General features: G+C 33.7%; 4 protein-coding genes and 1 pseudogene across 5 annotated transcripts in view; 2 read left to right on the top strand and 3 right to left on the bottom strand.

Moving 5' to 3' along the window:
- Positions 1–7,349: 7,349 nt before the first annotated feature.
- LOC140810074 (ethylene-responsive transcription factor ERF109-like) lies at positions 7,350–8,181 on the bottom strand. The gene has a single exon (XM_073167884.1). It carries the CDS (start codon positions 8,126–8,128, stop codon positions 7,409–7,411), a length of 720 nt encoding a protein of 239 aa, XP_073023985.1. The 5' UTR covers positions 8,129–8,181; the 3' UTR covers positions 7,350–7,408.
- Positions 8,182–11,034: 2,853 nt separating this feature from the next.
- LOC140810056 (ethylene-responsive transcription factor ERF109-like) lies at positions 11,035–11,866 on the bottom strand. Its single transcript, XM_073167865.1, has one exon. It carries the CDS (start codon positions 11,811–11,813, stop codon positions 11,094–11,096), a length of 720 nt encoding a protein of 239 aa, XP_073023966.1. The 5' UTR covers positions 11,814–11,866; the 3' UTR covers positions 11,035–11,093.
- A 4,668-nt stretch (positions 11,867–16,534) lies between these two features.
- Positions 16,535–19,942, bottom strand: LOC140810812 (cold-regulated protein 27-like). Of its 2 annotated transcripts, none has more exons than XM_073168707.1 (5): positions 19,679–19,942; positions 18,765–18,908; positions 18,378–18,510; positions 16,994–17,100; positions 16,535–16,911 (listed from the first exon to the last, which is right to left on the bottom strand). In XM_073168707.1, exons 1-4 carry the CDS (start codon positions 19,787–19,789, stop codon positions 17,018–17,020), a joined length of 471 nt encoding a protein of 156 aa, XP_073024808.1. In that variant the 5' UTR covers positions 19,790–19,942; the 3' UTR covers positions 16,535–16,911; positions 16,994–17,017. The 2 variants fall into 2 exon arrangements, with proteins under 2 accessions (XP_073024808.1, XP_073024807.1); XM_073168706.1 differs by having other exon boundaries at positions 18,378–18,657; positions 19,679–19,874.
- Positions 19,943–49,189: 29,247 nt separating this feature from the next.
- Positions 49,190–51,539, top strand: LOC140809108 (ABSCISIC ACID-INSENSITIVE 5-like protein 7; annotated as a pseudogene).
- A 7,664-nt stretch (positions 51,540–59,203) lies between these two features.
- Positions 59,204–62,745, top strand: part of LOC140809320 (methylcrotonoyl-CoA carboxylase beta chain, mitochondrial) — a 5,315-nt gene continuing 1,773 nt past the window's right edge. The window contains exons 1-7 of the mRNA XM_073166909.1: positions 59,204–59,474; positions 59,674–59,793; positions 60,823–61,257; positions 61,474–61,564; positions 61,659–61,891; positions 61,997–62,161; positions 62,326–62,400. Coding sequence (XP_073023010.1) covers positions 59,277–59,474; positions 59,674–59,793; positions 60,823–61,257; positions 61,474–61,564; positions 61,659–61,891; positions 61,997–62,161; positions 62,326–62,400 — 1,317 coding nt within the window. The 5' untranslated portion in view covers positions 59,204–59,276. The remainder of the gene's footprint in view (positions 59,475–59,673; positions 59,794–60,822; positions 61,258–61,473; positions 61,565–61,658; positions 61,892–61,996; positions 62,162–62,325; positions 62,401–62,745) is intronic.

The raw sequence follows: 62,745 nt of genomic DNA, 5'->3' as shown, positions 1-62,745 counted from the left end.
AATGCATATTCGAATATCCAGCTTTTTAATACACATTCTGAGTATTTCATTTACTAAATCAAGTATTTTAAAATTAAAATTAAGTATTTCACAAGTAAAACTAAGTATTTCAAAAAATTCAATTAGTTGCGATTTTTTTTTTAAATGTATATTCGAATATCCAGTTTTTTAATACACATTCTGAGTATTTCATTTACTAAATCAAGTATTTTAAAATTACAATTAAGTATTTCACAAATAAAACTAAGTATTTCAAAAAATTCAATTAGTTACGAATTTATTTTTGTTTTTTAAATGCATATTCGAATATCCAGCTTTTTAATACACATTCTGAGTATTTCATTTAATAAATCAAGTATTTTGAAATTAAAATTAAGTATTTCATAAGTAAAACTAAGTATTTCAAAAATTCAATTATTTGCGAATTTGTTTTTTTTTTAAATGCATATTTGAATATCCAGTTTTTAATACACATTCTGAGTATTTCATTTTCTAAATCAAGTAGTTTTAAAATTAAAAGTAAGTATTTCACAAGTAAAACTAAGTATTTCAAAAAATTCAGTTAGTTACGATTTTTTTTTTTAAATGCATATTCGAATATCCAGCTTTTTAATACACATTCTGAGTATTTCATTTACTAAATCAAGTATTTTAAAATTTAAATTAAGTATTTCACAAATAAAACTAAGTATTTCAAAAAATTCAATTAGTTGCGAATTTGTTTTTGTTTTTTAAATGCATATTCGAATATCTAGCTTTTTAATACACATTCTGAGTATTTCATTTAATAAATCAAGTATTTTAAAATTAAAATTAAGTATTTCATAAGTAAAACTAAGTATTTCAAAAATTCAATTAGTTGCGAATTTGTTTTTTTTTTTAAATGCATATTCGAATATCCAGTTTTTAATACACATTCTGAGTATTTCATTTTCTAAATCAAGTAGTTTTAAAATTAAAAGTAAGTATTTCACAAGTAAAACTAAGTATTTCAAAAAATTCAGTTAGTTACGATTTTTTTTTTTAAATGCATATTCAAATATCCAGCTTTTTAATACACATTCTGAGTATTTCATTTACTAAATCAAGTATTTTAAAATTTAAATTAAGTATTTCATAAATAAAACTAAGTATTTCAAAAAATTCAATTAGTTGCGTAAAGTTTTTTTTTAAAATGCATACTCGAATATCCAGGTTTTTAATACACATTCTGAGTATTTCATTTACTAAATCAAGTATTTTAAAATTGAAATTAAGTATTTGACAAGTAAAACTAAGTATTTCAAAAAATTCAATTAGTTGCGGTTTTTTTTTAAATGCATATTCGAATATCCAGTTTTTAATAAACATTCTGAGTATTTCATTTACTAAATCAAGTATTTTAAAATTGAAATTAAGTATTTCACAAGTAAAACTAAGTATTTCAAAAAATTCAATTAGTTGTGAATTTGTTTTTTTTTAATAAAAAATATTTAAATTAAATATACAAGTCATCCAAATGAATCGGGATTGATGAGTGGAAAGAGAAGATGTGCAACCAAAATAAGTATTTATATACTTTTTTTATTAATTGAAAGGGTAAAAATGTAAAAATGCATGAAATATGTAGTAAAAGCTAAGTTGGTGTTTTGTCAGGTACTAAATTTCAAAAAAAAACTGTTGGGTACTGAATGTTAAATTAATCTTGGACAGATGTATTTTTCTACAAATTACCCTATATATATATATATATATATATATATATATATATATATATATATTTGGGCAGATTGCTACAAAATAATTTCCGGAAATAAAATTATCGGATATGATTTCATTCACACCCGTGGCCGGTGCTCCTAATTAGGGGTGTAAACGAACCGAACACGTTCACGAACTTTTCGAGCCGGTTCGAATAATATTTGGTTTGAATTCGAAATTATCAAATTCGAGCCGAACTCGAACATGTTCGAATATTTTTCGAATCGAATTCGAGCTAAAATTATATTGTTCGATTGTTCGCGAACTTTAGCATTATATTTAAAAAATAAATAAAATATTATTAAATATATATATAATATTATATTATAATATATAATATATATAATATTATTCGAGTTCGAATTCGATTCGAACTCGAGCTTCAGTTCGAATCGAAAATAATAAAACTGAATCGAAAATAATAAAAGTTCGAGTTTCGAATCGAGCTTCGAATATGTTTATTCGAATTCGAGCTCGAACTCGAATACTGAAAATTTCATAAAATTCGATTCGATTCGTTTACAGGCCTATTCCTAATCTTGAAATAGTCAAAATGTCGCATCGTTCAAACTAAAAACCTTTGACTAAAGAATTTGTAGGAAATATATTATGGGATATTGTTTGTTTACTTTAAAGTGCTTTTTTATATATTTTTTGAAAGTGCGTCAAAAAAAATATATATATTTTTTTTGAAAGTAAAAGTAAATAATGTTTGGAAATAAAATATCAAAGTTAACACAAATTAAAGTTTTGAGTGTTTGGAGAAAAATTTCTTCTACTTTTTTTTAAAAAAAAATTATATCAATATACTTAACCTATATAATATTTTCCTTTTTAATTATCTAGATTTTGCTACTCGCACCATCAACAATGTGTTTATATAATTATTATTAAATTTTGAATATTTTATATCAAAATTTATTTATCTTTTTATAACATGAATGCATGAAAATTTATATAAAATTTAATTAAAAAAACAAATGAAAAATATGTATAAATGCACAAAATATGTAATAATAATAATAATAATAATAATAATAATAATAATAATAATAATAATAATAATAATAATAAATCTGAAAATGTAAATTATTAAAAATAGGTTTTAAATTACAAAATGATTTTAATAAAATATAATTTTGAATTTCATTTGAAACTCTTAAAATCTCATATACAAATAAAATTTAATATTTTAAAAAAACTTCAAAAATAATTATAAAAATGTAGAATAAATATGGAATATGATAAATTTTTTAAAGAAGTTTGTTTGGAAGATACACGGGGATTCGTTCCCAGAAAGCAGATATTTTCAATCGGGAGCATATTTTATGTTCCTCATGTGGTGGGACACGTATTCTTTAAGATGTCTCCTCAATGTAAACAGTGGTGCCACTTACTTTATGATATAAGTTTTGTTAACGATGTTCTGAATAATTCATTTCGCGGTGCTTGCTATGCATTGGAGTTGTTGAATGATGACAATGAGTATATCGACGATATTAATGAAGCAAGTCATTGGGCTTCAGCACAATCCCTAAGAGTTTTCTTACTATTCTATTGTTATCGAATTGTATCAACAGACCTGAAGTTGCTTAGGAGTCATGTTGGACATATTTAGCAAATTATATTTTATATAAACAATGTAACTTGGTGCAACACCAATGTATGCATGTACCAATAAATTTTTTTATATATGTTATTCTTGCAAAGAATTGAATGATAATGAAATTAAAAATTATGCCTTGCTTGAAATTGAAAAACAATTGCGGAGCTATGGAAATAGTTTTCATAAATTCCAATCAATGTCATTTCCCGGTGATCAATATTTTTAGTCTTCCCGAAATAGATTAATGCATTAAGAGTTCCGCTTTGATAGAATATATTTGTCAGAAGAACATTATAATCTCCTTAATAATTTGAACTCTAAGCAACGTCTTGTATATGATACGATAATGAATGCAGTTCAATCAAATAAGGGAGGGGTTTTCTTTGTATATGGATATGGAGGTACTAGAAAAACATTTGTCTAGAAGACCTTGTCTGCATTCTTGAGATTTAATGCTTGGTGGAAGAACACTCATTCCCGCTTTGCAATTCCATTTAATCCTAATGAGAAATCAATATGCAATATCAAACAAGTGAGTCATCTTGCAAAGTTTATTGTAAAATCTAAACTTATCATTTGGGATGAAGCTGCAATGACACATAAGTTTTGTTTTGAAGCTCTAGATAAAAGCACGAAAGATATAATGAGATTTGTCAATCCTTCAAGCCTTCATTTCTCTCTTGGAGGCAAAACAATTGTTTTTTTGTGAAGATTTTCGACAAATATGGCATGATATTCTCCAAAAGACAATAGGCATGATATTGTTCTCGCCACTATTAGTTCTTAGTATATCTGGAGATACTGCACGATTTTGAGATTGACGAAAAACATGTGCTTACATAAATTTGGTTATGATGAATAATGTTCTAAAATAAAGAAATTTTCGGATTAGATTGCTAATTTAGGAGATGGAAAAATTAGAAAACAAAATGACAGCTATGCGAAAATCGATAGTCCTGATTAGCTTTTACTCAAAGATTGCAATGATTCTATTGCACCAATAGTTGAGAGCATGTATTCGTCTTCAAGCGACAATATCCACGATAATGCCTATTTTCAGAAGAGGGCTATTTTGACACCGATTTTTTATGTCTTTCAGTCCATAAATGAATCTCTAAACCATTCCAACAGAAAGGTTGTATTTAAATTCTGATACAACGTGCCATTCGGATAAAAAATGGATCTACTGCATGGTGTGCATGCCCTTGAATTCTTAAATGGAATAAAATGTTCCGGGGTAGACACTAGATTGATCATTTTCTTGGATTATACAATGACACTAGATTGATCGTGACGAGGCTCGAAAACCATGTTTTAGAAGGACAAATACTTACAGAAGTAATGTTGGTCATAAATTGCTTATCCCAAGAACGTCATTGACCCCTTCTGATTAATGACTTGCTTTTAAATTCCAATAAAGGCAGTATCCACTTATAGTATCATACACAATGATAATAAACAAAGTCAGGTCAATCATTGTCTCATGTAGGATTTTTTTTTGAAGAACCTTATTTTTAGTCATGTCAGTTATATGTCGTTGTATCCAGAGTTACAAATTCTAAGAGTCCAAAATTTTTTATATATGATAATAATAGCAACAACAAAAAAATTCAACGAAAAACATTGTATTCGAAGAAGTTTTTGAAAACTAGTAAATTAATTTTTGTGTTTTCTAATTGTACGCTTTTATAATCATTTTAGTTTATTTGTATTTTAATTTTTATTCGAATTCATATTTACTAATTTTAGTCGTTAATATAAATATTATTGTTACGCAGTAGGATATATTATCACTTTATATGTTCGAATTGGTTGGTTAAAATTTTATATTATATTTCGAGTTTTCACAATTAAACACACGATCCATTTGTAAAAGATCCAAATATATAATATAGGTTACTCCATTTGTTGTCCTCATAATACTCGGACTTCTCTAATTCAATCTAACAAGAGCCAATTCTAGTGAAAATTACTCTAGAGAAATATATATATATATATATATATATATATATATATATATATATATATATATATATATATATATATATATATATATATATATATATATATATATATTTCTCTAGAGACACTATAAACTTGTCATCTTCATATATAGTGTCTTGTCATGCTCTATAATATTATTTAGGTGGTATGTCCATTCTATACTTTTAAATTTTTTTTATGGAATTTTAAAATTTCTAGATATTCAATTTAAATTTTTATATACTTTATATATATTTAGTGGTAATCAATATAGATTTTGGTAGAGTTTTAAAAAGTCGTGTAGTATTCAAATTTGACTTTTTAAAGCTCTCCAAAATCAATAGGTATCCAAAAAATCCATAAATTTTTAATGATTCTTATTTTATTATTTATGTACAGACCTTGAAGCCTTATTTACAATTATAGAAAATCTAAAATTTTCTTCCACTTGTACCACATATTTTGATGGACTTTATTTTTTGAAAAATAATCTTTTTCTCTTCTATATCAAGACGTCTCTAGGGTTCTTCACTCTATCTCAAAAAAAAATTCTTCTATTCAAAAATATTATTGGTCATTCTTGAATCATTGTATATTATATTGCTAACACTTATGTGTAAAGAGATGAGCTGTTGTTTTTTCTTGAATCATTATGATGATTGTATTTCATAAACTTTCTTTCATCTAAAAACGATGAATGCTCATATATATATACATATATATATATATATATATATATATATATATATATATATATATATATATATGTATATGTGTGTGTGTGTGTAAAAGGATTGTAGTGATAGTTTGGTTGTCCTTATTCACATATATTATATAGTGTCTCTTTGTTTGTTTTAATGAATAAAAATATTCAGTTTAAGAATTTTTGTTTCATTTGACGGATAAGAAAGTATATGTAGTTGGACTTCAGTTTTTTTTTTTTAAATATATTGAGTAGTGATATCCAATAATATTAAAGAAAAAAATTCATAAATTTAAAAACAAAATTTATTGGGAGACTGCTTAGTTCAAATAAGACTGATTTTCGAAAAAAAATTGTGCATAACTGAATCTTTTTTGCAATTTTGCATTTAAAAAATAGACTTTGCACCTTTTCGAGGTGTGCGTTATCATCTTCAAGAATTCATAGGTCAAGGTCGTTACCCTAAAGATCCTGAAAAGTTGTTCAATCTTCGTAATGCTTCTTTGAGGAATGCCGTTGAGCGGCCAATTGATATATTTAAATCATGGTTTAAAATATTTAAGATGACTCTTTCATTTCCATATACGATCCAAACAGAGCTTGTATTGGCTTATGCTGGATTACATAATTTTTTTCGACGGGAGTTCAAATTGAACTAAATAATGAAGCTCAATTTTCTTCATCGACATAAGTTTATGAAGATAACAACTTTGAACAGTTATTTGATACTCAAGAATAACAATAAGCAAACGCTAATGCATGGAAAGATACCATAGCCAATAGAATGTGGAGCGAAGTTGAAATTTTGAGTTCAATAAAATTGGATTGTTTATTTTTTTTGTTTTTCATAAATTAAATTGATTTAATTTTAATAGGTAAAATTCATTTACATTCATAAATAAAAAAAATAATTCAAAAATTGAAGTGGTTATTTATGTCCAATAATTATTTAAAATAAATTAATAAAAAATAAGTCACAATTATAAATTATAAAAATAACACGATTATATGAAAAAGTTTACAAAAGTCTACATAAATATCGAAAAAAGTCTATAAGAGTCCATAAATTTTTATTTTTATAATTACATGAGATTTTATAAAACTCAATAAGAATCCATCAATTCCAACAAAATACATTATTTTAAAAAAATCATTAAAAACCTTTAAGAATATAGAAGGAATACACTCCCTTAGTCGAAAATCCGACTAATGTAAAAACAAGTTATTTTGTGATTTCAAGTATTAATTAATTAGCCGACCAAAAGCCTATTTAGCATAAATGAATAATTTCATCTATTAAGAGTTATTTTAAAAAATAAATAATTATATGATTTCGCATCTCCATTTTCTATCTAAAAAATAAATTTAGCATATAATCACACGCTTTGAATATTCCCGCCACTAGCAGAATCCGATGAATCGTCATTAATGGAATCCATCATCGTCATCCATTGTTGAATCTCCGCTTCCCCGATCGTCCCCAGCTCCCATAAATCTATCTGTTCAGTCCCATTCTCAATCACTTCGCAGTACATATTTTCTTGCAGCGCCGCCGGTGGCGCGGCCGAGGAAGTTGAAGCCGAACCAGAAGTGTAATCCGTGAAAGAGAAATTCAGTTTGGCTCTGGGTCCCCGGAACTCGATCGCCGCCTTATCATAAGCCCGCGCAGCGTCCTCCGCTGTCTGGAACGTCCCCAGCCACACTCGCGCCGCCTTACGGGGGTCCCTTATCTCCGCCGCCCATTTCCCCCACGGTCGCTGCCGGACACCCCTGTACTTCTTCTTCGCACCCACCTTCATCTTCCCCACCGCATTTTTTAAACCAGCCTTCTTCTCTCCGTCGAAGATATGGAATCCCAAGCAACCCTTTACCCTGCATGAACTGCAAGTCTCCATTTCTTCGGAAACAGCAACAAATCCCGAACCACGATCGAAATGCGACGGAATCGTGGAATCTTGAACTAAGCTAGCGGCGGAACGATCACCCCCGGTTATCACATTCTTCAAGGCTTCCACAATGACCGCGACTTCCTCCTCATCGGTCAGCCGCTGCGGAGTATGCGGAAGCGACTCCGAAACGTGGCGGTTGTAGCTCATTTGAGTGGTGAATTGGTGATTCCAACAAATTTCTCCTGTTTGATCGACTTTACAAAGGGAAGTAGACGGGGAGGAGAATATATATACGCTAGTTTTACACGTGGGAATTATAAGCGGTCGGGTCAAAGATGACGTGGAAGTATCTGATGAGCTGGCAATATAGCTTGTGTTCCATTATCAAGTTGTGGTTTTGAACGGATCAACGGACACTATGACGTATTCTCTTACAAAATCTGCTAGAAATGGGCCTGGATCTGGAAGGACGATGGGCCGGGTTAAAATAATTAGATTCGGTCCACTAAGCTCAAGACCGTCTCCGTTCTGCACTGGACTATTTTATAATTATATATTAGTTGAATAAGATAATCAACTTTTAATTAGTTAACATGTTAGAGCATGTATTTTGTAAGACAGTTTCACGAATTTTTATCTATAAAACGGGTCAAATCTACTGATATTCATAATAAAAAGTAATAATCTTACTATAAAAGTAATATTTTTTCATGGACGACTAAAATAAGAAATCTGTCTCACAAAATACGACCTGTGAGATCGCCTCACACAAGTTTTTGCCTACATACTATATGTCTATATTATTCTATAATTCTATATGATAAAAAAAATTTATTCCATTTTCCGAAGTTCGATGCATCTTTTCTTCTTGAAAAAACCCAAAAAGTGTATTTAAAAAGTTGCTCGATTGGTTTGCGAAGACTGACAATTTCATTCCTAAGATTCAAGATCGGTTGTTTATTGTTGGTCCCACGTGTGGAATTTGAGATAATAAAAGCCGAAAATAAAGAATAAACTGGACACCGAGATTTACGTGGAAAACCCCTAAAAATAATTAGGGTAAAAACCACGGGCAAGATGAAAAGAATTTCCACTATAATATTTTACTGGTGTACAACTCACTCACTGTGTTTCCAAAGAGAACACAAACTCTCTTAATACAGGAGAACAAACACCTCACAAATATTATAGAACTAAGCACTCAAATGCTTATAAGATGAGAGAAAACTCGAAGAAGGGATGATTTCAGAATGAAGGGGGAAGCTCTATTTATAGAGCCCTTGGTCCGTGTGAAAACGCGTATAAAAACGCGTTTTCTCCTCTGAAATTTTCGCAAGTTTCTGCCGACCCATGTTTTAATCAATGAATTTGATCACTACAGGAAATGCAATAAATGCATTTCCTATTTGCATTATTTGCCGACATTTCTCCCACTTGGAGATTTGATTGAGAATCCAACATATCTCCACACATCCTTTCAATCTTGCCATTCCCTGCTGATTAAGTTTCCGCTAGACCACTTGAGGATCTACACCACTCAAACTTTTCAGTGTTCACTGGCTTGGTCAGAAAATCAGCTATGTTTTCTTTCGTATGGATCTTCTGCATATCCATGCTTCCTTCTTCTACTACTTCCCGCACAAAGTGAAATTGTACTCCAATGTGTTTCGTCCTGGAATGAAAAGCTGGATTCCTTGCGATGTGCAAGGCACTCTGACTGTCACAAAACAAAGAAAAATTCTCTTGTTTGTGCCCGATCTCCTCTAATAACCTTTTAATCCATATTGCCTCCTTGCAAGCTTGAGTAGCTGCCATGTATTCTGCCTCTGTTGTAGATAACACCACAACTGTCTGCAGTTTTGAAATCCAGCTTACTACTCCTCCTGCAAGTGTAAACACATAACAATCAGTTGAAGTTGGGTCACCCTTCAGTTTGTGTCTCTTTGTTTGTTTTAATGAATAAAAATATTCAGTTTAAGAATTTTTGTTTCATTTGACGGATAAGAAAGTATATGTAGTTGGACTTCAGTTTTTTTTTTTAAATATATTGAGTAGTGATATCCAATAATATTAAAGAAAAAAATTCATAAATTTAAAAACAAAATTTATTGGGAGACTGCTTAGTTCAAATAAGACTGATTTTCGAAAAAAATTGTGCATAACTGAATCTTTTTTGCAATTTTGCATTTAAAAAATAGACTTTGCACCTTTTCGAGGTGTGCGTTATCATCTTCAAGAATTCATAGGTCAAGGTCGTTACCCTAAAGATCCTGAAAAGTTGTTCAATCTTCGTAATGCTTCTTTGAGGAATGCCGTTGAGCGGCCAATTGATATATTTAAATCATGGTTTAAAATATTTAAGATGACTCTTTCATTTCCATATACGATCCAAACAGAGCTTAGGCTTATGCTGGATTACATAATTTTTTTCGACGGGAGTTCAAATTGAACTAAATAATGAAGCTCAATTTTCTTCATCGACATAAGTTTATGAAGATAACAACTTTGAACAGTTATTTGATACTCAAGAATAACAATAAGCAAACGCTAATGCATGGAAAGATACCATAGCCAATAGAATGTGGAGCGAAGTTGAAATTTTGAGTTCAATAAAATTGGATTGTTTATTTTTTTTGTTTTTCATAAATTAAATTGATTTAATTTTTAATAGGTAAAATTCATTTACATTCATAAATAAAAAAAATAATTCAAAAATTGAAGTGGTTATTTATGTCCAATAATTATTTAAAATAAATTAATAAAAAATAAGTCACAATTATAAATTATAAAAATAACACGATTATATGAAAAAGTTTACAAAAGTCTACATAAATATCGAAAAAAGTCTATAAGAGTCCATAAATTTTTATTTTTATAATTACATGAGATTTTATAAAACTCAATAAGAATCCATCAATTCCAACAAAATACATTATTTTAAAAAAATCATTAAAAACCTTTAAGAATATAGAAGGAATACACTCCCTTAGTCGAAAATCCGACTAATGTAAAAACAAGTTATTTTGTGATTTCAAGTATTAATTAATTAGCCGACCAAAAGCCTATTTAGCATAAATGAATAATTTCATCTATTAAGAGTTATTTTAAAAAATAAATAATTATATGATTTCGCATCTCCATTTTCTATCTAAAAAATAAATTTAGCATATAATCACACGCTTTGAATATTCCCGCCACTAGCAGAATCCGATGAATCGTCATTAATGGAATCCATCATCGTCATCCATTGTTGAATCTCCGCTTCCCCGATCGTCCCCAGCTCCCATAAATCTATCTGTTCAGTCCCATTCTCAATCACTTCGCAGTACATATTTTCTTGCAGCGCCGCCGGTGGCGCGGCCGAGGAAGTTGAAGCCGAACCAGAAGTGTAATCCGTGAAAGAGAAATTCAGTTTGGCTCTGGGTCCCCGGAACTCGATCGCCGCCTTATCATAAGCCCGCGCAGCGTCCTCCGCTGTCTGGAACGTCCCCAGCCACACTCGCGCCGCCTTACGGGGGTCCCTTATCTCCGCCGCCCATTTCCCCCACGGTCGCTGCCGGACACCCCTGTACTTCTTCTTCGCACCCACCTTCATCTTCCCCACCGCATTTTTTAAACCAGCCTTCTTCTCTCCGTCGAAGATATGGAATCCCAAGCAACCCTTTACCCTGCATGAACTGCAAGTCTCCATTTCTTCGGAAACAGCAACAAATCCCGAACCACGATCGAAATGCGACGGAATCGTGGAATCTTGAACTAAGCTAGCGGCGGAACGATCACCCCCGGTTATCACATTCTTCAAGGCTTCCACAATGACCGCGACTTCCTCCTCATCGGTCAGCCGCTGCGGAGTATGCGGAAGCGACTCCGAAACGTGGCGGTTGTAGCTCATTTGAGTGGTGAATTGGTGATTCCAACAAATTTCTCCTGTTTGATCGACTTTACAAAGGGAAGTAGACGGGGAGGAGAATATATATACGCTAGTTTTACACGTGGGAATTATAAGCGGTCGGGTCAAAGATGACGTGGAAGTATCTGATGAGCTGGCAATATAGCTTGTGTTCCATTATCAAGTTGTGGTTTTGAACGGATCAACGGACACTATGACGTATTCTCTTACAAAATCTGCTAGAAATGGGCCTGGATCTGGAAGGACGATGGGCCGGGTTAAAATAATTAGATTCGGTCCACTAAGCTCAAGACCGTCTCCGTTCTGCACTGGACTATTTTATAATTATATATTAGTTGAATAAGATAATCAACTTTTAATTAGTTAACATGTTAGAGCATGTATTTTGTAAGACAGTTTCACGAATTTTTATCTATAAAACGGGTCAAATCTACTGATATTCATAATAAAAAGTAATAATCTTACTATAAAAGTAATATTTTTTCATGGACGACTAAAATAAGAAATCTGTCTCACAAAATACGACCTGTGAGATCGCCTCACACAAGTTTTTGCCTACATACTATATGTCTATATTATTCTATAATTCTATATGATAAAAAAAATTTATTCCATTTTCCGAAGTTCGATGCATCTTTTCTTCTTGAAAAAACCCAAAAAGCGTATTTAAAAAGTTGCTCGATTGGGGAAAATTCGACCCTACCCCTGCAGGCAGTGCCTGCAGGGTAGATCCAAGGGCCAGAAAAAATTCTGGCCCATTTTTTTTTATTTTTTTTTTTCCCTCCTCCCCATGAAGTGAATTTTGGGCCCTTGATATGGTGTGGGGGCAGCGTCGACTTTACCCTCGATTGGTTTGCGAAGACTGACAATTTCATTCCTAAGATTCAAGATCGGTTGTTTACGAATTTAAATTCCTTGAAGCACACCTAACTCCTACGTAATGCTAGGCGATGGTTGAACTCTTGATTAACAGTTCAAGTTTTTGAGCAGGGAATTGTGTTCCTTTTTTACGGTTAATTGCATATATATATATATATATATATATACACACACACACCATACCACCTACATAAAATCTCGATATAGCAAAAACTTTTATGAAATATAAAGATATATTAATTTCTCGTGTTTTAAAAGTATTAGCACACATATCTGATATCCATGTGTTTTCAAATTACGAGCATACAAATATTTATCTTAATGTGTTTTCAGAGGTACGTGTGTTCAAAATTTGGAAACACTAAGTGTTAATAATTAGGAGAGATATTTAGCAATCTCACCGTCTGATATGCAATGTGATTTTCCTTTTTTATTTTTTTATTTCATTATTTGCAACTCCTTTTTTTCTTATGGTCAGATTTGCTAACAATTTGTGAAGTTAATGTTTTGCCTTCTTTATTTGAATAAGAGTAAGATGTTCCCAACACGTTTCTTATCCTTTGGTTGTGTTTATTTGATTTGATAAGATTAATAATTCAATCTAGGGCTGTAAACGAACCGAACATGTTCGTGAGTTTTTCGAGCTGGCTCGATAAATATTCGATTCGTATTCGAACTTATCGAATTTGAGCCGAACTCGAACACGTTCGAACTTTTTTTCGAGTCGAACTCGAGCCCAAATTATTTTGTTCGATAGCTCGCGAATAGTTCGCGAGCCTTAATATTTTATTAATATATATATATATATATATATATATATATATATATATATATATATATATATATATATATATTTCGAATATTTCGAGCATTTCGAGCTTTCAAACCTTAATATCCGAGCAATAATTCGAATATTTCGAGCCGAACTCGAACTCGAACTTTATTTCGAGCCGAGCTCGAGCCCAAATATTTGAAATTATCGAACTTCGAATCGAGCTCGAACTCGAATATACCTATTTCGAGCCTGACTTTTTTACTATTATTCGGCTCGATTCGGTTCGTTTGCACCCCTAATTCAATCCAAACAAATTTCTTAGTTGCAACTTGTGTATTAATTATTTGTAGAGATGTCAATGGGGCGGGTATGGGGCGGGTTTGGCTAAACCCAAGACCCTCCCTATGAAAAAAACTTTGACCCATTACTCGCCCCGCCCCGGTTAAATATTCTTCCGACCCATCCCACTCGAATACGAAACGGGGCCGGGTAGACCCGTGAGACTCGATTTTTTTTAAAATAAAAAAGTAATATTTCTTCTTACATGACTAAATTATGAAACAGACAGACATCTGAATACAAGATTGGGGAAAATTAATTCATGTTTTCGACTACACTTGATAATAACAAACAAAGTATTTTCAAGACATAAAAAATTATATAAAAAAAGAGTTGCTAGCTCTCCAAAAAAATCTTGACATCTCCAAAAATAAGTCATGACATAATTTAAACAGATCAATATAAAATCAGTGAGTAGGCAATATTTAAGTCTGCTAAGATGAGGACCAACTATCTTCCACTATTGCTAAAAGCATATTCAAATGCAATAGTTGACATAGGAATAGCTAAGATCATTATGGTTGAGGTGAGGTACTAAAAAAATGAAAATTAATAAAACTAAAACCCGAAAAAATTTATATCTACATATATGTGGCGGGTATGAGGCGGTTATTATAGAATCCATGACCCACCCCATATCCAGACAGGTCTGAAAAATTGGACCCGAGACCCACCCCATAACCCATTTAGTATGCCCAAACCCACCCCATACACGCGGGTCCATTGCGGGTCGGGGTAAAACCCGGACCCATTGACATCCCTAATTATTTGGTAAAAACTTGTGTGAGACGGTCTCACGGATCGTATTTGTGAGATGTATATCTTATTTGGGTTATTCATGAAAAGATATTACTTTTTATGCTAAGAGTATTGCTTTTTATTGTGAATATCGGTAGGGTTGACCCGTCTCACAACTTAAGATCCGTGAGACGATCTCAAATGACACTCACTCTAATTATTTGGAGTGTTATCTACTTTCCAATTTTTCTTAACGACATTCCATCTTTAGTTCTCATAGCATATATTAACAATGATACTCTTGTATTAATTATTCTATTTTGAGTAAATTTATTAATGATGAACTCAATTGCTAAAATAAGTTATCTAAAACATTAAATACAAAAAAATATATGCACAAATTAACTAAACAAAAGTTACGAATGAAATTTATTAAACTAATTATCACTTTTCTTTTGGATCAATTTGTTACTTATTATTATTATTTTTAATCTTATTTTTAAGTTATGTTTCATTCTTATTATTATATTTCAATATCTTTATTGTAAACTAAAAATATTAAAATTTGAAATTAATTAAAATATCTTATTAAAAAATATGGCTATTAAAAAGTTAATATTTTTAAAAAAATCATTTTATCATATTAGTTAATATATTTTGGTACAAATATTTCACAATAAAAATAAAAATTACCATCAGTTAATTTTGAAATATAGTGTATATCTACATCAAAAAATATAGTTCACAATAATATCTTTACGTTATTAAAATCATACAGTTTATCTATCGATATTTTGTAAATAGAAATAATAAACATAACAAAAAAAAAAACACTTTTAATTTCATATTTTAAATATTGATAAATCAAAATTTTGTAACACGAACAATTTTTAAGTAATTTATGAAAATAATTAGCTAATAATTTGCATAACTCTTCTTAAACTAGGGATAATAAAATATGAAAAATAATATGGTTTCATATTAAAAGTATTTTCTTTTTCGATTTTTTTAATGCATGATAGAATATTATAATAAATAACCGAACTTTTAAATGTTTTAATGCGAAATATACTGCACTTGAGCTTTTGGAAGTAAATCAATTCCTAATAGAATAAATCAATTCCATCATTAACAAATATACTTGAAATAGAACAATGAAGAAATGAGTATCATTGTCAATTTATGTGTTATAAAAATACAAAATGTAGTGTATTTAACAAAAAATTGAGGGTAAATAATAATCTCCTAATTATTTATCATATATAAATTAAATCGTTAATATATTATAATAATCAAATCAATTAACATATTATCTTCTACTTCTTTATTTGATTCATATTCATTATTTGTTTTAAAAAAAATCAAAATAACAATTTATAAACTTTTCAAAATTTAATCTATCAAACAAAAAATATTATTATTTTTTCAATACTATTCAATATTTTACTCAAATATTTTAATAATAATAATAATAATATTCACTTATCAAAATAGTAATTTATCAACTTTCCAAAATTTAATAGATGAAACTAAAAATATTATTATTATTATTTCAATATCTTACTCAAATATTTTAATAATCACAACAATATTCATTTATACAATCTCACCACTTCACTAAACGCACCCAAAATTTTATATTATTAAATTAAAGTATTAACCATTTCAACAACTTTCATAGGTGAACAAAAAACAAAAACTTTTATCATGGATAACGGATGAAGATATTATGTCGAAAAATACAATATGACATTGGATTTTTTACAAGAAAATAATATATGAAAAGATTATTATCAAGCCGACAAACATGCAAGTACTCGATAAGTTCGAACAAAGCTCAGTAACTATCGTCATTCACATATTGCTAATGAAAAAATTTCGTAAATTGGTATTGAATTTAACGATGAAGCAACACAGATACTACATTGATAGTTCTCAACACAGTGTGTACATTTGGCCAGAAAGTCGCATAGAGTGAATGAGTGCCCAGTTGTTCCAGGCGGCTTTACATAAATATAGATGTATATTCATCTGGATCTATATCTCATCAACAAATCAAACGTTTGAACATATGCAGGCGAAAAATTCGATTACTATTGCGAATGAAAAATATGCACAGACCGGTAAAATATCATAGCAAGCGAAATTTAGTCAGCTGGTGTTATTTCAAGTGACCTAGATGGGAGTTGCTTTTGTTCCTTCCACTATGTATGGTCCGAGAGCAAACATTCAAAGCTTTCGATCTTCTCTATTGTCATCGTGCAAAAGTAAAGTGAAGAAGTTTTGGTTTTGTTCCACGAGATGAACTGCTTGATTGTCTGTCAAATATAATTTCCTAGGAGACACAATCTGAAAGAAAAATGGCACGTGAAAAAGAGACCTAGCAGGTTCTTGAATATAAATAAAAGTTCTGATCAATTCGAGACATTACTTATCCATGACTTGAATCATCAGCTTATGCTGATTTAATATTATTCAGCCCAGGCCTGAGATTTGGTTTGTCATTATCTTCTTTCACATAATTCTGACCCGTGCCCTCTGCAGGAAATGAAAAATTTCTAATTTTACAACACAGTGATAAATAAGATAAATTAAGCAATCTGATTCCTTTAGAACTATCATATAAATGTTATAAATTTGTTGCACAAATTGAAAGGAAAAGAAACAGAGAGGAGACTGATAGATAAGTTAGAAATAAAAAATAAAAACAAATCCTCAAATAAGACGTTCGCAAAATAAACATTAGATTGTGTTGTGAGCAGTCTTCTCCAAAACAAGCAATTTTTGTACTTCAATTTTCAAATACCATTTTATCTCCAGAATTTTAACCTGGTTGACTTCTAAAATGAAGAGGTCTGAACATACAGCAGTAACTATGAGCCTCATATGTATGGAGTGCCTATACTTTGAGCCTAGTCCATATAATGTGTTTTTTGCATTCACCTCTCATCTATTTAATAAATTTGACACTTACTTCCCTTGCATGCTTGATAAGAAAGATAAGTACCAAATACAATAAATACAGGGAGGTGAATGCAAAAATCCCATTTCCAATTAAACTTGATTCTCAATTTCTTCACTATTTAAGGTTCGGGAAATGGTGAAGTCCATGGTAGAAAAATAAACTTTCATTCGGCTAACCATCTAGATCACTTAACACCATAGCGCTCGTCTAAAACCACATTGTTAATGAAATAAGAAATTTAGAAACTTTAAGTTTCTGAAATGATTATAATAAGAAATAAGAAGAGAAGTGTCAGGCACGCTATTTGTCGACTCATCATCCTTACCACAGAGACAGTGAAGTTTGTATATGTTTCCAAAAAACATGCAAATGCAAATTTAGTAACAGAAGACAGAATTATGTGAGAAATGCAGCCAAATTTAAGAAATATATCTCATTCAGGTTTCGATCTGTAACATGAACCAGTCACTTGTGAAACTCAAACGGGAAAGGAACAAAAGAAGATGGTTCCGACTATTTAGTCAGCTGCCTGTGCCAGAAAAGTGACGTGCGATGGGAGAAATGAATGTTGCATGGCTAAGCAAGATTAATAAATCGGAAACATCAATCAGATATTTTTGCAAAGTTGAATATGTATTCTAACCCCATGAATGCTTTTTTTCTAAACCAAATAGTAAAATACCTTCGAATACCCAACATGATTGGAACAATGAATAACAGAAAGCAAAATCACACACACAAATAACAGTTAAGGATGGCTAGCAAAAAAATTAAAAGTATTGCATCCATTCTCAAAGAAACTATAACAAAATAAGGAAACACAGTTGTCTACTGGTTGAGTTGAAATAACCTTTCATCGAGTCAAAAGAATTGGAATGGTACAGGTTCATGGCAGAAGCTTCCTGTGAACATGTAGCCAATCCATGAGATATAATCCCTTTTCCGCTTGAATGTTTTTGAGTATCGGAAAGCTTCTGAAAGCCCTGCAAGTCAGCTGATGGTGAAGGATGGTGAATCCCCAGATTCTTATAATAATATATCCGTGAATTTTTCATAAAGTTGTGAGATTCAGCTGAAGGGCATGAAAGCGGCTCATATCTCCTATGATCAATGTTTTGCCAACAGCCATACTGTAAAGTAGTAAACTGGTAAAACTTTAGAAAAATAGTGTTTCTATTTCCCTATTCAGTCAAATATGTAGCTAGGAAAGTAAATTAAAAACAATAATTTCTTCAACCTGCTCGGGAGAATTTATTGGCTTCTTTTGAGTCATATTCTTGTTTACCAAATCCCTTGACTCGTGAAGCTGTGCGACAAACGACCCTTCCAAATTATTAAGATATGAGTTGTGCTTCTCATTCGTCCATGCCGTGCAATTGTCCTGCATAAAAAAAAAGGAATGAGAGAGTGCTCTTTAAATACTTAAGGACGAACTTCTATTAATATTTATAGAGGAAAATCCATATGGATGCATCTTTCCCCTGTACACTCTATCGGAAAGTACTTCTAAAACAGAAGCCCAGCGAAAAACATTAGACAAAACAAGCAAAAGCACAAATCAAAAAAACCTACTAACTTTCAGAAACATGTTAGCAACGGACAATAAAGCTTCAATTCTTTATCATTCCTTTCCCTGTTATATTGGTAATGCAAGAACCCGCACATATTATCAAATACAAATATAATTTCAAAGAGACAGAACAAGTTCAAAATTGGCCACCGAAGTTTAGATCCCTTATACACCTATTTGGCTTTCATTTCAAACTCGGGAAAACCAATAAGTAGACTACTTCGCACAATGATAATGCATTTCAACCACACAACACTAAGACAAAAATAAAAAGCTTGATGCAACCGATCGATTATGTAACTATCAAATATCTTGTTCCTCTTAATTCTACAGCAATCCGCCCCTTCAGTTACGTACGCAAGCACCGAAAAAATCTAATACCAACGAATCAAGCCTAAAAAACAGCTAGAAACGTGAACCTAACTACATAAACTTCACATTCAAATCTTAATTCAAACTTAACCACATAACTCTACAGTCAACCAGCTAAAAAAAACCGAAAGATTTGATCTAATAAAATCTTATGCTACCAAATCAAGCCTAATAAAATTTCAAAGAAAAGAGAGAAAAACTCGGATTACCGGAGTAACGTTCGCGAGGCGACGCAATATATCTCCGCGGGTCAAGGACGACACCTCGGCGTTCCACGGCATCAAATCATCAGCGGCGCCGGACAGGAGATTTCGTTCCATTTTGGGATGGAATTTGTCAACGAGAAAGGGGAAAAAATATCTGAATTAAACTAATGGAGGAAACCCTCCATATAGAAGAGAAGAGAGAGCGAGGCGGTTTGATCGAGAGGTGGGCTCCACATGGAAGCGCTTTTACACGTGTCAATAACAGCTATTGGTCGTCACGTCGGACGAGATATTATTCTCGAGCCAGATATTTTCTCCCCGCGAGTGCGTTTCCATCACGCGCATGCCTATTTGACTAGTTGCCTATTGCGCTGCTACTATTCGTGCGAAAGGAGGAAAATATCCAACTGACCTATAAACAATTTTTTTTAAATAAATAAACAATTTATTATTCAGTTTTTTTTATTTGATTGATTTTAAAATAGATTTAAATTGACTAAAAATTAAGCCAAATATTCAATTTGGTTTGGTTTAACTTCTGATCACTCTTAGTTATTATTTATATATTTGGTAAAGCCACAAACGTTTAATCATATATTTTCAATTAGTTTTATTTTAAAATTATATATTTAGATTTTTTTTCCAAAAAGAAAAATGTTAATTCCGCGAATTGATTTATTTTTATCGAAAACGAAAAGGTTTGTTTGTTTTTTAAGAAATGATATAAAAAAGTCCTTGCATTTCTTCTTGAGTGGGTCTCATATATTCCCTATGTGCTTCAACTATGTTATTTTGTTTGAACTTTGAAATTTTTATTTGATTGGAGAAATGATAGATGCCGCAAAAATATACAATTTTTTTTACCCAAAATTAAAAGAGTAGGTCTCTTATGATACGGTCTCACGAATCTTTATCTGTGAGACGGTTTAATCTTAGCGATATTCACAATAAAAAAATAATATTCTTAGCATAAAAAGTACTATTTTTCATGGATGATCTAAATAAGAGATATGTCTCACAAAATACGACTCGTGGGACTAGGGATGTAAACGAACCAAACCGTTTGTGAGCTATTCGAAGCTCGATTCGATAAAAGCTCGTTTGAGCTCGTTAAGATAAACAAACCAAACTCAAGCTCTACAGTATTCGGTTCGTTAGCTCGTGAACATGTTCGTGGGTAAGTTCATGAGTAATCTTTTACATGAAAAAATAATAGTTTTAATATTTGATTTATTGATTTTGCATATTATTTATGAAATATATAGAAAAATCTATTAAATTTATTTATTATAATAAATTTACAAATTTTACTAAGAATAATATATTTTTCTTTAAATATATAATTTATTTTTTAATTAATTTAATGAAAATTTAAATGTATAATTAATATTTATTAAGCTTGTTTAGGTTCGATAAAGGCTTGAATAAGCTCGTGAGTCATGCATAAATTCGTTAAATAAAGTTCAAGCTCGGCTCGATTATAAACGAACCAAGCTCAAACATTCAAGAGTTTAGCTCGGCTCGACTCGATTACATCCCTACGTGGGACCATCTAATACAAGTTTGTGACAAATTAAAAAAGCTAATCCCTGACAACTACCTCATATTATGTGTTCATCAGGCCCACCAAGTCTTGGATATTTTTTGAAACTATGATATTATAATATAATATAATTATATATATATATATATATATATATATATATATATATATATATAATGAGCATAAAAAATCGAACAGATTGTGTACTATTGGACAATGAAGTGTTAAATATCCGAGGCTTGCATCATGGTGTGGAATATGTAAACCAAAGCCCAAGTTCTCGAAAATTCTTGACTTGAACACGCCGATTGATCGATATATAATAATCAGATTGTGGCATCCATAGAAAAAAGAAAAAAAAGAAAAGAAAAAGAACGATATAAATCATAAGTGGAAATATATATATGAATAGAAATAATGAGAAAAGAAAGAATAAGTCAATATTCATATGTCATTTTTTTTGAACTCGATCGCTTTATTTATACGGTGTGGAGAATACAAATTTTTAGAGATATTATATTGACGTATTTATCATGTTCACAAATTTATAATCATCTATAACAAGAAATTATTTTATGGCACCCCGCTTAAATAATTATTTGCACAATAATCGATTCTCGAAATCTCCATTTGGAAAGATGGATGTTTTGTAAATTCACCATGACTCAAATGTTACGTTGTTAAAATATTGACAGTAAAATCTTGTGAGAAAAATCTGATCGAAGTCAACAAGTACAAAATTGTATACTTTCTTGGGAATGCGTTTCCCAATATAGACGATTATATCACTTCATTGGGTTTCATATTTATTTATATTTTCGGTTGATGACCTTGCAGTATCACTGATATACATTCATAATTTTATTTAGTGACCTACATAATTCATCATTGAATATCAAGTCACTATTTATAAAAAATTTAACAATTAGTATATAATACTTTTTCAAGAGCATTACAAAATATGATTTGGATTTACCAATTCAAATTGATAATTTTAAATCTTGTATCATATTCTTTAATAAATTGCAACAAATTTCAATCATAATTTTTTTAGATTATCAATATAATGGATCATATATCATATCTTAATAATAAATCTATTTAAATTCTCAATATATTATATCATAATCATGTTTTTTTTTAAATTTTCAACGTATTAGATCTTAATAATAGATCTCTTTGAATTTCTCATTAATCTTTCAATAAAATCAGATTGTGCTATTTTAGAACCATCAACATTATAAGATCATGATACTTAATGGGCACAAATGTATCAATAATTATAATTGTGTTATTTCTAAAGAACCGACAGATCTCTCATAAAATTGAGTATCAACGACACATTGTTCTTCTTCATTAGCATCAACAAAATGATATTTATTTTCATTCTCAATTAGTTACGACATCATGTTGATGTATAAATTGTAAGAGAAATATAGATGAAGAGAGAGAATGAGGAAAAAAGAATGAGTCATACCAGGTGTGATTTTCATTGAACTCAATCACCTTATTTGAACAAAAACTTGTGTAAGACGGACTCACAAGATCATATTTTGTGAGACAGATATCTTATTTGGGCATGAGTATCCATGAAAAAATATTACTTTTTATGCTAAGAGTATTACTTTTTCTACAAATAAGGGAGTATGTCTCTTATGAGACGGTGTTGATAAGCACGAATTAACCAATATGATCACCGACATTTAAGTATATTCGTCTCACAGATAAAAATTCGTGACTGAATTTTTGGTTAATTAAAACTTGAGATTTTGATTACAGACAAGCTATAAATCACCGACATCTCGACTGAATTTTCACTCTCCCGATATGATCAACATAAACATGCCCAATATAATTTATAACCAAATAAACATTTTTTGGAAATCAAATACTAGAAGTAAATTCAGTCAACAATTTCATTTAAAAAAAATGTTCATGATCGTACTATCGAATCATTTATACACGTTGAGAAATATTAATCGACATATGATCCTATGTTAACATTTAAGTATTTAAAACAAGTGTGTTACTAAGAAAGTACAACTTAGCAAGGCATAGCACACATTGATGAGACATTAAATCACATAGGCCTAGTCATCAATAAACTTAATGGCCAATAAATGTTAAATTAATCAGTAATTTTTTTTAAAAAAAATTGAAAAGTTCATTCATAAATCACATGTGATGAAAGATAATTTTTTTTATAATGTGAACAATAATAATTTGAAACTAAACTCCTACATGATTGATTTGCACATTAAAATATAAAGTATATTTAAACATATGTTTATTGAAGTAAATTAAATTTAAAATGATATCATGAATGTGTAAATTTACGCACATAACCGATTATAGCCAATTAATTTCAATTAATTTGATAATATTAGTTATTACTGATTACATATCATGGATATATGTAAATTTATGTGCATTAAATTGCATAAGCTCAAATTATATAATCAATGTTTAAATCAGTTATCTATTATAGAAAAGATATTATAGATGATTATGATATTGTTACATATTCAAGTTCTGTAAATCTACTCTATAAATAGGAGTCTCCAATGATGAATAAAGCACACAAAAATCATTTTCTCTTCTCTATATTCTCTACTATTCACAACACGTTATCAGCACGAGTGCTCTTCAAGGTAAAATTTATAAATAATTTATTCTTATTCTTGTATGGATGCCCTTGAAGAAACACAATATTTAGATTTAATATTGATGCTCCCGAAGTAGCACAAATTATAGATTTATATTGATGCTCCTGAAGAAGCACAACTTTTAATTTTATGTTGATGCTCCTGAAGTAGCACAACACGACTTTATGTTAAAGATATTGATAGATCTATGAATAAAATATAGATGAATAAGATTTATCAATATTTCCGAAGAATCTTGATCTAAAATCATAAATATCTATCAATATCTATAAATAATATTGATATAAAATATAATGTTATCATATTCTTGAAGAATTTAGATAACTATCATATGTTTCGACAATATTCTTGAAGAATATTGATTATAAATGTATTGTTGTTTTGATTCAAGTTTTTTTTTTTTTATCATATCTTGGATTGCTTGTTTAAGATTTATATTATTTGGATTTTGATGTTTTAACTAGTCGCTAAAATATTGTGTGAATACTAGTATTTACCACTTTCATGATAATTTTGAGTCAATCACAACACTATGTTTGATATCAACAGAACCATAATATTTTAGATTCTTGAGACTTTCATCTTCTCAAATTAATAAAACCAAATCTCACCAAAATTGGATATATTCGACTTTCAAAAATTGTTGATCAAAAATCTAGTTTTTGACATTTAAAATTTAAACCACTTACTTTCGGAATTCTCACGAATCACGATTCAAGGAAAACGAGTTTTAGATTTGAATTAGAAAATCAAATCTATTTGTAATTTGAAATTATTTGACTTCCAAATAATTATAAAATATATAATATTTTGATTTCAAACTATTTAAAACAATAAGTGTATCTCTCTACCTTTTCCTAATTAATTTTTATTACAAATATAAAAATGTCATCTTAAATAATAAACATTTTTATATTTGTGCATAAAAGGGTTTTATTTTTTTTCTTTAGTTTATAATGGTACAATTTGTAATTAGTGCAATTTGTAAGAGATACATAAATTATTAATTGAGCACATCTCAATGTACACCTGCATCGATGTTAGTTTAACAAATAAAATAACAAAAATTTCAAAATTGCATAGTAAAAGTAGTAACATGCATAATTTGTTATAATATTTATTTTCAATAATAGTAATGCAATTCCTGAAGCGAATGCTAATTCCACTCAAAATCATAACAATGAAAGTGGACGTGGACGTGGACGTGGACGTGGACGTGGGCGTGGGCGTGGACGTGGCCAAAGAAGATACTATCAGAAACAAAATGGGAAGAAACATAAAACAAGCCACCAGCAGTGGAATTCCAATAATGAAGAAGCAAAGGAGAAGAGTTTCAAAGTATATGAAGAAAAATGTTATAGATGTGGAATGAAAGGGCATTGGTCTCGTACCTGTCGTACGGCAAAACATCTTGTGGATCTATACCAAAAATCAATCAAGGAAAATGGAAATATGGAGATAAATTTTGTGGACAATGATGATCCAGTTGATATAACTCACTTGGACGTCTCTGATTTCTTTGCTAATCCAGATGGAAATATAGATAATTTGATTGGTGGTGGTGTGTTAGAAAATAATAAGTAATCACTTTCATTGGCCTTGTTCCTACTTTGAATTTCTATTGTTTATTAGGTTATCGTTGCCTCGTTTTTATTTTGATGTTCAGTTCATGTTTAGGATTTGTGATGGAGGTTTATTTTGTTATTCAATAAATGTTTTCATTATTCAATAAAATATTTCCTTTGAAAGCTTTACACATTATTTATTGAATTTAGCTTATTGAATTATATTTTTATTTTAGATTAACGATGAAATATCAGGATGAATGCTTAGTGGATAGTGGTACAACACATACCATTCTTCAAAATAAAAGGTATTTTTTGGAGTTAACATTAGCTGAAAATAATGTTACAACAATATCGGGTGCATCAAAAATTATTGAAGGTTATGGAAAGGCAAAAATCATTTTACCAAATAATACAAGCCTATATATTGAAAATGCCCTATATGCGAGCAAATCCAGTAGAAATTTGCTTAGCTTTAAAGACATCCGCCGAAATGGATACCATATTGAAACATTAAATGAAAATAATTTCGAATACCTTTGCATAACATCTATTATATCTGGCCAGAAGCAGATAAAAGAAAAATTATGTGCACTCCCTTCTGGAATGTATTTTACAACAATAAAAACAGTCGAAGCAAACATTGTCACAAACCAGAAGTTTGTTGACCAATTGTGGGGACCTGGACGCTAATCATCTTCTTAATCATCATTGGGACGAATTAATCAATTGTAATAAACATGGTCTAAATTTTTTTTAAATGCGGAAGGTAATGGAATCAAACTCCTATATATATCAGTATAAAAGTACAAATCTGATAAAATATACAATCATACATACTCAGGTTCAACAACTACTATCAAATGTTTAAACCCTAGCTCTAGTCCAAGTCCGGTATCACCACTCTTATCTCAGTCTGTCTTCATCTCTGTGACCCTGTACCTGTCCCACCTGTTGTCATGCACACATACAAACAAGACAACAGCTGGATAACTCCGGTAAGATATAAATATCCCAGTATAAACAATGTATTAAATGCAATCATATAAATCATATATAAAAGCATAAACAAACATAAAAACATGTATTTAGTGTGACTACATGAATCAATGACTCGTGATCTACTCTTATCTTATCTCAATTCTAGGGATCTCAATCTAATTTAGACTTTGGTATGCTGTATCGAGTGTCTGAGATAGACGTCGATCTACATCTAAGGCTCTTCGATACACCGTAAGTCTAGAGTCTTATCGGTTCTGAGAAAGACTCGGCGGTTCTGCCCTAGCTAGGCTGTCTGCCCTAGACTCGGACTCTGACTCTGTTCTAAGTCAATACATTAACATATCAATCTGATAATCTGCAAATATCAATGCAATAAAATAAAGTATGTGATTTAGAGAAACTCAAGTCAAACCTAACTCGAGTTGTGCAATCCCGAATCAACATTTATTTATACCTTTCTTGCTGTCGCTCTGATACAATCGAAGTCTCGATTCAAAGTCTGTCACTGTTCAATCTGGCAATGACAATATCAATATATTCTGTATCAATAATCAAATCAAATCACAACATCTCTGTTTTATCAAATTCTGACAGTACAACAGTACAATCTGGCGATACTGATAATACTATATCAGTCTATATCAATTCCAATAATTTACAATCAATCACCATACAAATCTGATACCATTCCGCAGTCCATTTCATTCTGAAATTCATAACAATTCCATAATCAATCCGTTTCTTAATCTGACTTCGATTCTACTCTATCTAACATGTCAAGAATAACATATATGACGTGTATTCAATTCTAACAACATCATAATTTCAAAACATGTCAAAACGTAATAAAACTTACGTCCCGTAGTAGCCTGCGTTGGTAGGAACACAGTGTCGAAGTTGGATTTAAAATCTAACGGACGGATTGATCGTAAATCAATTTCTAAAATCAAGAAGCAATTCTTTCCTCTAAATTCGATTTTCCTTTCTTTTCTCTGAAGGAACGATGTATATATATATATCACGTTTCATGTATTGAAACGTGTTATCTTTTCGTGAATTAGGGTCGGCGCTCGAGCGGTGCAAATCTACCGCTCGAGCGCGGTATCTTCTGTCCAGCAATTTCAAGTCCCACCCTTGGCGCTCGGGCGGTCAAAATCTACCGCCCGGGCGCCGAACCTTCTGCCCGTGACGTGAATTACCGAAACATTGGCGCTCGGGCGGTTGTTTTCTACCGCTCGGGCGCCACTAGTTCTGTCCCCACATTATGTAATTCATAAGTTTGGCTTAATTCGATCTCGTAATGGCCCGGCTATAATTATATCAATTCAACTTCAATAATCTGTGCTTAACATGATATAAAATCTAGGGCATTATATTTTCTCCCCCCTAAGATACGATTTCGTCCTCGAAATCACAAGCATTCAATCGTATCAATAAGGAGTATATATATATATATATATATATATATATATATATATATATATATATATATATATATATATATATATATATATATATATATATATATATATAAACTGTATACAAATTTATATCATCTAAACAACTCTGGGAATTCTTGTCTCATATCTGACTCAGTTTCCCAGGTAGCTTCTTCTATACCATGACGAGTCCATTGCACTTTTACAAGTGGAATTGTCTTTGTTCTGAGCTGTTTTTCTTTGCGATCAATAATCTGAATCGGTTTTTCAACATAGCTCAGAGATTCATCAAGCTCGGCCTCGTCTGGCCGAATAGCATGTGAAGCATCAGGAAGGTTTTCCTTAATAACGATACATGAAAGACATCATGTATCCCAGATAATGAAGGCGGTAAAGCAAGTCGATAGACACGATCTCCTATCTTCTCGAGAATCTCATAAGGCCCAATGTATCGTGGAGATAATTTCCCTTTCTTGCCAAATTTGACAACTCCTCTGAAAGGTGAAATCTTCAAAAATACTCGGTCTCCAACCTCAAATACCAATGGTCTACGTCGAACATTGGCATATTTGGCCTGTCTGTCTTGTGCTGCCTTCATTTTCTTTCGAATTAGCTTCACTTTTTCTGTCATATCTCTGATCATATCTGGTCCAATCTCAGGAACTTCAGAGATATCATCCCAATAGAGAGGGGATCTACACTTCTTTCCGTACAACGCTTCAAATGGTGCCATCTCAATGCTCGTCTGATAGCTATTGTTGTACGAAAACTCACAAAGAGGCAATGCATCTTGCCAATTAGTGCCAAAATCTAGCACTACTGCTCTCAGCATATCTTCCAATGTCTGGATAGTCCGCTCTGACTGTCCGTCGGTCTGTGGATGATATGCGGTACTCTGATGTAACTTCGTACCGAGAGCCTGCTGCAAACTCTGCCAGAAGTGCGAAGTAAATCGAGGATCACGGTCTGAAACAATCGAATTCGGCACTCCATGTAATCTGACCACTTCCCTGACATAGATCTCTGCCATCTGGTCAAATCTGTACGTCATCTTGTACGGAATAAAACATGCAGATTTGGTCAATCTGTCAATCACGACCCAAATCGCATCACAACCTCGGGAGGAACGCGGTAACTGCGTCACAAAGTCCATGGAAATGTGATCCCATTTCCATTCAGGAATGGACAAACTCTGTAATAATCCTCCTGGTTTCTTTCTTTCTGCCTTCACCTGTTGGCAATTCAGGCATTTGGAAACAAATTCGGCGATATCAGTCTTCATTTGTTTCCACCAGAACTGTCTTTTCAAATCATTATACATCTTTTTGCCATCAGGATGAATACTGAATCGACTGTTGTGCGCTTCTGACAATATCTGTCGTCTCAAATCTGAAACATTCGGCACAACCAGACGATTATTCACATACAAGACGTTATCACGTACCTGATACTCTGATAGATGTCCTGCTCTAACCATCGATACTGATTTCTGTACATTCTTATCAACTTTCTGAGCTGCCTTAATTCTTATAATCAGTTCAGGTTCTACTTGCACCGTATAAAGTCTCAACGGTCTATAATCTGTTTCAAATTCTAATCCAGACAAACAGCAGTCTTCTATCAAATTTGAAACACCAATCGTCGATAAGGATAAAGAACATACCTTTCGACTCAGTGCATCAGCTGCTGCATTAGACTTTCCTGGATAGTATTTGATTTCACAATCAAAATCTTTAAGCAAATCAAGCTATCTTCATTGCCTCATATTCAATTCAGATTGTGAAAACAGATATTTCAAACTCTTATGATCAGAATATATCTCAAACTTCTCCCCGTAAAGATAATGTCGCCATATCTTTAATGCAAAGACAATGGCTGCCAATTCTAAGTCATGAATTGGATAACGGGTCTCATGTGGTTTAAGCTGTCTTGAGGCATAAGCAATAATATGCCCTCGTTGCATCAGCACACATCCCAACCCTCTGTGAGAAGCGTCGCAATAAACCACAAAATCACCAGTACCGGATGGAATAGTCAACACCGGTGCACTGGTCAACCTCTTCTTCAACTCCAGAAAACTGGTCTCACATTCTTCAGACCAAACAAATGGAGCATTCTTTTGAGTCAACTGAGTAATTGGTTTAGCTATACTCGAGAAATCTTTAATGAATCGACGGTAGTATCCTGCTAAACCCATGAAACTGCGAATTTCGGGTACTGACGTTGGTCTTGGCCAAGAAATCACGGCTTCCACCTTACTGGGATCAACAGATATACCATCTCCAGATATAATATGACCCAGAAATACTACATGTCTTAGCCAAAACTCACATTTCGACAGTTTAGCATATAATTTCTCAGCTCTTAAAATTCGCAATACAGTTCTTAAATGCTCAGCATGCTCACTCATATTCTTCGAATAAATCAAAATATCATCAATGAATATAATCACAAATTCATCGAGATATTTCTGGAATACCCGGTTCATCAATCCCATAAATACAGCCGGAGCATTCGTCAAACCAAACGGCATGACAATAAATTCATAGTGTCCATACCTGGTTCGGAATGCCGTCTTTGAGATATCAGAATCTCTGACTCTCAGCTGATGATATCCCGATCTTAAATCAATCTTGGAATATACTGAAGAACCCTGCAACTGATCGAATAAATCATCTATACGAGGCAAAGGATATTTATTCTTTATCGTTGCCTTGTTCAGTTGCCGATAGTCGATGTAGAGTCTCATCGAACCATCTTTCTTTCTTACAAATAATACTGGAGCACCCCAAGGAGAAACACTCGGTCTTATGTACCCCTTGGCCAGTAAATCTTCCAATTGATCTTTCAATTCTTTCAGTTCAACTGGTGTCATTTTGTACGGAGCTCTAGAAATCGGGACTGTACCTGGCATCAGTTCAATGCTGAAGTCTATCTCCCTAACTGGAGGTAATCCCGGGATCTCATCTGGGAAGACGTCAGCAAACTCACGTACCACTGGCAGATCTGCCAATGCTGGACTCGACTTCAGTAAATCTACTGAATTTACAAGGAACCCTTCTGCTCCTTTCTGTAATAATCGAGTCATAGATAATACGGATATTAAAGGAATTCTCGATCTAGAACCCTTACCGTAAAATTTCCACTCTTCAGCCATATCTGGTCTGAATCTCACTATCTTGTGGAAACAATCAACTGTCGCTCTGTACTTGGTTAGCATATCAATACCGATAATACAGTCAAAGTCAGACAATCCAAGTACGATGCAATCTAACTCAATCTCATGCCCGTCATACTGTAGTACACAATGGTTAACCGAATTCACGGATATCAAACCTATCCCCAAAGGCGAAGATACCGACACTACAGTAGCTAAAGACTCTACAGGCAATGCATGACTCAATGCAAATCGTTCTGAAATAAATGTGTGTGAAGCACCGGTATCAATTAATACGTAAGCAGGATAACCACATAAAGAACAGTTACCTGCCACAACGTCATCTGGTGCTTCCTGGGCCTGCTCCTCTGTCAAAGCGAAGACTCTGGCCTGCTGTCTCGGAGGCTGACCAACTGTCTGGCTTCCTCCTGGCCTCTGCTGTGACTGAGCTGGCGCTGGCTGAAATGTATGAACAGCAGCTGATCGTCTCTCAGTCTGTGCTGCTGATCCCGATGACTCGGCCCCCTGAGCTCTCTGCAAACCTTTCTGTGGACACACTTTAGCAAAGTGTCCCGGCTGTTTACAGAAATTGCAACTACCAGTCACTCCCTGGCATTGCTCGGTTGCATGTCTTCCTCCGCAAGTCTTGCAATAAACTCCAGTGTAACTCTGGCTCAGTCTGGAACCACCGGAGCTGGAAGAACTACTCCCCGATTTCTTGAATTGTTTTCCCCTGGCTTTCAAAAATTCTTTCTTTCCTCCACTACTGCTGCCACCCTCGAATCTGGGAGGTGGTTGCTGTGGTTTCGGTGCTGGAGGCACAAATGAAGCCCCTTTCTGTCTCATCAGACCGGCTTCTGCTCCATTAGCTCTGTTCAGGGCATCAGTAAAATTATCCGGTCGCCCTGTGTTCACCAATGTGAAAATGTCGGGGTTCAGGCCGTTGATGAACTGATCAGCTGTAGCTTCTTCGCTGTCCGCCACATGTGGAGCAAATTTCAGCAAGGAAGAGAACTTTGACACGTACTCCTCTATGTTCATCTGTCCTTGCTTTAGATTGGCAAACTCCGCCCCCTTGTCCTTCCGGTACGACACTGGAAAGAATCGTTGATAAAATTCAGTTCTGAATATATTCCAGGTGATAATCGTACCTCTATGCTCCATGGCTCTCTTCCTCGTAATCCACCAGTCCTTGGCAACGTCGTGTAACTGGTGTCCAATTAATTTCACTCTCTTCTCATCTATATACTCCAAGGATTCGAACAGCATCTCAATATCATCGAGCCAACTCTCGCATTCCACAGCGTTCTCTGTTCCTTTCAAGGTCGGCGGATGAAATGACTGAAATCGTTTCAGTAACGTTTCCATTGGAGTCGCTGTGACATCCATTGGAGGATTGGATGTACTTCCCTGTTCTGGTACTCGTCTCGGAGGCATATCTAATAATCAAATAGATTAGTAACAGATACAACAATTCTGTTTCAATCCTCCTCTGATCATCTTACTGCCGATCTAGAATCAGTACTGATCCAATCTCAATAAAACATATTACTATATCAAATCAGATAAACAAGTAACATGTAATAGAGCAGTAAGACATGCTAGCATTCAAAAGCAGGAAAGAAAACATCAATCTACCCCGCTCACTAGCCTCTTCTATCTCAATCTAAAGGATCTATCGCTCTGATACCACCTGTTGTGGGGACCCAGACGCTAATCATCTTCTTAATCATCATTGGGACTAATTAATCAATTGTAATAAACAGAGTCTAAATTTTTTTTTTAAAATGCGGAAGGTAATGGAATCAAACTCCTATACATATCAGTATAAAAGTACAAATCTGACAAAATATACAATCATACATACTCAGGTTCAACAACTACTATCAAGTGTTTAAACCCTAGCTCTAGTCCAAGTCCGATATCACCACTCTTATCTCAGTCTGTCTTCATCTCTGTGACCTTGTACCTGTCCCACCTGTTGTCGTGCACACATACAAACAAGACAACAGCCGGATAACTCCGGTGAGATATAAATATCCCAGTATAAACAATGTATTAAATGCAATCATATAAATCATATATAAAAGCATAAACAAACATCAAAACATGTATCTAGTCTGACTACATGAATCAATGACTCGTGATCTACTCTTATCTTATCTCAATTCTAGGGTTCCCAATCTAATTTAGACTTTGGTATGCTGTATCGAGTGTCTGAGATAGACGTCGATCTACATCTAAGGCTCTTCGATACACCGTAAGTCTAGAGTCTTATCGGTTCTGAGAAAGACTCGGCGGTTCTGCTCTAGCTAGGCTGTCTGCCCTAGACTCGGACTCTGACTCTGTTCTAAGTCAATACATTAACATATCAATCTGATAATCTGCAAATATCAATGCAATAAAATAAAGTATGTGATTTAGGGAAACTCAAGTCAAACCTAACTCGAGTTGTGCAATCCCGAATCAACATTTATTTATACCTTTCTTGCTGTCGCTCTGATACAATCGAAGTCTCGATTCAAATTCTGTCACTGTTCAATCTGGCAATGACAATATCAATATATTCTGTATCAATAATCTAATCAAATCACAACATCTCTGTTTTATCAAATTCTGACAGTACAACAGTACAATCTGGCGATACTGATAATACTATATCAGTCTATATCAATTCCAATCATTTACAATCAATCACCATACAAATCTGATACCATTCCGCAGTCAATTTCATTCTGAAATTCATAACAATTCCATAATCAATCCGTTTCTTAATCTGACTTCGATTCTACTCTATCTAACATGTCAAGAATAACATATATGACGTGTATTCAATTCTAACAACATCATAATTTCAAAACATGTCAAAACGTAATAAAACTTACGTCCCGTAGTAGCCTGCGTTGGTAGGAACACAGTGTCGAAGTCGGATTTAAAATCTAACGGACGGATTGATCGTAAATCAATTTCTAAAATCAAGAAGCAATTCTTTCCTCTAAATTCGATTTTCCTTTTTTTTCTCTGAAGGAACAATGTATATATATATATATCACGTTGAATGTATTGAAACGTGTTATCTTTTCGTGAATTAGGGTCGGCGCTCGAGCGGTGCAAATCTACCGCTCGAGCGCGGTATCTTCTGTCCAGCAATTTCAAGTCGCACCCTTGGCGCTCGGGCAGTCAAAATCTACCGCCCGGGCGCCGAACCTTCTGCCCGTGACGTGAATTACCGAAACATTGGCGCTCAGGCGGTTGTTTTCTACCGCTCGGGCGCCACTAGTTCTGTCCCCACATTATGTAATTCATAAGTTTGGCTTAATTCGAGGACCGGCTATAATTATATCAATTCAACTTCAATAATCTGTGCTTAACATGATATAAAATCTAGGGCATTACACCAACAGAGCTTCAAATTATGGCATGATCGACTTGGTCACCCTGGGGCAACAATGATGCGCAGAATAATAATTAACTCACATGGACACCCTCTAAAGAACCAGAAGATTCTTTTACACAATGATTATCCATGTGTAGCTTGTTCACAAGGCAAACTAATTATAAGACCTTCCCCTACAAAGATTGATGTTGAAATCCCAACCTTTTTGGAGAGAATTCATGGGGATATTTGTGGGCCTATACACCCACCATGTGGACCATTTCGATACTTCATGGTATTGATTGATGCGTCTACTAGATGGTCACATGTTAGTTTGCTTTCAACTCGAAATATAGCTTTTGCTAGATTACTTGCGCAAATTATTAAATTACGAGCTCAATTCCCAGATCACTCAATCAAGACAATTCGTCTTGATAATGCTGCTGAATTTAAATCGCATACATTTAATGACTATTGTATGTCAATAGGGATTTCAGTTGAGCATTCGGTTGCCCATGTCCATACACAAAATGGCTTAGCAGAGTCATTTATTAAGCGTTTGCAATTAATTGCTAGACCATTATTGATGAAAACCAAACTTCCATCATCTGTGTGGGGACATGCCATATTACATGCTGCATCATTGATTCGTATAAGGCCAACTAATTATCACCAATACTCACCCTTACAACTTGCTTATGGTCGAGAGCCTGATGTTTCTCACCTTCGAGTATTTGGTTGTGCAGTACAAGTCCCTCTCCCACCTACACAGCGAACCAAAATGGGCCCACAACGTAGACTTGGGATTTATGTAGGATATGATTCACCATCTATTATTAGATTTTTGGAACCTTTAACAGGAGATTTGTTTACTGCGAGATTTGCAGATTGCCACTTCGATGAATTGGAATTTCCAAATCTAGGGGAAATAAAGTTGTGTCCCGAAGAACAACAAAAGATTTGTTGGAATGAGAAAACACTATCTCATTATGATCCTCGAAATAATCAATGTGAGCAAGAAGTTGAAAGAATCATTCACTTGCAAAGAATTGCAAATCAATTGCCCGATGCTTTTGTTAATACAAAGAATGTGACAAAGTCACATATACATGCAGAGAATACCCCTGTAAAAATTGATGTCCCCATAGGACCAGCTATTATTCAACCTGCAAATGAACCTAAAATACGCCAGAAGCGAGGTCGACCAATTGGTTCAAAGGATATTGTACCTCGAAAAAGAAAGGTACGAGATAAAGAAAATTCAAAAGCTCCTGAAGAGGAAATCTTGGATGATATAGTAAGAGAGATCAATGAACCAAACTTGGATAATATTATTCCTGAAGAATCAAATTCTCATGAAAATAATGATATTTCAATAAATTATATATCATCTCGAAAATTGTGGGATCGAAATAACACAATTGTTGACAATGTCTTTGCCCTAAATGTCGCCCTTGACATCATACATAATGAAGACCCAGAACAACAATCCTTTAAGGATTGTCAACAAAGAGATGATTGGCCAAAGTGGAAGAAGGCCATACAAACTGAATTAGACTCACTAGAATAACATAAAGTGTTTGGACCTGTAGTACGAACACCTGAAAATGTAATCCCAGTAGGATATAGATGGGTTTTTGTACGAAAGAGGAATGAAAATGGTGAAATTGTAAGATACAAGGCCCGACTCGTAGCCCAAGGTTTCTCGCAGAGACCTGGAATTGACTATGAGGAAACATATTCACCTGTGATGGATGCCACTACTTTTCGATTCCTAATCAATTTAGAAGTATCAGAAACTCTTGATATACGACTTATGGATGTTGTAACTGCTTATCTTTATGGTTCACTTGATAGTGATATATATATGAAAGTGCCTGAAGGATTCAAACTATCGAAAGAAAATGATGAAGCGCCCAGGGCTATGTTATCAATAAAATTGCATAAGTTTTTATATGGATTAAAGCAATCTGGTCGCATGTGGTACAATCGTCTTAGTGAATATTTGTTTAAAGAAGGATACACAAATAATGCTATTTGTCCATGCGCTTTTATTAAAAGAACAGATGCGGGTTTTGCAATTGTGGCAGTATATGTTGATGATCTAAATCTTATTGGCACTCCAAAAGAGCTTACTAAAACTGCCAATTACTTGAAAAATGAGTTTGAGATGAAAGATTTAGGAAAGACAAAATTTTGCCTCGGATTGCAAATTGAACATTTGCAAGAGGGAATATTTGTTCATCAATCATCATATACAGAAAAAATATTAAAGCGCTTTTACATGGACAAGGCACAACCATTAGCATCACCAATGTTTGTTCGATCACTTGATGCTAACAAAGATCCTTTTCGACCACCTGAAAATGGAGAAAAAATCGTTGGTCCAGAAGTACCATATCTAAGTGCCATTGGTGCACTGTCATATCTCGCAAATTGTACTCGCCCAGATATATCATTTTCTGTTAATCTTTTAGCGAGATATAACTCATGTCCAACCCGAAGACATTGGAATGGTGTAAAACACATATTTCGTTACCTTCGGGGTACAATTGATATGGGATTATTTTATTCGACAAAATCAAAGTCTCCTTTAGTCGGATATGCAGATGCATGATATCTTTCTGATCCACATAAAGCTAAATCTCAGACATGTTATGTGTTTACACGAGGAGACACTGCTATATCATGGAAGTCGGTGAAGCAATCTTTCACAGCGACGTCTTCAAATCACTCTGAGATCATTGCAATGCATGAAGCAAGTCGGGAGTGTGTGTGGTTGAGATCTATGACACAACATATTCAAGAATCATGTGGACTCCCAACAGCCAAAGATGACCCAACAGTAATATTCGAAGATAATACTGCTTGCATTGCGCAGTTAAAAGGAGGCTACATCAAAGGTGACAGAGCAAAGCATATTTCACCAAAGTTTTTCTATACACACGAGCTTCAAGAAAATGGTGATATTGACATCCATCAAATTCGCTCAAGCGACAATGTAGCTGACTTATTTACAAAGGCATTACCAACTTCAACATTCAAGAAATTGGTGCACAAGATAGGGATGCATCAGTTGAAGGATCTCAGATGATTGAGATCAGGGGGAGTATCTATTGTTGTACTCTTTTTCCTTCGTTCAGGTTTTCCCATTGGGTTTTTACTGACAAGGTTTTAACGAGGCAGCATTTGAACTCCCACATCTCTTAGAAGTAATTTAATGAGTCGATAATCATCTAAGGGGGAGTATTATAGAAAAGATATTATAGATGATTATGATATTGTTTCATATTCAAGTTCTGTAAATCTACTCTATAAATAGGGGTCTTCAATGATGAATAAAGCACACAAAAATCATTTTCTCTTCTCTATATTCTCTACTATTCACAACATTATCGAATTTATTATATTGAAATGTTATAAGAAAATGCTGAATATTGAAGGAGATCAATATTGTGGGAATGATTATTCGGGAATGATGGATTTGTCCCACACAGAAAATTAAGGTGGTGTATAAGAGCTAATATTATGTCACTTTATAAAAATATAAGAATGATTTGTCAAGATGTTCTCTCTCGCGTACGCCGGCGCATAAAGTGCTACGAGCAAGACTTGAGTACGTCGAATGTCGGATCGGTTAAGAGAAAATTCATGATTAGTATATATGATAAAATTCAATATTCGTGTGATCCTCGATGATAAAACGGTTTTTGGCAGTTGTTCGGATCGGATCCGTGACCGATTTCTGTTGAACCGATCGGTCCAATCCAATTATGAAAACACCGATGATAGATTTAAAATATCTAGCATTGATCAAATACATCAATCTAAATACAATCTAGTTGTATTTATGACTTGATCCTCACATACTTTTCGAATAAATAGAATAAAAGAGCAAACTTATATTATTAGGTAATCAATTAAATTATTCAAAAAAATCCATAATAAATTTATATATATATATATATATATATATATATATATATATATATATATATATATATATATATATATTCAATTTTTTCATCAGAGAATTCGATCTTACATTGGAAAAAAAAACTCGAGAGCCATAGTTTTTCAGAAACCCATAAGTAAAAATTAATCTCTTTTTGTCTTCCCATGAATTTGCAATTGATCCTATCCGCCGCGGTCTAAAATTTATGCAGCATGCTCTTAATATTTATAGCCTATGAAGATTATATGTTCCTCATTTTATGCCTAACCCTAAAGATTACACTCCGTATAGGGTGTGGGGATCATATATATAGTTAATGAACTTTCTCAAACCTCATGAATGGTAATTCATTTGAGTTCTAGCATTCAAAACTTTCCTTCCTTGTCAAATTCCACAACTACTGATGCACTTTAATAATTAATACATCACTAATTATAAATAAGCACACCAACCTAGCTATAAGTTTATTGAAATAATTTTTTGGTCTTTTAATACTTTGTTTTTTTTTTTTTCATTTCAAATTTTAAAAGTAATTTTATATATATATATATATATATAGTTTTGATATGTTGCACACCTATCGTGCACACTTATGTGAGCACCGATGAGGTGTCACTCACCTATTGGATGTGAAATTTTTCTATATTTAATCACATCCAATAGGTGAGTGACACCTCATCGGTGCTCACATAAGTGTACACGGTATATATATGAGATAATTTTAATAGATGAGTGACACCTCATCGATTATATAGATACATACATATATACATATATAATCGACGAACTTGCGAAGAACAACGACGACATTAACTGGTCATTGATGTTCAAAGTTCCGATACAACGAAAATAGTTTTTAGCGACATAATATATATAAGATAATTTTAATAGTTAAGCTCGAATTTATTTATTGATTCATTTTCATTCAAAACAGTCTCGAATAAGATATTAATCGTGGATGATTGTGTTCTATGTTTTTTTTCTTTTTCTTTTTTAAATTAAAACATTTTATTTTAAAGTTTTTAAAAAGATTAAGGCTGAAAATTTATGTGAGTTCTTTTTCATGTTGAAGCCAAGAAATATTCCATTACCGTCGACTCATTAATTTTGACATAGAAATTATATGATACGATAATATAATATAACTACGAAACAATTTGATTTTTCTAAATTAATTAGTATACTTAGACTGTGTATGAATTGATGGATTTCAAATTCATATATTTCAAACGTATTTTTTTAGAGAAGTAAGATCATAAACTTCAAATTCACCCTCACATTTTTATATCGTATTTTATGTTTATTATGATGAATTTCAAGTTCACTAAATTATAATATCATTTGAAATACATTCTACTTTGCATTAACCACGTGTAAACAAGCAGGGGCGGATCTAGGATTTTGGCATTGTGGGGCCACCTTTGCGACGGTTTTCTCTAAAACCGTCGCAATATGGCGACGGTTACAATAAACCGTCGCAAATTCCGCGACGGTTTTTGTAAAACCGTCGCTAAACCGCGACAGTTTCTATATAACCGTCGCTAAAAATTTTTTTTAAATATTTGGGGGGCCGTGGCCGCCATATAGCGACGGTTGTTGATAAAACCGTCGCGCAGTTTGCGACGGTTTCCTTCACAACCGTCGCTAAAAATTTTTTTTAAAATTTTTTTGGGAGGCCGTGGCCCCCGTTCGCCCTACACTAAATCCGCCCCTGTAAACAAGCAAATGGTTTTATTTTATTTTTATATAAAAAAAACAAGTAAATATTTTCATATACTTCTACCCAAACACATCATTAGACTATTTCAATTTTTTTTATACTCGTGTAATTACTTATTGATATTTCTGGGTTATTCACAATATGAGTAGGTCTCTTGTGAGATGCTCTCACGAATTTTTATCTGTGAGACGGTTCAACCCTACTGATAATCACAATAAAAAGTAATACTCTTAGCATAAAAAATAATATTTTTTCATGGATGACCCAAATAAGATATTCGACTCACGAAATTGATCCGTGAGACCGTCTCACAAAAGTTTTTATGTCACAATATCATATATATTTTTTATGAAAGGGTAAAATAATCAAATTAGTTACGTAATTTAACATATTTTGGGTTTTGAATCTCCAGTGATCAAAGTTAGATATTACTACTAAACTTTGAACTTTTAAGTTTTTAGACCTATCTTGTTGGAGTGTTCACAATTCCAAATAATATTGACGCAACACAGATTGGTTAGGTTTGTGTATTTTTTTTTAAAATAGACTTGTTTTATAAGAGTGTTCACGTAGCATCGAAAATTGTTGAAATAATATTAGATAATTGCTACATAACAGCTGACACAAGATAATACAGACATGATACATATTGGTTAAATCTTAGTGGAGTAACTTGGTATTTTCTTAGTTTCTAAACTTATTTTGCTGGAGTGATCATGCAAAGTCGAAAAATAATAACATAACATGAAATCTTTTCTCCACATAACATGAAATCTTGCTACCATATAATACTGACATGAAACAAACTCTAAGAGGGAAATAAGACTACAAACAAAAAAACACAAGTTAAATGAATAAATTTATTATTTTATCTTTTATAAATATCTGAATTTTTTTTAGAGTAAGTTTTTTGTGAGACGGTCACACGAATCTTTATTTGTGAGATGAGTCAACCCTACCGATATTTAGTATAAAAAGTAATACTCTTAACTTAAAAAAAAATATTTTTTCATGGATGACTTAAATAAGACTGTCTCACAAAATAAGATCCGTGAAACTATCTCACACAAATTTTTGCATTTTTATTAATCTGATGCCAAAGTAAATTTACATTTTATTTTACTATGTGCATCTTTTAAAATTGTTATTATCGAGACAACCAAGAATTTGGAAGCGATTAAGATTATCTTCTCGTATTGATTCATGCAAACCAAACTCCAGGACAAACTTTGATTGGTAAACAGCAAATTTTTACCTGCTACTTCCGGTGGTTGATTTTGAATCTTATTTCACACTACATGGATCAAGAGTTTAATTTTTGGATTCGTACATAATTGTGGATTCGATTTTTGGTTATTGAATATATGTTGTGAGATCCTAAAATGTATGAGCCAAATTTGGACCAAAAAGTTCGGAAAATGAAGCATAAGATGTGAGGACCGGATATTTTGGTTAATCAAATCAACCTTGTAATTAATATTATTCAAGGAAATTAGAATATTGGATTTTTGGGAATATATTGTATACCCTTGTGTTGGAAATTTTATTATTGAAAATCTTAATTACCAAGTCAATAATATTTATACCAAGGCATGCAATTTCGAAAATTGGGAAGAAAGTCTTGCAAGATTTGATTATCATACAAATTAAAATGATTGAGGCATGTTTATTACTAGGAATTTTCGAAAATCTCATTAGATTACATGCCAAATTATTGTGATATTTAGTTAATTGGAAGGAAATCATCAAGATTGGCACCAAGAAAATCGTGGGATCTAGCCAACCAATCAAGGGAGGAGATTAAAGAATTTACCCACATATTTGGTAGCCAAATAAACCTTGCTTGGAATGAAATTTTGGGAGTCAACCATAGGATTTGGAGGCCAACTTTGGACATGATTGACTACCTTGTTTAACATCCTCTCATCCACCTATAAATACCCCATCACCCCTTTCATTCTCCTACACCCTATTTTCGAAATTCTTGCTGAATTTTTGAGAATTTCAGCAACACTCCCTAGCGAAACTCTGCACAAATATCGTCTCAAATCGTCCGAGAAATAGAACCGAAGCGCTGCCCGGACAAGGAACGAAAAGCGACCAAATCCCCGAAGTTGTGCACCACGTTTTTAGCATCATTATATACTGTAAGTGGGCTATTTTCAAACTTTGAAATTTCAGATTCGAGTATGCATGTTTTCGATTTTAAAAGAAAATAAATAGTCGAGTACAATCTTCTTTCTACCTTTCTTGTATTGTCATACGATTTTTAAACGCACTGTGAGGAGTCAACCGTATATGGGTGGGAATCCCAACCATGACGTACCCTTACGCGGTGGGGGATATAACCGCTATACGGCCTCGCCCCCTTAGAGGAGTAAAAATGAGGGACTGACGTCAGTATACCATAGAAGGTCGATAAATTGCAGTGCTTGATATATGTTTATGCATGTGGTACGAAAATGTTATGCAAGTCATATGATTAATTCGAAATTTTACATGTTGATTTATATTGTGCTCGATATCCCCCACTTGCTGAGTATTCCCAAATACTCACCCCTTACAACCTTCCCAGATAAGTCGTCCGAAGAACAGGTTGAGGACGAAGAGTCCGAACAGTTTTGGGGATGGTGATCCACGCGACCAGTACTAGCAGTAGTATATTTCGAATTTTATGATTTAATAAGCTGTAAGACGTTTCCGCACTTAATTCTGTCATTTGTTGATTTTCGGATGTAAAAGACAATTGTTTATTTCGTTTGAAATTATGATATAAACTGGTTTGGTTTATACTGTGCTACGAGAAGGCTTGTCGTTTTAAATTGTGTGATTGTAAACGACGCCGGTGTCAACTCCGAGTTTCGGGGCGTGACATTTAAGTGGTATCAGAGCCGCCAGGTTCATAATCCAGTTGGGAAGAAAAATTTGTCAGATTATGGCAAAAGGCCTATGTAGTCCCCTTCGGAACTTCCAACAAGTATTATTCACAACTTTGAAGTGGTCCGAAAACGAGAAAATCTTTCGTTTAGACCTTCGAAATCGCGTTTTTGCTATTTTCGTAGAATTCCTAACTTTTCATAGGAAACTCATAATTTAATTCCGTCGATTGTTCTAGAATCCTCTCGACGTTTTCTTTCTATCCATGTGTCAATGTCCAAACTTTCTACTTTTGGAAACTTTCTCGAAAATCTCGTTCAACGTTTTTCTTGAACTACTTGTCGATTTTTTTGAAATTTTATTATGAGGACAATTAGTATTTGTATTTATTTTGGGAATATATCTATCAGAGATAAGTTGACTTAAGCTTCTGATTTAAGGAAAAAAAAATTGACTCGAGGATGATAAGTTATTTATGAAAACTAATATGAGAAAAGTTGATATAAGGATTATATCATAAGTTTTGGGTACTGTACTATAGAAATTGATTTTGTGTCGATAGTTAATTGTGTGAGCAGTATGTTTGGGTTATTAAGAATATTAAGTGCTAACTTTAAATATGTAGAACATTGGAATATCTTGTGAGAAAATATCATCAGGTTAAGGAATTTTTATTATTTTGGGATAACAAGTAGGCTACGACCTTACGTAAAAAAAAAAATAAAATAAAAAATAAGTTATAAGATATTGATGGGTATCAAGGAAAGTTTAGTACAATAAGTTTTGACTTTTATGGTACTAAGAATGATTCAAAGAGAATGACATTCAATGAACTCCTTTGTTTTAGAGCATGATAGGCTCGTGATCTTGATGAAAATAAGACTTAGTAAAAGAATAATTATTTGAGGTAACGACTAGGTTATAATTTTCGGAATTTAAGTCAATAAACTATAGATCAATACTGAGTTAAGTTTCAATATTCTATATGGGTTTTAAGTTTTGAGATAATAATTGGGGTAATTTCAAGATAAGATAAAATTAGTATCAATTCGCATATATTCAATGCCGACTTAATTCAACTCACTTCAGTAGATTTCGACGCCATCCTAAGGATGAACTGATTAGCTAAGAGCCGTGCGATAGTAGATGGCCAGAGTAAAAATGTCAAACTCTGAACCCCGAATCAAGATGAAAGTAGGTAACATGGCGATGCCAAGGAACAGAAATACATTTTTCTGTTACCCAGACTTGGTAAACCATAATATTGGGAGAAGAAGTTTACCTAGCAATGTTTAACAAAGTGCAAGAAGGAGATGAGCTGAAGTTGGAAGATATTCCAGTAATATGAAAATTTTTGGACGTTTTTCCAGAAAGATTGATTGGAATGTTCTCGGACTAAGAAGTAGAGTTTGAGATAAATTTGGTACCGATGATGCATTAATCTCCAACACACTGTACCGAATGGCTCCAGATTAACTCAAGGAGCTAAAAGAACAACTTCAAGAGTTATTAGACAAAAAGCATATTAGGCCAAATGCATTCCCATGGGAATTTACAGTCCTATTTGTAAGGAAGAAAGATTTAAGTATAAAATTGTGTACAGAGTATAGAGCACTCAATAAGATCACAATCAAGAACAAATATATTCTTCCAATAATAGACAGTCTTTTAAATCAACGTAAAGGAGCTATAGTCTTCTCCAAGCTTGACATGAGGACATGCTATCATCAGCTATAGGTCAGAGCAGAAGACACCTCAATGTCAGCATTCAGAATAAGGTCATATAAGATCGAAATCCGGAGTATCAATGGATCCAAAGAAAGTAGAGGCAATTCTAAATTAGCCAAAACACAAGAATGCAATCGAAATTAGAAGCTTCTTTGGATTACTAGGCTATTAGCTGAAATTTATCGAGGGCTTCTCTTCAGTAGTCGTATCACCAATGAGACTCGCACAAAAGAACTATGAATTCAACTGAAGATAAAGATGTGAAAGAGCTTTCAAACATTAAAGGAGAAGCTAGCATCTACACCAATGTTGGTATTATCTACTGAGGACAATGATTTTACAATCTACAACGACGTATCAAAGGAAGATATCAGAGGCGTACTCATGAAAGACAGGCTAGTCAACCGAAGCCGCATGAGCAAAACTACCATACTCACGATCTCAATTTGGCAACAGTGGTACTTCCTTTGAAAATTTTGAAGCACTACCTCCATGGTGCCAAGTGTGGAATATTCATTCACTGGCCACCAAGTCTCAAATATTGGATCATTCAAAAAGAATTAAAAAAAAGGAGACAAAAATGGTGGATAGAGTTACTCAAGGACTGTGACTTGACAATAAGCTACCACGCCAGCAAGGCAGATAAGGTAGCCGATGCTTTGAGTCTGAAAACATGAGTAAGATAATTCTAACATCACTCTCTATGCAACCATGCCTTCAGAAAGCAGTCAATTAAATCAGAGTCGAGACATGACACTAGAGAAGTTCAAAGAACAAGCCAAGGAAATAAAGTCGTCAAATTTTCAAGTGGGCCCAGACATAATCTTGGGGATGAGAGGACGATTGTGTGAGCCAGACATCGACAATCATCGATAAGAAGTGATGTTAGAGGCGCATAAGTCAACATTCCAGATCTATACCATCAGTACAAAAATGTATGGAGATTTGAAAAAATAAAGTTTCTGGCAAAACAGAATAAAAATAGATGTCGCTGAGTTTATATTTAAGTGACAAGTATGCCAACAAGTGAAAGTCGAGTATCAACGACTGGAAGGACTATTGCAACCGTTAGAATCCTAGAATGGAAATAAGAACATATTTCCATGGATTTCATAGTAGAATTTTCAAAGTCAATACAGAGTCAAGACGGAATATGGATAATCGTAGATAGACTCACAAAATCTACGTACTTTCCACTTGTTCGAAGGAATTATAATATTGACAAGTTGGCTACTCTATACATGGATAATATTATATGACTACATAAAGTACCTTCAATCATAATGTTGTATAGAGATCCAAGATTTGTGTCACGTCTGTGATAGAGCTTTCAAAAAGCCATGAGAACAAAAGTTACTCTTAATATGGCTTATCACCATGGTCAAACAGAGAGAATGATTCAAATCCTAGAGGGTTTGATAAGGGCATGTTCAATAAACTTCAGTAGTAATTGAAGTAAACATATATTCCTGATATAATTCTCCTACAATAACAGTTATCTCGGAATTATTGGAATGAATATGTTTGAAGCTTTTACGGACGAAAGTATCGATCACCACTATACTAGGACAAAACAGTGAAGATAGCCATAGCTGGGCCAGAACTAATCCAAGAGACAATGGAAAAGTGGCCGCCATCAAAAACAGACTCAAGGCCACATAAGACCAGCAAAAGAGTTAGTCTAATCTTAAAAGGAGACCAATGGAATTCACATTTGGTGAAACACCATATATATGGGTCTCACTAATGAAAGAATCATTAGATTCAGTAAAGCTGAAAAGGTGAAACCTCGGTATGTAGGATCATTCGAAATTCTGGAAAGATTGAAACATTGGCTTATAGAATAGCATTGCCACCAGATATGTCTAGAATCCACAATGTATTTCACAAGTCCAAACTAAGGAAAATACATCCCCAAGCCAAGCCATGTTATGGAAATTGAAACGCTCGTAATCAATGATAACTTGAAGGAAGAACTGAAATATGAAAATGTCTCTACTGATATTGTGGACACCAAGGACCAAGTACTGAGAGGACGTATCATTCCCTACGTCAAGGTGCAATGGTCAAACCACACGGAACGAGAAAAATACTTGGGAGTTTGAAGAGAAAATGCACAAGAAATATCCCTACCCATTTGGAGACCAAGCTAACTCCAGTTTCGAGGACGAAACTTCTCATAAGGAGGGAGGGATGTGAGGACCGGATATTTTGGTTAATCAAATCAACCTTGTAATTAATATTATTCAAGGAAATTAGAATATTGGATTTTTGGGAATATATTGTATACCCTTGTGTTGGAAATTTTATTATTGAAAATCTTAATTACCAAGTCAATAATATTTATACCAAGGCATGCAATTTCGAAAATTGGGAAGAAAGTCTTGCAAGATTTGATTATCATACAAATTAAAATGATTGAGGCATGTTTATTACTAGGAATTTTCGAAAATCTCATTAGATTACATGCCAAATTATTGTGATATTTAGTTAATTGGAAGGAAATCATCAAGATTGGCACCAAGAAAATCGTGGGATCTAGCCAACCAATCAAGGGAGGAGATTAAAGAATTTACCCACATATTTGGTAGCCAAATAAACCTTGCTTGGAATGAAATTTTGGGAGTCAACCATAGGATTTGGAGGCCAACTTTAGACATGATTGACTACCTTGTTTAACATCCTCTCATCCACCTATAAATACCCCATCACCCCTTTCATTCTCCTACACCCTATTTTCGAAATTCTTGCTGAATTTTTGAGAATTTCAGCAACACTCCCTAGCGAAACTCTGCCCAAATATCGTCTCAAATCGTCCGAGAAATAGAACCGAAGCGCTGCCCGGACAAGGAACGAAAAGCGACCAAATCCCCGAAGTTGTGCACCACGTTTTTAGCATCATTATATACTGTAAGTGGGCTATTTTCAAACTTTGAAATTTCAGATTCGAGTATGCATGTTTTCGATTTTAAAAGAAAATAAATAGTCGAGTACAATCTTCTTTCTACCTTTCTTGTATTGTCATACGATTTTTAAACGCACTGTGAGGAGTCAACCGTATATGGGTGGGAATCCCAACCATGACGTACCCTTACGCGGTGGGGGATATAACCGCTATACGGCCTCGCCCCCTTAGAGGAGTAAAAATGAGGGACTGACGTCAGTAAACCATAGAAGGTCGATAAATTGCAGTGCTTGATATATGTTTATGCATGTGGTACGAAAATGTTATGCAAGTCATATGATTAATTCGAAATTTTACATGTTGATTTATATTGTGCTCGATATCCCCCACTTGCTGAGTATTCCCAAATACTCACCCCTTACAACCTTCCCAGATAAGTCGTCCGAAGAACAGGTTGAGGACGAAGAGTCCGAACAGTTTTGGGGATGGTGATCCACGCGACCAGTACTAGCAGTAGTATATTTCGAATTTTATGATTTAATAAGCTGTAAGACGTTTCCGCACTTAATTCTGTCATTTGTTGATTTTCGGATGTAAAAGACAATTGTTTATTTCGTTTGAAATTATGATATAAACTGGTTTGGTTTATACTGTGCTACGAGAAGGCTTGTCGTTTTAAATTGTGTGATTGTAAACGACGCCGGTGTCAACTCCGAGTTTCGGGGCGTGACATAAAATCAATGCTCAAAGGAGCAGGAGATACTTGTCAACTCCAGTGATCCTCGAATCGGTGCGAATCACGATCTCTGCATTCCTTCCCTCTTTCTATATTAGGATGCGATGTTTTTATAGTTTCTGCTGGATTAAATTCAGTTTCTTCCTGTTTTCCGAGTGATCTCCGCAATTTTTAGAATGTTTGTAATTGGTGTCATCTAATTCAATTAATTTATATTTGTACAACTCGTTGTAGAAGAGTGGATGTGAAAACTTGACGGGTCTTCTTTTCTCTGAATGTTATTCGTCGATGCTTGAAAGTTGGGTACGTTGAGATTTTGGGTTTAGTGAGTCAAAGCTAATGAATGCGCTCGTGTGGTCTTTGGGAAGGGGAAATTGACTCTTGTGCCCTTGCCTGTCTCTTTTGAACTTATCAGGTGGTGTCCATTCTTTAAAGCTAAGTGTTTGGTTGTCCGTAACCTGTATTATTTGTATTAGGAAATTTAATCTGTTTTGGGTTTCATAATCCCTTCTTCCTCTTCCTTCCATTGGTTTGCATACCTGTTTTCTTGTTTTCTTAAGTACTCGTGAATGGGGTTCCTCTTCTGTCACAGCAAAAAGTGTTTTTGATAGGAGTATTTGGTTCAATGTGCCACCAGATAGATGTTTTCTTTATCATTTGTGGGGTTGGTTCTTCTTAAAAATTTCTTTCAATCACAAAGAAAGAACTACCTTGTGCATCGATAAGGTAGAAAGATATTGCATTAATTGATGATTCACTAAGGTTGTTGAAAGGCTGATGATAATGAACTTGCCAGCTAGAGGACGGTCGTCTTTGCAGTCTTGCAATGATGGGGACGTACCTGAACTTCAAGTACTTCTGGGATACTACAAATTCAGGAGGGAAGCCTACCGGTAATTATCTGTTTGGTTGATAGTTCTCAATATGTTGTTTTGACTTTTGATGAGTTTCAGATTAGTTTGAGCGAACCTAGAAAGGATTGTGGATCTGTGAACATGGAGGACCTTTTAAGAGCATTTGGACACCTGCAGAAAGCCAGGCTCTGGCAACTTCTACTGGTGGAGGAGATGAAAGTGTGCAGTTTGGAAATTTGCAACGTCAGGCTTCTTTAATATTGTCAAGGACACCCAGCCAAAAAACCGTTGATGAAGCGTGGAGGGATGTCCTCAATGAAGCTATTGGTGTAAAAGATGGATGTGATAGCGGAGGTTCAAAATTACAGCCGAGGGCGCCTGCGCCTACTTTAGGTAAGATCACATTGGAAGAATTTTTAGCTAGAACATCGGTGGCAAAAGAAGATACACGACCATCTGGAATATCAAACGGCAATGAAATATATGGTAGTTTACCTCCTTCAAGTGGTAACTATGCTGCTTCAAACTCAGGATTTCAACAACCATATCAGAACAATGGTGTCTTGGGTAATCACATTGCTTCACGTAACATGTTTCATAGTTCGACTAACTTGAGGATCAATATGAGCGTTGTGAGGCCGTCCTCGCAACCACCTCAGCTCCCACAACCACAAGTACGACCACCATTTATTAAGCAAACTAACATGGCCTTTTCTTCTTTATTACAAGTTGGAAGCTATGCTCAGCTATATAGCCCAGGAGCAAAGGGATTGGCCGTAGGAATGGCAAAGCCGGTCAACAGCAATAGAGATCAAGGTGGAACAACAAGGATTATTGATGGACTACACTACGTCAGCAGTTGTGAGGAGTGCTCCGCCTCCTAGGAATAATCTGAGGTCAGAAGCTCCTGTAAAGAGTAAGAAAGACCCACCAACACTGTCCCCTACAGTTTATAATTTTGGTGAAGGCGGAGAAAAGAAATCACCAAGTTCTTTGGAGAACGTAGTGGAGCGAAGGCAGATGAGAATGATTAAAAACAGGGAGTCTGCTTCAAGGTCACGAGCTAGAAAGCAGGTGACCATTCTTTGGTTATAGAAGCAGCTATATTTACCCCTGGTTTACATGTTAATCAGAGTTTTTACGTGAGATAGATAGAATACGGCTATTTTTCGTTTGAGTAAAGGATATATTTCAGGTGAACAGATTTATCACTTCATTTTGCCACCTCTTACTCATATATCTCGTGCATCAATAATATGAGAACGGCCCAATATTGATTTCTACTCAATTGACATGCTTTAGTTTTCCTATCTGAAACTTATTTTTTATTGTATAGATAGGATTTTTTTTATCAAGATCTTTGTGCTGGGAATTGCCTGTAACACTCAGTTCTGTTTCAAGCATAAGCACCACACATTTGTAACGAAACAATGAATTGAGTTATTCATTTGAAGTAATATGTAAGTGTTTGAATTTCACATTTCAGAATATGTTATAATTCAGTATATTAGTTACTTTTTTTAAAAAAAATTTTGTAGTTGTTTACTATCACACATATCGTCATTAATAGTTTTATTTATATATGTCGTGACTCGGAAAATGCAGGCCTATACGCTGGAATTGGAAGCAGAAGTGGCAAAACTCCGAGAAATGAACAGAGAGCTGCAGAAAAAACAGGTTCATCTATTTTGACATTCAAACTATACATTAGGGAGATATTTATGGACTCTCATGATTTTGATTTGAGGAAAAAAAAACACACATCTTCGTGATGTTTTGCAGGAAGAATTCGAGGAGATGTTGAAAAATCAGGTACTCAGATTTTTTATTGAATTTTTGTTTCCTGTGTTGTTAATCAATGCTGTATGCACATAAGATAAAGTAATTAAAGTTGTTTACAACTACTGTCACTACGTTGTCACCGGCACAAGGATGCTGCTTTTGTGTGTATCACATTCTCTTCTTTGCTGTAAATATTCTGTTTCATCTGTTGGCAGATGTTGGAATCGACACCATGGGGAGGTAAAAGACGATGCTTGAGACGCACACTGACAGGACCTTGGTAAAAGACTAAGAGAGAATTTTGAACCGTCGTTAGTCGAGTAGTTGGCATTGTGTATTAGCGAATGCTGGACTTGACAGTTCATCTGCTGTGTAACTAAGCATTGAACTACAACAGCGAAGTTTGGTAAAATTATAGAACTGGTTGGCATTGTGTATTGAAGATGTGTTTTCCCGTAATTAGTGAATGCTGGACTTCATTGTTCATCTGCGGTGTAACTAAGCATTGTAGTACAATGGACAAGTTTGGTAAAATTATAGAACTGGAAACTGTTTAAAATCTTTTTGGCTTATTAGTGTTGTAGCAACTTGTTAAAAGCAGTCGCGGACTTGCTGTTTGTTCTTTTTGGGTTGTTCAATTGTGACTTCTTTCTTTCACGCACTTGAGACGCTTGGTAGGATATGCCGACCTGAGAAATCTATGGCCAGGAGCACGGTTGCCATCAATCGTGGCTGTGGTCGAGGATGTTCGGCCGCTACCATTATAAAGTTCGATTTGTAGATGGTGAAGTACTGTAACGGCATGTTTTGAACGGACATTGTCCAGTTTTTTTTATTGGTTCATCACTTGACTAATTGGCTCCAAATGTGGCCTTAGCTACTTATTTTTAAGCTTATGTAACTGTGCTTGAATAATTACTGTTAGGTTGTAAAATATACATGTGGATTCTTTTGTCCAATTATTGGTTGAAAAGGTGTATAGGGTGGCTTGACATGTAGCTATTGTTTAAGGGCAAAAACTTGTGTGAGACGGTCTCACGGGTCGTATTTGTGAGACGGATCTCTTATTTGGGTCATCCATGAAAAAGTATTACTTTTTATGCTAAGAGTATTACTTTTTATTGTGAATATGGGTAGGGTTGACCCGTCTCACGGATTATGACCCGTGAGACGGTCTCACATGAGACTCACTCTTGTTTAAGTGCCCTGTATTATTCAGTTTATCTTCTAATTAAATTCTTGCGTGTATCAGCTTGATAAATTTGGAACCACATTTTTACAAGCCAGTAGGTTTGGCAATCTGAAACCCGAATTCCTCTAACGATTTTGTTGTTGAAATTTGAAGAACTGAAATTATTTTATAATTAATTAGCTAGATTTATTAGTCAACTATTATGCATATTTTTTTTGTTTTTAACATTTATGGTTATTTATAATCTTATTAGTTAAAATATGGGCAGCATATATTTTTTGTGTTCTTATTATCACACCTTGTTAGGCCCAAAGTGTGTAAGCCCAACTAAAATTGAAAGTCCATTAGATTAGAGTCCATGAAATCTGAAGAGTTGGACGGTTTAAATGAGTGATGTGTGCATGACTAGAGAAGCAGACCCACAATCCATGATCGATTGTGGTGGAATGTGGCCAATCCGTTCAGAAAGCCTCTCGACAACTCCATCAACAATCAACTCAAAATTATAGCAAAAATACTCTTTACAAATTTCATGAATTTTAGCCTAATCATGTCGCATATTTTCAGTAGATTTTCTTTTGTTCTCTTAAATTTTTAGCCTATTCATCTAGCTTTTTCAATTCTAATTGTAAAAACTTTATTTCGATTCATAATATATAGATGTTGTTCATTATTTTCTTTTGCAAATTTCATCAGACTCTTTGTTTAAATTCTTAGCTTGTGGCTTACCAAAAGAGTTAGAACTAACAATCGAATCGGGATTCGCAACGCTTGATCGTAGAAGTCTGGCACGATTTTGTGCCTGACACGCATACAACATTTTTGTGCAAACAGATTTAGGCACACCTAGTAGGACCAAGATGTCTCCAAAGCTTACCGAGACTCATTAAAAACTCATCAATCACGTGGGAGTGAACATGCTGCCAAAGAAGAGAGGAAATACTGAGAATAACGAAAGTATGCTTCGAAGTCCAGTAGGTTTATGAATGGAAAGGAATGCACTCAGTGGATATTTGGAATGCATGACATATGATTTATGAGTTTTCAGATTCATATAATGACCTTTCACAAAATAAGATATGGATTTCTCAGGCAACTTCTACATATAAAATATTGAAGGAATTAGATGATGAATACTATTTGGGGAGATCACTTCACCAACTGAATGCATGAATAAATTCCTAATAACATGGAGAATATGCTAATCATAATTTTTCATGTTTATATGGTTGTGTTTCTTGAGATGAAATATGGATTTACAACCAATCACAAGTTTCATGTTGGACCTCAAGTTTTTTATTTTTATTTTTATTTTTATTTTTTTACTGAGGAAAAGAAGACAAAATTTATTTGAAAGGTACAACAGAAGGATGTAGTTACATGAATGGAATGCATTGTTTGATACCGAGGAATACATGATTTTTGATTTTTTGTATATCCATACGATTATGTTTCAAAAGAATTAACATGAGTTTCACGTGAAGGGCAAAGATTTGAAAAACAAGGATCCGATTAGGGATTCTTTCATAACATAGTGAAATATAAAAAAGAACACCCTCAAGAAATTTATGAGAAATCCTCAGTTTGTTATGTAACTTTGAACCTAGATTATGAGGAAGAAAAATTGGATTTTATGATGTCAAGTGTCATAAAACATTTAGAAGAAGCCATGAGTCGTATGACAGACAAAGTGAGCAGATTATGTTGACCACGATGAGCGAATTGGAAGAAGATGTAGAATATCAGTAGAATTCTGGCAAAGATGAGGAATGCCAGAATAGTGTCAAAATAAAAAACGATGAGTTAAAAAATTATCAGGGAATTATCATAATCTCTTTATAAAATCATTTTCATGGCACACAAATGTGGAAGAGAATATCCACCACTTAGACGATGAAAATCACAATAATATGGAGTATTTTTCTAAAAAATATGGTGTAACATAGAGTTGTCATTTTCCAAGACTGTATTGAAAAATATGGATGGCTCGTGGAGGAAAATAAGATAACATGGTATGTTGATTAATCTAGGAAAGAGAGAAAAATTAAAGAAGAATATGAAGAAAGTGATGAAAAAGTATTGGATTCCCAAAGAAACGATATTTAATGTAAAACACTTATGCCTAAAGGCAAAGAACCAGAATCACTTCCAGGAAATCATAAAGAAGTATTGAGTACCAATAATATGATGTTTAAGACAAGGGGTATGATTTAAAGGATTATACTGGAGGATTACACCTTATGCAAGTGAGGATCACATATATCGGTATATGCTCGTGGATCCATGGCCTTTGGGCAAGACAACCGATCATATGTGCGAGGATCACTCAATTGTGTTCGAGTATCACATAATCTCTTGAAAAGAGTTTAATTTTCATGAGAAGGTTCGCCAATGCATAAGTTGAGGGATCATTGGTCCTCTCAGTAGAGGAGTCATGAGAGAGTCAATCCCCATATTCAAGGGATATCCTCCACAGTTCCAAGGTGTATTGAAACCTAAAATAAGGAAGATTGATGAGTGGCAAGTTATATGACACAAGAAACTCTGTTTTCATTTAACCATAACACAAAAACAAAGGATGTTGAGGGAAAAGGCCACTAAAAGAATATTCTAGACAGTAGAACCACAAAAACCCGAGTCTAAATTTGGCAGAAGGGCTATTGAACACAATGAGGATGACGACTAAGATCCGTTGTTCAAGGAAGAGATTCGTGGAGTCAAAAGAGCAAGTTTTAAGATAAGGGTGAACAAATTTAACAAACCATAGTAGAAATCTCCGAGCACAATCATTCAATGAATTTAAAGGAAAGAGGTTCGTAAATGTGAATTCCACTTATTTTAGAACTTTGATAAATGAAAAAGGACGATAAAATGTGATCAGAAATATGCAGACCCAAAAAATGCGAAGCATTGGGTATCCCCCAATATGATTTCGAAGCCGAATACATAAATGATGAATGTTTCAATATGGATGATCATCATTACAGTACGGGAATGCATTTGAAATATGGGATAATATAAGCTATAATAGGGGATCCATGCCAAAAGACTGGTGAACAAGTACTTTGGAAAAACATCGTCTTTTAGGTCAAGGAAGGACATAGAGATGAAGGTCCATTGGTCTCTTAAAAAAACTACTTGGAAAAGATCACTTACAAATATGATGAAAATCATGAAAAATATTGAATTCCAAAAAAAATTATATGGAGTTAAAAGAATCATTGTCAAAGTGGAAAATGAAGAATTCCCTCAAGAAATGCACAAAAATGTTGGGTACCTAGAGATAAGATTTTGAGGTGAATGATATACATATGGAGTTCAACTATAGATAATCATTTTTATGAAAGGATGAATGTGGTATATGGAAAGGAGAATTTTATATATGATGGAGATTCTTGGTCTCAAAGATAAGAAACCAACAATACATCGAATCATCATCCTTCAAAGGCCAAATGAATCAGGTAAGGTCAAAGATTAAAGCTCAACATGGAAGATCTCTGCTATATAGGTTGGGGAATCCAGAGACATCCTCAAGTCAGTACTCAAAGGATTACAATCCTCATATTGAAATGATCAATTTAGGGATCATGGAATCCGTTCTTCCTCCTAATCAATGAAGACAAAAGTGTGTCAGGTGATAAAATTCCATAAATTTCCACTTCCAACCACTAAAATTCATTTTTTGTAGAAGATATAAAAATTTGAGGGAATGACCAGGTTTTCTAATAAGTTATTGGGCGGAAGGATGATGATAAACTAGTATTTGAAGAAAAAGTTCATGAAGCATAATACAGTTTCCGGTATATTGTTGTAGACAAAAGTTGTTCCATGAAAGCTACAAGTTAATTGTAAGTGAAATGGTTTTTAATCCAAGGCTTGAAGTTGCTATAAAATTGGTAATTTAGGCACTTTCATGATTCAAGAAAACATGGCAAAATTATGGCCTTAAATAAGTAAGTTTGTGCTTTTAATTGTATTTACTTGATTGAAAAATAATTGGTATGATAATGGTCTGAAGCTGAATTTGTAAATTGATTGAAATATTTAGTGATCACATGTGATAATATGCTAGGGAATTGGTTTTTTATATGTGATTGATAATGGTTAAAAGGAGAGTGGTACATTTGGTTATGAGGTATATTGTATAAAACATGTCATTTGGTTGTTTTGAAAAAAATTCGACAGAATTTTCCTTGTAAATACAACATGTCAAAAATACAACAAGTCCAAATATATCTCATGCAATAGATGCAATGACAGTAACATATTTCCAAAAACAAAGTTCGGCTTCCAAACCACTTTAACAAGTCTACAAATTAGAAAGACACTGGAAAAATCATGACAAACATGTAAAATAAAATACAACTACTCTTCCTAATCTATGTTTTATTTTCTCTCAAGGTGTATGACAATTCATATGTATATGCTCAGCTGCTTGCAAATATATTCGTCCAAACATGGTAATTTTCTTTTGGATTGACCAACAACACTCTCATGAGACAAGAATTTTCATTTCCAATGGTCTTTAAGGTACTTTTTGCACCGACCTTTGTGGTTCTCAAATCCTCACATTTCTCCAACTGTCTTCTATGCAATTATGAATGGTCAAATGGTAGCACAACATACGAAGTCAAAGAGGGGCATTCACTCAGAGGAAGGCGTGTGAAGAATTTACCAAAGACGCAAGCAAAACAGACCATCCAAAGAATTTATTTTGGCCTAAAATAGGTTGTGGGGTGGAGTGAATAAACTTGACAAGCATTCGAAGTTACTCCTAAAAAAACTTTTGCAAATATTTTGGTGTATTGGATGTAAGTGTACACATGAGCAATTAAAAATACGAAGAAAGTGCGTGATGAAACATCAAGAAAAGCCCTAAACACATATGCTGAAAGGAAAAGATCACAAATTCAATCAGAAAAAAAGCACACTAGCTTGAATATTTAATCACGACATCGAACACCTCAAATTAGTCAAAGTGGAAGAAAAATCCAAAAAAATGAAGCCAAACAAAAACTTGAGCTCTTGGGATTCAAGTTTCAAAGCTATTGGATCGACCAAGTTCTAAGATGAACCACAATGAGAAAATGGAACACACAAACCACATTCACAGCAAATCAAACACCTTAAGCATATGAAAATTAATGGAGGAAAATTTAAAGCATTGATGATGAAGACTTGGAAAAATGGTAAAAATTTACCGACTCCTTGAGCTAATGCGGCTGGGCACAACATGGTTTGAACCTGGTTACTTGTTGAAAAGCTGGACAGAGCCGCAGTGGTGATGTGCCCAGTGGTGATAGATATATTTGTGACTGATGTAAGAAATATCAAACAATGGAAGAAGTTTAGCACGATCAAAAACGAATTTGGGTGGATTACAGGAGTCGGGAAAAAAGAAACACCACTGGAGGAGCTTAAGTAACGGTTGGACTATTGAATGTAAGGGAGAATGAATGCAGTAAAAAAAAGATTTGAGGAATGAAGATGCGAAAATGAAAATATTCTTAAGTTTGTTTACGCGAAGGTGAAAGTTTGAAGATTGGTGACTTATAAGATGTTTGGGCTAAGAAGATTATCATTGTAGGAATTCACTTGGATGATGTGAGCTGTTATCGGGAGGCAGAAGATGTCAAGTAGAATCTGGGCTTCATGCCGAATCTTTAAATTGGCCAAAGTCGGCAGCAAATGTATATAAATAGTCAAATTGACTACATGAGTTGGGCGACTTAAATATCTGATATGTGCATGACTAGGGAAGTTGATCCATCATCCATGATCGATCATGGTGGAATGTGGCCAAACTGCTCAGAAGAATTGAACAAAAACTAACAATCAAATCGAGATTCACAAAAATTGATTGTAATAGTCATATTATTCAAAACTTTGATACGATTTCATGAATGACATGCCTGTAATAATTTTTCTGTGCAAACACATCCATAGTTCGATTATCAATAATCGAACTATGAGTTCTCATGTTATAAAAAATAGTGGTTATTTTGCATCTAATAATATAATTACAATATAGAAATGTATTTATATACAAAACTAAACCAAACAAGAAAATCAAGCAACAAAATGGTAATTTACAGTGTGATTGACAACTAGGATTTAGGATGATTTCATGTGATTTGGAATTGGATTTAGAATTGGATTTGAAAATTCAAATATTTGAAATTCCATTTGGTGCTAGGTTTAAAATTTAAAAATGATATTTACAAATACATTTCTTGTTTGGAGAAAAAAGATTAGAATTTGGAATTTTAAAATTTTACTAAACTATCCTTATAAATCATATAAACATAAATAACCCAAAGAAATTTAAAAATTAATAATTCTTCTCTATTATTTGTGTTTGTAAATTCAAAAATTAATTATTATTTACTAATCAGTGTACATAAATATAATTAAAAAATCATCAAGCAACTTCAAACTTTAACATAAACTTAATTATTAAACGTAAAAAGAGCTTTGGTAATTATTATAATTTTTATTATATTAATCAGTAAATAACACACGAAACTTATAGCATTTAAACGAAATCTTTCAACTTCTAAACAAAAGTTAAAATGAAAAAAAAGTCTTAACCATGTAGAAACTTTTGGTGAAGAATGATTTGTTGATGAGAATGATGTATTGGATAAAAAAGTAATTGTATGTTTTTAAAATCCAAATCCCACCAAATCTTATCAAATTTGATGGGATTTGGATATACTCATTAAAATCCCACGAAATTCCATAAAATTTTAAACAAATCTGAATCTTTTTTTTGAATCACCTTGCCAAACAGTAAAAATAAGATTTTGAAATCTAAATCCCACGTAATCCTCTTAAATTCTAGTTGCCAAACACACCGTTAATTTTTTTTAAAATATCTTATTAAATACGCTCGCTATAAAAATCTTTCAGGATTTAATTTCATTTTTTTTATTTAAATATATCTTTTATATAAAAAATAAATTATGTATGATGATAATAATTTAATTTATTTGGATATGACTGACAAGTTGACGCCACCTGTGCATCTAAGCACAGCTTCTATGGACTCACTTTGAGAATCTAAAAAACGGCGCCGTTTGAGTGCTGAAGCGAGAAATCGAAATGTTGAGTAAATTTGTCCGCAAAATCTCATCATCGGCTTCGGGGAGATGGGGGTACCCGGAATCGATCGCCGAACCAACCCGAAGCTTCTGCTCGGGTATCCTACCCGACACATTGGACCGGAGCTCCGATTTGTTTGCCAGCAATTCGGCAATAATGGAGGGCCTTGTGTCCCAGCTTCATTCCAATATTCAACAGGTATCGCATTTCCAATGCATGTGTGCCATGTGCGTGTGTTCTTGGTAAATAATTTTTTGAATTTGTGAGGCAAAGAATCCGTTTTTGGATACTGTTGATTGATTTTCTAGCGGAATCATACTTCGTGTGAAAAGAGAGAGATCATACTGGTTTTGAGCTGCTATAAAATCGAAATAAATGCTTTGTTTTGGTGGAATAGGTGATGAATGGTGGAGGAGCAGAGGCTGTGAAAAGGAACAGAAAAAGGAATAAGCTTCTTCCCAGAGAGAGAATTGATCGTTTGATCGATCCTGGTTCTTCGTTCCTCGAGTTTTCCCAGGTTTATTTTTCCCTGATTTTAAGAAATCATTTAGCACCTAGCAAAAAAATGAATTGTCGATAGTTCGAAGAGAAATATGGTTCTGGTTCTTGTTGCTATATCTTTCTTTCGGATTTGGAGTTAAAGACTCTAAGGGTGTCGATATGAAGACACGGTAGTGTAGTGTGATTATTCCTGCATTCATTGATTCCAGACGTTTATAAGTATTTTTTCTTTAATCTTAGTATACATGCTATTCTTGGCAATAGAATCCCGAGTAAAGTTGAAGCTGGAGAATACTAAGTAATGGGATGTAAAGATACTGAGTGGATACCTTAACATAGCCATGTAAAACCATCCGGTTGATGGCTACATTTTTTCCAGTGTTTGAGTTACTTTTGAGTATTTTAAAGGCGTCCTTGAGTAAGGCTCATCCTGTTGGTGGATGGTCTATCAATTTCTTTGGGCGATTCTGCAGCATTTCCCTTCTTTAGTTATATACCGGCCCCTGAGCACTCCTTGTGATGAGGTGCATCCTGGACCAGATTATTCTGTTGCATGCCTTCACTTGTTCCCAAATGGCAAATGCTCCCCAATTGACATGACACATGAAGCAGAGATGTGTTGAATAGGAATTTTTTTGCTTTGTTAGCTTATCTGCAAAATCCATTTTATAATACACTTTGTTTAGCATGTGATTATGCTTTTCATTCTTTTACATCATATATTTCTGTCCATGATGGTTGTAGTTTTGCCACTTATATCCCATTTTAGTTTTAAAAGTACTTATTTAAAATATTTTTCAGAAATGTTCATGGAACGCATACCCATTAATTATGGTTACAGTAATCTTCAATGCAAGTCAAATGCCTTTTGGCTTTTATAGTGTTTCCGAAACTGGTAATTTAGTGCAGTGTGTGCATGCATCGGTGCATGTTAGTGTCTGTTCCACGAAGAACTTCTAAACTACTTATTCATAACTTTTAATACTGGGTTATGAATTGATATTGGAATGTAACGCATATGATTTCACGGTTTTTTAAACATTAGCTCGCTGGCCATGAACTATATGAAGACTTATTGCCATCTGGTGGAATAATTACTGGAATTGGTCCCGTGCATGGAAATCTCTGCATGTTTGTGGCAAATGACCCCACTGTGAAGGGTGGGACATACTATCCCATCACTATCAAGAAACATCTTAGGGCACAGGAGATTGCTGCTCAATGCAGACTGCCCTGTATGTATCTTGTGGATAGTGGAGGTGCTTTCCTTCCAAAGCAGGCCGAGGTCTTTCCCGACAAAGAAAATTTTGGAAGAATTTTCTATAATCAAGCTGTGATGTCTGCAGAAGGTATTCCACAAATTGCATTGGTGCTTGGTTCTTGCACGGCTGGTGGGGCTTATATACCTGCTATGGCTGATGAAAGTGTAATGGTCAAAGGAAATGGTACCATTTTTCTTGCTGGGCCTCCGCTAGTGAAGGTTAGTTAAAGATTTTAGCGCCTCAAAACCTCCTGTGCAATTTTACTTTCTGCAATTCCAGATTGTTAAAAGAAAGTATGACAGATGTATTATATGAGTACATCAGCTTGTAGAATTGATGCAATGTTTGCTCTCACGATTCAGTAGTGTGCTTGTGACATTTAGCAGGAAAACTATTCATGGCTTTCTTTTAACATAATTACTGAAAAAACTCAGGCTGCTACGGGAGAGGAAGTTTCTGCGGAAGATTTGGGGGGTGCTACAGTTCACTGTAGGACATCGGGTGTCTCGGATTACTTTGCTCAAGGTAATCATTTCTTCTCTTCATATTGGGTCTTTTGAAGTCATGACTCTAAACCTTACTTTTCACTGATTGACTTACTGGTTTTTCTATTTTGTAGACGAAGAGCATGCACTAGCTATAGGAAGGAATATAGTGAAAAATCTACATATGGCTGGGAGTTTTGATGGATCACACAATACAGTATCTGAATATAAGGAGCCACTGTATGATGTTAAGGAACTTCGTTCTATTGCGCCGACTGACCTCAAGCAGTCATTTGACATCCGATCAATTATTTCACGGGTTGTTGACGGAAGTGAATTTGATGAATTCAAGAAACTGTATGGCACTGTGAGGCCTTTTTTTATTTTTAATTTCAAACTCTTCTTTGTTTTGCCAATACTTTTGTTTGTCTCTTAAATCTTGATATTTTATATTTGCTTTTATCGTAAACAGACGCTTGTGACAGGCTTTGCTAGAATTTTCGGGCAACCTGTTGGAATAATTGGGAACAATGGGATATTATTCAATGAATCTGCTTTAAAAGGAACCCATTTCATTGAGCTGTGTACTCAACGTAACATCCCATTAATCTTTCTTCAAAACATCACAGGATTTATGGTATGCGGTACATCTTTCTTTTGTAGTAATTGAATTTAGCAGATAGCGATGAGGCCAGTTACCCCTTTTTGTTAATGAGCTTTTTTCTTCTTCTTTTTTTTTTTTAAAAAAAATGTGTACCTTCTAGATTTTTAAAAATAAGATGATCTCGCAATGTGTTGCAGGTTGGTTCTAAATCTGAGGCAAATGGTATAGCTAAATCCGGGGCTAAAATGGTGATGGCAGTATCTTGTGCAAAGGTTAGTTTATCTAAGTCGTTTGCTATAAGCTTGCTTCTTCTGGCCTTTCTGCCCGCTGGAGAATTTGCATTCCTGGCACATCCTTTAATGGCTCACGCGAACTCTCCTTTACCAAAATTCATGGTTCTAAAATTCGCTAGGCGCTAGTTGGACGTCAGACTAGCGCCTAGAGCCTAGGCAGCCTAGGCGAGGACTAGGCGTCGCTAGGCGGATTCCACGGCATCAAGAGACTTGTAATAGTTCTTAAACTAAATTTCAGCCCAAACTTTATTAAAATCCAATTGACATTTGGTTCATTCCTCCTGCTTAAGGCGGATCAGAATAATAGGCAATGCAAAAGAGATC

The sequence above is a fragment of the Primulina eburnea genome, chromosome 13 (assembly GCF_022965805.1).
Source record: "Primulina eburnea isolate SZY01 chromosome 13, ASM2296580v1, whole genome shotgun sequence".
Taxonomy (NCBI): domain Eukaryota; kingdom Viridiplantae; phylum Streptophyta; class Magnoliopsida; order Lamiales; family Gesneriaceae; genus Primulina; species Primulina eburnea.
This window is presented reverse-complemented; position numbering and strand designations above follow the sequence as displayed.

Coding starts and splice junctions, on each gene's coding strand:
- LOC140810074 (XM_073167884.1), bottom strand. CDS start 8,128: ATGAGCTACAACCGCCACGTTTCGGAGTCGCTTCCGCATACTCCGCAG.
- LOC140810056 (XM_073167865.1), bottom strand. CDS start 11,813: ATGAGCTACAACCGCCACGTTTCGGAGTCGCTTCCGCATACTCCGCAG.
- LOC140810812 (XM_073168706.1), bottom strand. CDS start 19,789: ATGGAACGAAATCTCCTGTCCGGCGCCGCTGATGATTTGATGCCGTGG. Junction 18,658..18,764: donor CAATAAATTCTCCCGAGCAG/GTTGAAGAAATT, acceptor ACTACTTTACAG/TATGGCTGTTGGCAAAACAT. Junction 17,101..18,377: donor TTCTTTTGACTCGATGAAAG/GTTATTTCAACT, acceptor CATTTCCTGCAG/AGGGCACGGGTCAGAATTAT.